A 72,089-nucleotide genomic window follows, 5' to 3' on the forward strand; every position below is an offset into this window, starting at 1 on the left:
GTGCTGGCATTTCAAAAGCACTTCATTTGTTATTAAGCACTTTGGGATGTCCTGAAGTTATGAAAGACGCTATATTGTTGCAAGTCTTTCTTTCCTTCTTTTCTTCAATTAAGGCAGTCTCAGCTCTTCCCTTGTATATTGATTAAAATATTCTGCATCTGTATGAATTGCCAGTTTTATGAACCTAATAACCTATTAATCTAATATGTTTTTCTTTTGCTCAATATTAGTAAAGGTCTGGACCCATTTGGAGTCCCAACCTGTTTCAGTCTGTCGTTTTTTCTTCTTAACTAATTGTAAATGTAACAATGTTCTGGGAGCTGCCTGTCACTCTTTCTGGCAGCCAAAGGTGAAATGCTTTGCATTGAATGTTTTCATTGAGTCTCTGGAAAATGTGGTTGCAACACTACCAATTTGCCACCATGCTGACTACACCTTATTCTAATTATTATTCGGCACTAGACATCTCAACTTATGGTGAGCCTCACCATTTTTGTCATTGCAGGAAAATCAGACCCACAAAGTTTTGCCACAACAAAAACAGAATTACCTGGAAAAACTCAGCAGGTCTGGCAGCATCAGCGGAGAAGAACAAAGTTGACGTTTCGAGTCCTCATGACCCTCGAAACGTCAACTTTGTTCTTCTCCGCTGATGCTGCCAGACCTGCTGAGTTTTTCCAGGTAATTCTGTTTTTGTTTTGGATTTCCAACATCCGCAGTTTTTTGTTTTTATCTAAGTTTTGCCACAATCCTTGCAAATAGTCATTTGTTGGGAGAGTTATTAAACTGTCGCAATAAAGGGCACTGCATACATTGCAATTGCCACATAGCTGCAGATCTTGTCCTGTTTATTGGACTTTCTCTCTCAAATGTTTTTAGCCCTGCAAGTTGCTGGAAGTGCAAGCTGATAATGGCATAGCAAGGGCAACAGGGCTACTGGGACCCTTGTGTAGAACAGGACAATAGCCAACAAGATTTAATGTTAGAGAAAAAAATAGATGAATAATGGAGTTGGAAATTTGTGTCGAATCAAAATACAGAAAGATAAATGAAGAGAGAAACGGAGAGACTGGATTAAGGAAGCCCAAGGAAAAGTAAGAAAAAATGTAAAACATTCAAATGTAAAAGTTAAAAAATCTCTTCAACAATTTACTACCTGTGGGAATGAAACTCCACAGTTTAAATCATTCCCTTTCTGGGCCAGAGATTGATTGTCATTGCAGGAAATTAATTCTCATCATTAAATAATGCTTATGCTGTTAAATTCCAACCCTAACTTTCTACAGTGTGTTTAACTGGCAACTAATGTGCAAATGCAGAAATTATGTGAAACTCATGGGGGAGTGGGGGGTGGGGGTTGGTGTGGTTAAGAGCGAACTGCTGTTTTTGCAAGACTATTGGCAAATTGTCCAACAACTTGTGGAGATTCACAGCTGACATGGTATCTGTTCCTTGCCATGAGTTACTGGATGATTTACACATTAATAATAGTAGCAGTAAAAATCTGGATTATTGCTATGCATCGATGTGGAAGCTACTGCAGTGAGATCAGGATCAGGTGCTGATCTCGAAGGCATTAAAACCACAAAGCATGAGGTTTCCTTGGGAAGGCTGTCATGCTGCTTATGGTTTAACATGTGGATCGTAAATTCAGTGCGGCGGAGTCAGCTTTTTAAAGTTGTTCAAGGCCATTGGACATCCTGGCATTTTGTAAACTTGACACAGGATCTTTTTAAAATATTTTGTGAAAGCAAACGCTTCTTCTCGTGCTGCCAAAAGATGAAAAGTTTATCAGTTCGGAGACTGAAATCTTCATAATTGTATAACTAACACTTCTGGAGTGATTTGCAGTTCGTTGTGCAACAGGGGGCTTGGTGGCTGTTATTACTCTGCAACCGCTGACCTCAGACTGGCGGTGCAATATAACCACAACCCTAGCCACTGTAAAAAGTGGTACTGGCACACATGAGAGGACATTCAGCATCCCTTTAGTCATGGACTTTATGCTTTAAAACTGCGCTTAGAGAAACAAATGTTTTATGTATTGTTATGATCGGTCCAGGGCAAGGTTCCCCCAATTTGTTAAGATTCTGGACGAGATACCCCAAATTGTTATGCTCCCAGATGAGGAGGGCTGAACTAGCTCCCCTCCTTTGTTCAGCCTCCTCGGTTGGTCGCAACAATGTTAATTAAAAAAGAACCCCTTCCCTCGTGGATACCTTTTCCCAATCCAAATGTTTTTATGTTTTAAAAGGAGCCAATTTAACCAGGCTTTCTTGAGTCAAAGCAAGAGTGAGTTTATTAGTTACGAAAATGCGAGGAAAAATAATAAAAATGCAACGCACATACACACAGTTTAGAAATGAGAAGTGAGTCCAGAAATAAAAGATAAAAAGATGCACGACTCAGTCTTTGGCTGGTCTGTGGGGAGTAGATGGTGAAACATTGCGGTCGTTAAGTTAGATGATTCCGGTAGAGCTGACTTTGGGCAGTTGAGGAGCTGGTTTGGAGATTCTTGGTTCTGCAGGTTAGTTGAAAGGAGTTGTCCTGTTTCCTTTTCAACTGTGGCTTTGCTAACTTGTGACTTGCCTCCAGCAATCAGAGGGAAACTTTTTTAACCTGCAAATGCAGGGATGCCTAGTTGAGGTTCTTCAATTGTGACCTTCACAACACACCCTTGCACACCAGGCCTGGAACATCAAAACTAGCACACAGAGACAAGGGTTGCAATGGCTTTTAACCCCTTTTCTTGTGTATTCCTGGAAGGGAAAAAACAAACATGTCTTTTGCCCAGAAACTGCTTTCTTTCAACTTAGATCACGTCCACAGTCTGGGATATAACTCACAGGATATGGTTTCTGCTGAGATGGTAATCAGCCTTCATTACTTCCATAACCATAGGAGATTACAGTTCAGTTTTTTGCATTGCATCTTTTCCTATGAAGTGTCTCTGTCTGAAGTAGACCTTGACACCTTTTTAGGTGCAACACTCCGTTCTTTGGACTAGTTGGTGATGTGTAATCCACATAGGAATTTTCCAGCATGTGGTTACTTTACAGTTTCAACCAGCTTTTGCTTGTAGGTCCTTTTCTAAAAAAAACATATTGTACTTCGGCTATGATCCACCATCATGGTGGTATAATCCCTGACATCATGAAGGTCCTCTTCAATGATTTTGTGAGCTGGGACTGGGTGCCCTTACTATACCGTCATCTTTCATGAAGTTATAAAAGAGAAACTTGGTGGTGTTCACTGGGCAGTATTTGCTGTTTAATACATCTATTTCACCCCTTCTGTTAAACCAGGCTTTATATTGGAATCTGTCTGCATAGATTGATAAAGAGCTGCCTCAGCTGTAACACTGGTTCTGAACAGCAACATATTAGGGTGGAACTCTGCATGCTTTGTTTTTCCTCTATCACAATCGCTTCAGCTGGCTTTGTTTTTACTATCAGAAGGAAATTTGTTAATGAAATGCTGGCTGCAGTGAACAGCCTGTAGCACTGATTACTGTAGGAGTGGATAATTTGGTTGATATTTCTTTTCCCTCCTTAGTGCAAAGGTGCCTTGTTATAATGCCCCTAAACTCACCCAAATTTAATCTGTGATTGGACTTTTCTGGACTGTTTGAATCTGTTCCACTCTGCCAGCACATTCACACACTGAGCCACTGCAAGGTTTTAGAAACCTTGGACACCACGATTGTTTATGAACACAGATTCGGAAATATCCCAGCCGCTGATATTGCAGAATTTATTATTTAGCAGCAAGGAATCAGCAGTGGACCTCAATTTGTTCATTTTCACATTGCTTTTATTCTATAAGGGAATTGCAACCAGGTGTTGAATCCAGCACTCTATTTGACTTTTGTTGCTGGAAATAAGATACGGCTTATGATGCAAAGTTATAACATTTCTACATGTTACAGCACCCTCATCTGGTCAACAGGTGGTTTAACCTTCTCATACTTAACAATGAACATCCCAAGAAGGGACAATAGCTGATGCAGGTGCTCACGGTTTGTCTCCCATCCTTTTACTAATAATTCCAATTAATGACTAACATATCATCAGTGCAAAACAGCTTATGATTGTGTTCATTCTTTGGCGGAATGTTTTTGCCTTTGTTAGTGCACAGTGTGAGCACTCAGGGCAGTTACGGCACTTGGTTAGATATAGATTAAAGTTCTTTCTCTACTAACCCAACAATGCGTATTAATCCCTAGTTCTGAAAAGCCTCACTCTTGTATGACATTTCTATTTCACACAGCAGCTGTCCTGTTGCCTCTTTCAGTGATGCCCTGTTTATAGCAACAAGTGTGAGTTAAATCTACCAAAAATTCATCTGCTGTTTGCTGCTATAAATGTCATGCATTATCACCTTCAGAATTGTATTTGGATCAATGAAGACCGCCGGAAAAATGGCTTCTATCCAGGGATGAGTTGAAGGCATGTGAGAGGGATCAGACCTGTATAAACAGACAGGTGGACTTTGTTCCTGAATTCTTGGCACCTCAACAATAACTAAACCCCGCTGCTCCCGCCATCCAATTGGGAGGTTGCTTTCCCACTTTGGGCTTTTTTTTCACCATCCATCAGGGTGACAGTTGCAGCATTTGATTCTAAGTCTAATTTTAAACTTAAAGCTGTTTTTCAATTGTTGTACATGCAGATATTTCACTTTCATTTACTTTCCGCTTCAATGTCAGTTGCGGTACCATTGTCACCTCTGAAAGAGGAATTTATGGGTTTGAGACTCGATCCAGAAATTTGAGCACATAATCTAGGCTGACACTCAAGTGCACTGCTGATGGAGTGTTGCACTGTTGGAGGTGTGTCTCTTGGTTGAGATGTTAAACCAAGTCCCATCTGCTCTCTCAGGGGGATGTAAATGATCCCATGGTGTTATTCACAAGAGAGCAGGGAAGTTCTTTCTGGTGTCCTGGCCAATATTCATCCTTCAACCAGCATCAGTAAAAGTAATTATCTGGTCATTGCTCTTTGTAGGAATTTGCTATGCGCAAATTGGCTGCTGTGTTTCCTACATTACAACACCAACCACATTTTAAAAATACTTAATAGGCTGTAAAATCCTTTGGGATGTCCTGAGCTTATGGGAGGTTCTATATAAAATGTGAGCTCTTTCTTTCAAATTAGCATAGCAAGAGCGAAGGAATGACCAGCTCAGCTAAACTGGGATATAAATGACATGGGAAGGCAGACAAGCTCAGGGGGACAAGATCATCAGCTTGGATAGTGGCAGTGGTATTACTCATCCTGGTGAAACCACTTGGTGTATAAAAAGGGGTGGTTGAATCATTGCGTGATTGGTTTGAGACTCAGACTTGAGATTCCAGTTCTGGGGTCCAAGAGCAGCTTTTGAAACTCTTGAACCAATTCAGCTGGTCTAGAATTAATAATACATTATTTGAAATACGGCCTTATTTATAATTGCTTTAGATTCATGGAAATTCAGTTTGACAACCTTTATTACAATTTCTAAAGGATAATATTTTACACAGGGCAAGGCCAATTACAAACTTCCCATCAAAGATCAGTATACCAAAACTTATTGGGCAGAATTTTACGTCCCGCTGGCGCGCGCCCGGCTCGATCGAGCATAAAATCGCGTGAGATGACATCGGGCGAGCGTCCCAACATCATCGCGTGATATTTTGCTCGGCAAACATGCACAAAGTTGGAAGCGCGCCTGCCGACAATTAGACGGGTAATTAAGCCCATTAACAGCGCAATTGTCTGCAATTTTTCATGAGGTTGTTATGGTTGGCAGCGGGTGAATTGGCCAGGCGGCCTTTACAATTTTCATCAAACCTTGTCCAAGGGCAGGATCAAATCTCCGTTAGGAAATGAAATAAAAATAAATATCTGTGGACAGCATTTTTATGAGGTATGCTTTCAGGTGCTTGATTGTGATGCATGGACATTTGTTTGCAGCTTTTTACAGCTTTATTTTATTATCTGCAGGTCTGCAGCTCCCTGAAGTAGCTGTCTGCCTTCAGGGAGCTCTCTAGCAGCGCTCATCTGCACCCATTAATTGGCCAGCCAGCATGAAATCGTGGTCGGAGGCCGATCGCAGTCGGGGGTCCGTTTCCCGGGCACTCCCAGGCCCGCCGATTGCGCGTGCCCGACGACCTAAGAATTCAGGTCATTTTGTACTTAAGTTCTGCCTTCACCAACATCCCAGAAACTGGTAGTTTGTGATTAGAGACTTAAAGATGCAGCATTGCTGAGATGTTCAGATGTAGGGAATGTTGGCATCAAGTGTCGCCTGAGCCTTATTATGAAACCATTGATAGAATGTGATGCAGTGAGTATTGCTGCAAAAAGAGACATGTCTAAACTTTTTGTCTTGCGCTCATCAGGGACGTATGGCCCACATACCTAGCATCACACTGACTGGTGTCCCAAAGACTGGCAGATTGTATCAAACAGCATGTCCCAGCTGCTGTTCGCAACGAGCAATGTACAGACCATACCCAACCAGCCTCTGCTTGCAAAACCCAAAACACAGTGCCCAACATTAGATGTGATTCCGCGATTGGACAACATTTGCTAAATAATCCACAACAGGCTAAGAATTACGCAGGCTAATTGTCAGGCGGGCTAACAGTGTAGCGCATTTGCATGTACTGGAAGTTATATATATTAATACACAGGGCCCTGTTCTTTGCAGACAGAAAGAACATGTACATACATTGTGCTTGTTTCAGCTAAACTAAATAAGTGACACCATTTGCTGACTCATTCCTCAGGGCAATGCCTTGACCAATCAAGGTCAAGCTGCCTGGTTTAAATTACAAACAATGCTTGGCAGTTAACTATCAGGCACCATCAGTGGTACGTTCTCCATGGCGATACTGCTTGCCAACCAATCAGCACGCTCTTCACATGCAGTATAAATTGTTGTTTTTCCCCTTATATTGGTATCCTTGCAAGTGTCCTGATGAGTGCAAGATTAAAAGCTTAGACATGGCTCTTTCTTCAGCAATGCTCAAGTTCTGTACTACCAAACGACTATTTGTAATGCAGTGAATTAACGTACAAGAGGGACAAGCTGCAATGGGCTATAAGTCCTATTTTTATCTTAGACCTTTCTACTGTAATTGTGCCCTTATGTGAATTTTGGCATTGTAAAACTAACACAATCTGCTTATCTGAAAAGTCATATTTTTAAAATGCATGACATTCTGCAGTCATAGAATAAACATAAGAAGAAAATGTCTTGTCTGTTCCATCTGTTGATACTAAAGATAGTTACTTCTCACTGGGATTGGGTGTAGCCCACTATACTCCATTTTAAAATAGATTCAGTTGTCCAATCCAAATTCTCCTAGTTGAAGGATAGAAGCATGGATGAGGCCAGCAATTCAACACAGATAAACTGAGGAAGAAAGTTTTATGAAATAAAATGTTTTCATTGAGTGTATGAAATGCCTCTTAGTTACTTCCCTACACAGATTTCACTAGGACATAGGTGGCCTAGAGGACAGGCAGGCAACTTGTTCCCATGCCTCTTAGCTGAGCACTAAGAAGGAGTAACTCAGCCACAACACAGCCTTTGATTTTTACCCCTTGACTGGCCTCTAGTCAGTACCTCCTCATGACAATGTGGTTAGGGTCAGAAAGTCAGTGGGAAGGGGATGAAAAATATACTCACTCATCTGAGGTACAATGAACTGGTCCTCAAAAGTATCGCGTTGCCAACATGAAATAAAATCTAATCAAATTATTTCTTCTCATTTGTTTCAAGACTGAGATGAAACAGGCAAACAACAAACATTTAACCCTCAATTTCAACTCAGAATAGGCATTGGTGGGTGGTCTGAAGCAGGCAATTTTAATTCTCAGGCCTCGTTTGAGTGTCCAACACTGACTCTCGCCTGAGGTCAGTGAGGATGATGGCACTGGGGCCTCATAGGAATGGTCCCCAGCAACTAAAGTGAGTTAGGGTTGGAAGGTGGTGGTGCAGGAGAACTCGGTAAGGTTCACAACAGAGACAAAGAGTCACCCAAGGTTTCCTTCTGTGGAGGGGAGGAGAACCCCATCCCTAGCCAACATGGAACCAATAAAAAGTTAAACAAACATTAACTTGCCGGGGCCTCCTATGGCCAGAATGCTGCCTCTCTTTCACTAGTGGGCTCACAACTCTGCAGAACTAAGTCAGGCCTGCAGTTAAAATTACATACATGTCCCAATTACATCATTTAAATTAGGCCTGTATTTCTTTGGAATGGACTCCCTTCCCACACCTAAATTCAGGCAAGTTAAGACAGCGGCAGGATGATGCAGACTCAGGAATGCTTCAAGGATCCAGTACAATTTACACTTTTACCCATCACTCACAGTCTTCCTGCTGGAAGGTGGGGAAGGAGGGTTCAAATCGGTTCTCCAGATACAAAAGACTCCACTTATGTTAACTCAAAGTTGTCAAAGCTTAAACAGTGTCCACAATGCATGTTTATATTTTTATTTCAAAGCTTTTCCAGGACATTGACATTATTGATGGATGTGTGCACAGGACATGATGCAGTGATGGTTGAAATCACAGGTTCTTCACAGGAGCACAAAAGGTGGCCACAACTGGCAAAGTGAAATTTTCAAAGCTCCTAGTGAAAAGCAGTTTTTGTTTCCATTAGTATATGGGGACAATTACATGAAGCATAAGTCTTAAGAGCATAGATTTTAAGTACAGGAAAAAAATCTGTAAGGCTTAACGAGTGTCTTTTTGATAGATTACCTCCAGCCATCTGCCTAATCACTATAACCCTTAATCCAATTGTTTCTTGAACCCACTTAAACAGTCCCTTTCAATGGCTTTCCCTGATAATTCGTTCCATAAGGCTACTGCAGTTTGGCTAAGGCAGTTCTGACCCATCTTTTTTCTCAACCCTAACTATGTAGTATAAATCTGTTTCCCAAGTAAAACAAACCCTTGGCCATGCTACACAATTCCCTTCATAATCTTGAAAATTTTAATTTGACAGCCATCATTGGAAGAGATTGCCGAAAAAAATCCATAGCTGAAGCCAAAAGGAAAATAAAATAGGAAAATAACTGTGCACTCAAAGAAACTTGAGCCCTTGAGGCAGAGTTTGTTCTAATTAAAATCAAAATGTATGCACGTTTTGGTGAAGCTTGACTTTTATATTAGAAACTAATTGATACAGTGGTGTTGATGCAATAGTATGTTAGTCTGTAGTTTAGGAATCTCTTGTTGGAATCCCAGTAGATAAATAATAACCTTCAACCTTTAATCTGATTGAATCTGCTTCTGAAATTTACTCCTACCCCGGGTGAAATATGCACTGAAGGTTACAAGTATAATGATGGAAAAAGCTTTAATACCACCTGGGGAAAGCTATTTTTTTGACCGTGTGGGCATGTTGGCATGCATTTAGTTTGAGAGAGCTTACTGGCAAGCAGCATTATCATGGGTTTTTCCCACATTATGATCTCACACAGCGAAGTCTCTTGTCTCCTGCACATTTGCCTTGAAAGAGCAGAGGGGAGTGTTTTAAATTAACATTGTAACAATAAGTCATTTGAGCTAAAACCGTTCATTTCAGTGAAATAATTTTTCAAGCTAAATGAAAAAGACTCCCCATGCAGCATTTTTCTGCGACAAGTTGTCAGCAAATTCCGAAGTCACTATCCATCATTTCTGTTCGTTTTTATAAATAGTTGATTTCAACTCAACAGTCAAAAAAAGCCAAATGCATCAGATATAACAAGAACAGAGAAAAAGCACCATTTAGCATGACAAAATATGATGCGTTGGATGGATGAAACTGTTTAAGCACATTTCTATGTAGAACAAAGCATTTTTAATGATTAACAGATGCAGTGAATATTCCCAAATTTTTGTCAATTTCATCATGTCCTGTCCTGCAATGTATTTGCATTATCTGCAGTTCAAATAGAGTACATGTTAGCAGTTTATATCACAGAAGTGATTTTTGACAGGCCAAATGCACTAACTCTGTTATCAGCCCTGTGGCCAATCTGCTTTAATGCACTAAACTGCTATAAAATGAATATGTTGCATATGTATGTTGCATTTACCATGGAAACAAAGAAAGTTCTTGCATTTATATAGCTTTTTCATGACTCCAAAATGTTTCATTTTTGAAATGTAGCCACTGTTGTAATATAAGAAATCTGGTTGAAAAATGTAAGTTAATTAACAATCTAGTATTTAAGAACATGTTAGTGAGCATCACCAATGACTCAAGGAGTAAATGCATCTCTAAGCATCACAATGAGCCACGTAAACCATGAGATTCAAGGATGATACCTGGGATGAAGATCTGACTTATGAAAAAAGGATGAAGTAAGCAGGGCTGAATTCTCTAACACTGAAAATATTCAGGACGGATTTGATAGAATTATTCAAAATGACATAAGTAATAAAGAAGGAAACATAGCTAGGTTATTTTCCTTCAGTAAATATATGCGATGGTATTTTAGGCGATAACTCCATTGCTTGACACAATGGTCTCAATGTAAATGCATAAGGGTAAAGAAAACACGATGGAGGCCTTTAAAATTGTGATGTAGTTTGATAGAATTGGTGTGGAGAAACTGCTTTTACTTGTTGGTAAGTCCAGAACAAAGGATGTTTAAAATCAAATTTAAAAAATTTAGGAAATATTACTTTATGCGGAGGGTGGTAAGAATGAAGAACACGCTGACACATGGAGTGGTTGAAGTAGTTGGCATTGAGCATTAAAGGAAAGTGTTGATGTCTACATGAGAGAGAATAGAACAGAGTGATTTTGGGACAAAGTGGGAAGAGCTAACTAGAGTTATAAGAGGCTTGTGTGGAGTTTAAGCATCTCAAATTAAATTCATGATATTTGTGCTTTCTGAATATTAGAAGCTGAATTTTTCGATGAGGCGAAGAAAAGTTGGACGCAAACTGACAGACTTCGAAAAAAGGCCACTCTGCAGCGATAATATGCCACGGGTGGCCTTAATAAGCTGAGAGTTGAACTTCTGTCCCTCAGTGAGAGGAGGTCCCGTCCTCGAGAGCTGCTGGCCAAATAGCACCAGAAGAAAGTAGTAGGTGCTGCTGGGATTGCAAGGACACCAGGCCATGTGAGTCTGGGGTTTCTTAGGTGGGGAGGGATCAGGCACCCTAGGGAGAGGGCAAGGGGTTGGTGGGGGGAAAAGGTTTTGGAGGCCAGGCAGGGAGACACAAAGGTGGGGTTATGATCGGAGGGGGTGCTCCTGATTCACACAGTGCACCCCCAAAGGAAGTAGCCTCCTTCCTTCCCACCCTTTCACGAACTTTGGTGAAAAAACAGCCTTCCCACTTTCACTTGCCTGCCACTGCCTAATGTATTATGGCAGTGGAGGTGGATTGAGGCCCTTAGTTGCCACTTAAATGGGCAGTCAAGTGCCTCAATAAGCCCAAGGGTAGGAGACCTAGTGGACACTTTACCCACCCACCCCTTCGCCCCCAGTATTATGGGGACCGGGTCGGGGGTGGGCGGGAAGGCAGTGGGCCACCCACACAACCTATATTATGTGCCCCCCCTCCCAATAACATGGCTGGGGCGGGTGCTGTAAAATTCCCTCCCTAGGAGTTTTACTACCTCCTAAATAACAAGGGCATTTAACTGTAGTGCATGCAAGTTTATAAATCTTGGGATTTGTAACATTGTTCATTTACTTTTAATTTATGTCCCAAGTGAAATTCTTTCTTGCTTATAAACTCTTTTTCAAGCTGGTCAACATAGTCATTGGCCCATGGTTGCAGGCATTGCTGGCCTCCTTGGTCTGGAAAAGAGGAGGAAATATCCAAGATGCATTTTCACATCATCACAGCCTGGATGAATCTATGTTCCATATTATTTTTAAGCTTGAGAGGTTTGTGATAGGCTCCTTCTTACCCTATGTTTCAGAAGGGTAAATATGTACCATTGGTTCAATTAAGTCCAACAGACCACAATAACAGATTGCATTTATATAGCGCCTTTAAACTAGTTCTCACTTCCTTGACACCGAACCACATAAGGAGACATTAAGCCAGGTGACTAAAAATCTTAGCCAAAGAAGTAGTTTTGCTCCAAACAAGACAAGAGCCACATATTTGTCCCTGCCGCAGGAGCCAATCAATCACAAAAATTCGACTGAAGGGGCGGGGGTTTCGTCTCCGCCTTTGCGTCTGACGTCACCGCAAAGGCGGCGCGCTGTGCGTCTCACGTCACGGCGTTGTTGGCGCTCTGAGCGAGTTGAGGTGGGAGGCCAAGATGGCGGCGGGTCGGTTGTTCGTGGCGCTTGTTGTCCTGTTTGTGTGCTGCGGAATCCCGTCTGACGGGCAGAAGAAGAAAGAGGTTTGAAAGGGCAGGGGCGGGGGAAGAAACTCATTAATTAATTTAAAATAAGCGGGTAGGGTGTCAGGCCTGCGGGTAGGAGGAGGAGGCCGAGTGCAGGCAGCAGCTGCTTGCTGCACACACACTGATCAGCAGAGGGGCCAGGGACTCCCAGTAATAAACAGTTGAAGTGCGAGCCTTCAAACCGCTTAACAACAAAAGCCTTTTCTCTCCTGGCACAGGCTTGGCACCGCTGCAGTATTTCTCCTTAACTTACTTGTTGGTATTTTTTTTTATTGAATCCTTTTCAAACGTACAGCATAAACTGGGGAATCCATTTTGTAAGATTTTGCCTCTTAACCAGGAAAGGGATTTGGTATCATTTCAAAAGAGCAGTAACAAGATCCCGTTTTAAGAATTAGACTTTTTTTGACTCTGCACTGAACAAATATTCAACATTTTTTTTTTTAAAAAAGGGTTGCAGTTTAAAATCAACCTTCGTTTTTTTTGCGGACATGTACAACATTGGTACATTATGTTCAAGCTGATAATACCACACCAAAATAATTGAGTGTAATGTCGGAACTGACATTTAGACGCTGTACCCAGATATTTCCACTTGAAGGAAAGTTTTTTTTCATTAGCGTCCTGCTACACTATTCATGAGTTTTGCTGGAAATGGTGGCTATTAACCTTTTAACAGAGGGCTATTAAAATCGGTAGATCCTCACTTGTTTTGGGTTTCGAGTAATTCCTTTAGCTGGTGTTATAGGCGGATAGAAAATCTCTCTGGCTGGGAGTGATAGAACATATTGCATAAGAAGTGACAGTTATTTCACATGAGATGTGTAGAAAGTGAATAACTAATGTGATGTTGCATAGGAACAGGAATATCCTGTTCTGAAATCAGATCATGGTTGATCTGTGACCTGACTCCAAATACCTGTTTTTGACCCATATCCCTTAATATCTTAGATTTGTTAGCTAATCAGTTGATTTGAAATGTATTTAGCTTCAGTTGTTGTTTGGAGAAGAGTTCCAAGCTTCTACCACCCTTTGTGTATAGAAGTGATTCTTAACTTCAGTCTTAAAAAGCCTGGCTCTATTTTTTTAGGCTATGCCTCCTAGTTCTATACTCCCCAACCAGCGAGAACAGCTCTCCCTATTTACCTTCTTTGAGCCCTTAATTTCTTCAATTTTGACCAAATTCCTCCCTTCCTTTCGTAAATCCAAAGATTACAATCCCAGTTTCTATAATTGCTCCTCATAATTTAATCCTTGGGGTCCAGTTATCATAATGAGTGCATACCTGGGAGTTTGGTGAGTGGGGGTGTTTAAAGTGTTAACCTTGTTCTTGAAAAGTCTAGACTGTAATTAGTAGTAACTGGAAAATACTGTGTAAGTAGACTACATTTTTTCTTCCAGCCTCAGACAGGGTAAACACATTTGCTGAGAGAGCTAGGTAGTTGTTAGCTAACTGGTTGAATCTGGTTTCTCTAGCTCCAGTTCAGTTTACTATAAATTCAGGGTTCTTTAGTGCAGCTAAGGCAAGTGCAGCTAGCACCCTCGCCTTTGAATCAGAGGGTTGTGGGTTCATGTCCCACTCCCGGAAAAACCAAGAACTGTGATTGTACTCGAAAGAGTTGCAATCTGTGACTGTTGATAACTCAAAAGAGTTTGGAACTGAGTGCATACCTGGGTGTTTGGTGAGTAGGGCAGTTTGGTGAAGAGGAGAAGGAGGTGTTCCATTCCTTTTGCCTTTTCTACCTTTTTCACTCTGTAGGAATTGGTTCTTGCTCTACTACAGGGAAAGGAGCTAGCTGTTTGGCGAGTATCTGGTAGGTGGTTAAGGCCTGTTCCAGTCCTGAGGTATAAAATAGTATATGAACTGGTGGTAAAGTTAATAAAACATATTGAAAAGGCAAATAAATAAGTGAATAATATAATTAAGTAATTAATTAAAACATATTAAGGACGGTGGGACAGGTGATGTGCTCAGGCTGCAGCATGTGGGAGCTCCTGGCTGCCAGTGTGATTCAGGGCAAACGTTTGCAGTAAGTGTTCGTGGCATGAGGAGCTTTGGCTCATAGTCATTGAGTTGCAGATACTGGATACGTCAGGAAGGGGGAAAGTTACCAGGAGACAGTCGCACCACTTAGGATAGGGTCTTCTGATTTGGTCAGCGGTCAGAGACAGGAGGGTGTGACCGTGAGTGAGGCAGGTAAGGGGACTTGGAGTGCAGGAGTGTCAGCCTTTGCAATTTTCCTATAGGTTTGAGGTGTTCTCAGCTTGTTTGGATGAGAGTGGGGGCTGCAGAGTGGATGAGCAAACTGACCATGGTATAGGAAGCCAGTCAGTGGGGGGAGCAAAAAGGAATGTAGTAGGAGTCACTATAGTGAGATGTATTGACACTGTTCTCTGCAGCAAAGAGTGAGAGTCCAGACAGCTGTTCTCCTAATGTGCATCACAATTCAAAAGTGGAGCAACAACTTGAGGCAGAAGTCTTACCGTAGCGCTGTGGGTGCAGACTAAGAGCAGTGTTTATTCTCATGTGCAAATATGAACATGAAAATATCTATTCATGAGATGCTCACTATCCATGCCAAATGCTAACAGTTAGCTTATGCTTGTGATATTTCTTTTGGATAATGCATTTGAAAATTATGCCTCCTATTAGCATTGTTTGTGAGATGCAAGGGATCAGATTTGGGAAGATGTGGTAAATCAAAGAGTAGAGAAAAGACAAGAGAGAAAGATATTAATGTGGGAAATGATAACCAGACCATGAGAGGAAGGGACAAAGAGTACAGGGAGTACAAATTTAAGAGTAAATCAGATAAGGCTGAAGGTTACAAAAATAATAAAAGGACAAAACTAAAGGCTCTGTATCTGAATGCATGCAGCATTCAAAATAAAACAGATGGACTGAGATTGCAAATATAAATAGATAAGTACAATCTGATAGCCATTACAGAGGCATGGCTGCAGGATGACATAGATTGGGAACCTGAATATTGAAGAGTACATGACATTTAGGAAGGACAGGAAGTTAGGAAAAGATGTCGGGTGGCTGTGTTAATTAATGATGGTGTCAGCACAATAGAGAGGGATGACCTAAGTTTAAGAAAGCAGGATGTCAAAACAGTTTAGGTAGAGATGAGAAATGATAATGGCAAGAAGTCACTTGTGCAAGTGGTGTACAGGCCCCCTAACAGTAACCATATGGTAGGATGGGTATAAAGGGAGAAATAATGGGAGCTTGTCAGAAAGGTATGGCAGTAATTATGGGGAACTTTAATCTGCATATCGACCGGGGAGTCCAGATGGGCAAAGGTAGCCTAGATGAGAAATTCAGAGAACATTTTTGGGATATTTTCTTAGAACAGCACATTCTGGCACCAAGCAGAAAGCAGGCTATACTAGAACTTGTTTTGTGCAACGTGAAAGGATTAATTAATGACCCCAGTGAAGGTCCCCCTAGGAAGCAGCGATCATAATATTGTATTTTGCATTCAGTTTGAGGGAGAGAAGAGTGGGTCTGAGACTATTTGAAAAATAAGGGCAATTATGAGGGCATGAAAGCACAGCTAGCCAAACTAAACTGGCAAATTAAATTAAGGGATAGGTTGATAGAGATGCAGTGGTGGAAATTTAAGGGGATATTTTGATATACAAAATAGATACATTTCAATGAGAAAAAAATTCCAAGGGAATGACCCATCATCTGTGGTTAACTAAAAAAATTAAAGATAGTATCAAACTTAAAGAAAAAGCATATGATTGCGCAAAGATGGGTGGCAGGTCAGAAGATTGGACAGAATATAAAAGAAACAGCAAAGAATGACCAATAGATTGATCAGGAAGGAAAAATTGGGATATGAGAAAAAGCTAGCTAGAAAGGTAAATCCAGATAGTAAGAGTTTCTATAGATATTTTAAAAATAGTTAACAAAGTGAGCATTGATCCGATGGAAAATGAGTCTGGGGAATTAATAATGGAAAATAAGGAGATGGCATAGAACATAGGAGCTTCGCTATTCAATATGGCTGATCCTCCATCTCAACGCCATCCTCCCACTCTCTCCCCATACCCCTTGGTGCCTTTAGGGAGTCTAGAAATCTATCTATTCCCTTCTTAAATATATTCAGTGACTTGGCCTCCATAGCTTTCTGTGGTAGAGAATTCCATTGATTCACCACCCTCTGAATGAAGAAGTTTCTCCTCATCTCAGCCCTAAATGGCCGACCCTGTACCCTGAGAGTGTGACTCCCTTGTTCTAGACCCCTGTTATGACCGAAGCAGTTGGTAAAGCGGATTTATTTTAAAAATCCCAGAGGGAAACTTTAAACAACTGTCATAACCAATAATTTTAAATGTTATGTTTGAGATGCGACTCTAAACTCAGGAATCAGACCACTAGTTCTCAAGGTTTTACATTAAACTAAATGAAGCATTTTATTAATTTACACAGTTAAAATACATGTGCACATGGCTACAAATTACTGCTATCATACCTTTAACAAATTTCCAAATTAAGGTAACAGCAACCCATAGACTTAACCAAACACCAGGCAAAGCATTTTCACCTTACAAATTCAAAATCAACATATTGCTTGGTAGCTGTTGGAAAGGCGTCAAGTTTTCACCCCATTTATTGAATGCTGTAGTCAAAAAAAAATGCAAATGCTTTCTATCTCTCTTACATATCAAAACTAGTACATATCAAAGCACCCAGACTAACTGGCTTCAATCCAATTAAGGCACACCCATAGACTAACCTCTATTTTAAAAGATAAATATTTTCCAAAATATTATATACAGTAATAGCTTCATGACATCCCCCTTATCTAAAAAATGAACAGTCATAGTTCTAAATGACAGCTTTGTTTTAATAACCCATCTCACACCATTTCCTATACTTATTACACTATTACATTACCAGATGTATGCATTAACATAAATATATATACAATATATATACAATATATATATATAGGTATCAACAGAAATAACTCCAGTACAGTGTCCAAGTTTTTTTTTAAATGCCCCAATTTCCTTTAAGCTTCAAACTCTTGATAATGCATCTGCAAACAGACTTTCTCTTCCAGCAATATGTGTAATATGTAGATTAAACGGTTGTAACAATAGACTCCATCTGAAAAGCCTTGCACTTTTGTCTCGAAATTTGTCTAAAAACTTCAGAGGATTATGGTCTGTATAAACAATTGTTTCTGATGAATTGTTTGCAACGTAAATTTCCAAATGCTACAATGCTAACACCAAACTCAAAGTCTCTCTTTCGATCGTTGAATATCTTCTCTGTTGTACATTCAGCTTCCTTGAAAAATACCCTATTAGTTTTTCAATTGCAGTGTCATCATCTTGTAACAGTACAGCCCCAATGCTTATATCGCTTGCATCAATGGCCAACTTAAGTTGCTAGGCATAATTGGGTACTACCAACACTGGTGTCGTAGTTATTACAGTTTTCAAACTATTGAATGACTTCTGACACTCCAGTGTCCATTGAAACTTCTTGTTTTTTAATAGTTCAGTCAGTGGAGCAACCACTTGGCTAAAGTTTGGTACAAATTTCCAGTAAAACCCACTCATGCCCAGAAATCTTAAAATTTCTCGTTGTGCTATACTGGGAAATCCACGATAGCTTTGACTTTTACATCTCTCAGAGCCACCTTACCATGTCCAGTAGTATGGCCTAGATACATAACTTGCGTTTTTGCAAATTCACTTTTAGCCAAGTTCATGACCAAATTAGCTTCTTGTAGTCGAGTAAATAATTCTTCCAAATGCTCCTCCCATGTCTGACTGAAAACAATTAGATCATCAGTATAAACCGTACAATTGCTTAGACCTGCAATTACTTTGTTTGTCAGTCTTTGAAATGTTGCAGGTGCATTCTTCATACCAAATGGCATGACTTTAAACTGATATAGTCCTCTTGGCGTTACGAAAGCTGGTATCTTCTTTGCCCTCTCCGACAATGGTACCTGCCAATATCCTTTTAGCAAGTCAACCTTTGTGATAAATTTCAATTATCCCACTTTCTCAATGCAATCCTCCAACCGTGGCATGGGATATAAATCTGCTTTTGTCACCGCATTCACCTTTCAGTAGTCCACATACAGTCTTTGTGTTCTATCCAATTTCAGTACCAGTACAACAGGTAAATTCCAGTTACTGCAACTAGACTCGATATCATTTGGAAGCATGAAATCAATTTATTTTTGTACTTGGGATAACTTTGCCAGATTTAATTTATAAAATTGTTGCATTATTGAAGATGATATATACATACATCATGTAAAGCTAAATGTGCCTTTCCCAACTTATTTCCACAAATAGGTTTGTGTGACTGCAGTAGCTTTTCCAAATCACTTAGACACTTGCTTGGAAGGTAACTCAATATTTCATTTAAATTTTCAAGCACCCCCTCATTATCCAATTTGATTAGAGGAAAATCAATTTCAGAGTCCTGCACTTCTACCTCTTTCTCATCATCCACCGTCACTAACACCTCTTTTTGTTCCTCTTCCCTGTCAAAGTACTTTTTAAGCATATTTACATGACACACCCTCTGCTTCTTCCTTCTACCTGGAGTATTTATTAAATAATTTACTTCACTCAATTTCTTTTCAATCCTGTAAGGCCCACTAAATCTTGCATTTAATGAATCCCCTAGTACTGGTAGCAAAACTAATACTTTCTCTCCAGAAACAAAACAGTGAATTTTAGCTGCCTTATCTACTTTCACTTTCATCACTTGCTGTGATATGAAATTTGACCTCTGATCTGATTGTATTTCCTTAGGTAAACCATACCTTGTAAAAAATGTAATTAACTCCTCTGCAGTTTTCTTAATTGTAATATTTCTAAAAGGTATCGCTTCAGGAAACCCAGTAGATACATCCATTATTGTTAATAAAAACTGATTTCCATTTTTAGTCTTAGGGAGGGGTCTTACCCAATCAATCATGACCCTGGTAAAAGGTTCTTTAAATGCTGGTATTAGAATTAACTATGCAGGCTTAATCACTGCTTGTGCTTTTCCTGTTACTTGACATATATGACAGGTTCTACAGAATTTGACCACATCCCTATGCAATCCTGGCTAATAAAAATACTTCTATCTTTTCCTGTGTTTTCCTAATTCCTAAATGTCCCTCCATTGAAATTTCATGAGCAATCCTCAGAATCTCATTTCTATAACCTAATGGGATAACAAGCTGATGCACCTCCCTCCAGCTTTCATTTGTTGAGACGTAATCCAACCGCCACTTTCTCATTAATATATTCCCTTGAAGAAAATCACATACTGGAATACATTTTGCTTCGGTTTCTGAATAAGCTTTCTGATATAACTTTTAATTGCAAATCATTTTTCTGTAACTCCACTAACCTCTTTGAGTTAAACACTTCAACCGAACTGTCCTGCATTCCTTCCTCCTGAACAATGTTATCAAATACAGTGCCAGCTAAGTAGATTTCGATACCACCTTCTTGCCTTTGAACTGCCTGCTTGTCTTGTTTATTTTGTTCTTCCCGATGGGCCTTTGACCTCGTTATAACACAATCAGGAAACAATCCAGGATGTTCCTTCTGTAGCACTTCTGTTGAAAACGCTTCTATAGGCTGCTCAACTACCACAGGCATCACTCACACTTGCGATCAAGCTATAGCATTACCCAGAATAAATTGAACCCCTGCAATGGGCAATTTATCCATCACTCCAACTATAACCTCACCCGTCTTCCATCTGCTCTTTAAATTTACCTTCCACAACAGAATAGATTTAGCATCTCCATAAACCCCACTTATTGTTACCTTCCCCTGTAACACTCCCCCTGAACAGCAAAAATCACTGTCCCACAACATTAAGGATTGACTAGCCCATACCTCAATATTTTAACATCTTTACCTACTCCACCCTGTACACATGGAAAGACTTTCCCTTCAAACACAAAGTCTTTAAACATTTCTGAAACCTGCTCCTCAGAATTCTCTTGAGTAAACTGTGCTCACAATCCCACTTCTTTACCTTTCACTGATTCTCTCTGTTTCACCTATACACAAACCACTCGTTTCTCCTGAACCTCAGAGCCCACAGTACTTTTACGTCCAAAGCTTTTCTGCACCCCAATAATTCCTACAGATTTTCCCTGCAACCTCCAACACACTGACTTCGTGTGCCCTACTTTATTACAATGAAAACACCTCAATTTTCGAATGTCACTTCTGCCTTCACCTCTCTTTTTGTGGTGAGAAAAAACTTGCTGAGAACTTCCAGCTACTCCTTTTTTTCCCTGACCACCTGCCTTCCTTTCACCTTCCTACTTTTTATCTTTTTCCAATTTGAAAGCGTGACGGAAAAAAGGTTTAGCTCTATGAACTAACTCATAATAATCTTTGCTGCTCGTCTTACAGAATCAACCCTCTGTTCCTCCACATAAGTTCTCATTACTGAAGGGATTGAATCTTTAAATTCTTTCAAAAGAATGACTTCCCTAAGAGCTGCATATGTTGTCTCTATTTTTAACGCCTGTATCCACCGGTCAAAATTACTTTGTTTTACTCTTTCAAACTCAGTGTAAGTTTGCCCAGGCTGTTTTCTCAAATTCCTAAATCTCTGCCTGTATGCATCAGGAACCAACTCATATGCACGCAAAATAGCTTTTTTCACCACATCATAATTCCCTGGCATTTCTTCTGAAAGCGAAGCATATACCTCAAGCCCCCTACCTAATAACTTAAGATTGTAATAATAACATCCAGTTTTTCTGTGGCCATTTCATCTGTTTAGCTAGCTTCTCAAATGAAATAAAGAACGCTTCAATATCTGTTTCCTCAAACTTTGGAAGAGCTTGTATAAATTTAAACATGTCCCCACTGGGTTCTACTCTGGAGTCAAATCCTTCCTCACCTACTGACATCTGTTTCCTAACTGCCAACATTTTCAGTTGGAATTCTCTTTCCCTCTTTCTTTTGCTTTCCTCCTTCTCCATCTTTGCAATGAGTTATCTCTTCTGCTCCCAGACAAGTCTTATAAAATACCTCACCAACTCCTGAATTCAAATTGCCTCTTGTTCTCATAAGCTTTAAGATCCACCAATTCCTAACCAATCAAGGAATTTGAAATATAATTTATTCTGGCACTGCCCTCAATTGTTATGACCAATGTAGTTGGTAAAGCGGAGTTATTTTTAAAATCCCAGAGGGAAACTTTAAACAACTGTCATAACCAATAGTTTAAGTGTTACGTTTGAGATGCGACTCTAACCTCAGGAATCAAACCACCAGTTCTCGAGGTTTTACATTAAACTAAATGAAACATTTTATTAATTTACACAGTAAAATATATGTACACATGGCTACAAATTACTACTATCATATCTTTTAACAAATTCCAATCTCCATTAAGGCAACAGCAACCCATAGACTTAACCAGACACCAGGCAAAGCATTTTCACCTTACGAATTCAAAATTAGGTTCTTTTCACTATGGAGCCAGTTGGAGGCTTGCAGCTGCCTTTTGATCTTACATTGCCTCTGCCTGCACACCCGAAAGCTACTGAAGTTATACCTACCACCACTGATTGAATTCAAATTCTCATTGTCTCACCAGTCTCTCTGAACTTTACCTTTTAACAATGAAACCCCATTCATTGTACCAATTTTATTAGTAATATAAACATATGGCTTGGTAGCTGTCAGAAAGGCGTCAAGTTTTCACCCTACTTCGAATGCTGTATTCAAAATAATGCAAATGCACGCTATCTCTATTACATATCAAAACCAGTACATATCAAAGCACCCAGACTAGCTGGCTTCAGTCCAATTAAGACATACCCACAGACTAACCTCTATTTTAAAAGAAAAATATTTTCCAAAATACTATACACACTAACAGCTTCATGACACCCCCCCAAGCCAAAGGAAACATCACCCCTGCATCCAGCCTGTCCAGCCCCATCAGAATTTTATACATTTCAATGATATCCCCTTTCATTCTTCTAAACTCCAGTGAATGCTGGCCTAGTCGACCCAATGCCTCCTCATACAACAATCCTGCCATCCCAGGAGTCAGTCCAGTGAACCTTTGCTGCACTCCCTCAATGGCAAGTGTGTCCTTTCTTAGGTGAGGAGACCAAAACTGCACACACTACTCCAGGTGTGGTCTCACCACGGCCCTGTACAGCTGCAGTGAGACATTCTTGCTCCTGTACTCATTCCTCTCGCAATGAAGGCCAATGTACCATTTTCAGCCTTAACTGCTTGCTGCACCCACATGCTTGCTTTCAGTGATTGGTGTACAAGGACACCCAGGTCCCTTTGTACATCAACATTTCCCAATCGATCACCATTTAAATAACACTGCCTTTCATGATTTCCTTTTGTTTAGATTTATGACCCTAGCTTCGTATCAGACTACTTCACTTCCCATCCTAATGAAGAACTCTATCATGTTATGGTCACTGTTCCCTAAAGGACCCCGCACAATAAGATTATTCATTAACCCCTTCTCAATGCACAATACCAGATCTAGGATAGCCTGTTCCTGCCAGATGAATTGAACCTGTAATTTGCATCAGTCTTCACCTTAGAGGATGCAAGTAATATCCCAGAAATAGCTGATCGTCAGGAAATGTAAGGGAGGGTGGAACTCCGGGGGGTGGGGGGGGGATACAATCCCCAGGGAAATGAGAATTGTTGGAGCTGTGGGTTGACAAGCCCCGGGTCCTGATGGACTTCATCCTAGGGTCTTAAAAGAAGTGGCAAGTGAGATAGTTGATGCGTTGGTTTTAATTATCCAAAATTCCCTAGATTTGGCGATGGTTCCATTAGATAGAAAAATAGCGAATGTAACTCTTTTATTCAAAAAGGGAGGGAGACAGAAAGCAGGTAACTATAGGCCAGTTAGTTTAACATCTGTCATAGGGCAAATGTTAGAAGCTATTATTAAAGATGCTATAGCAGGGCACTTGGAAAAATTCAGGGTAACCAGGCAGAGTCAGCATGGTTTTGAGAAAGGGAAATTATGTTTAGCCAATTTATTGGAGTTCTTTGAAGAAGTAACACATACTGTAGCTAACCAGTGGATGCACTGTACTTATATTTCCAGATAAGGTGCCACATCAAAGGTTATAGCAAAAAATAAAAGCTTATGGTGTAGGGGGTAACATATTGGCATGGATAGAAGTTTGGCTAGCTAACAGGAAACAGAGGGTGGGTATAAATGGGTCTTTTTCTGGTTGGCAATATGTAACGAGTGATGTGTTAAGGGATCAATGCTAGGGCCTCAACTTTTTACAATTTAGATAAATGACTTGGTTGAAGGGACCAACGGTACGATTGCTAAATTTGCTGATGACACAAAGATAAGTAGGATAGCGAGATATGAAGAAGGCACAAGGAGGCTACAAAGTGACATAGGTTAAGTGAGTGGGCAAAGGCCTGGCAAGTGGAGAATAATATCGGAAAGTGTGAAATTTTCCATATTGGCAGGAAAAATAAAAAAGAAGCATATTGTCTAACTGGTGAGAGATTACGGAGCTCAGATGCAGCAGGATCTAGGCGCCCATGTGCATGAATCACAAAAGGCTAGTATGTAGGTACAGCAAGTAATCAGGAAGACTAATAGAATGTTATCATTTATTGTGAGGGGAAGTGAATGCAAAAATATGGAGATTATGCTTCAGTTATACAGGACATTGGTGAGACTACATCTGGAGTACTGTGTACAGCATTGGTCTCCTTATTTAAGGAAGGCTGTAAATGTATTGGAAACAGATCAAAGAAGGTTTACTAGACTAATACCAGGATTGGACGGGTTGTCTTATGAGGAAGAGTTGGACAGTCTAAGAATAAGAAGCGACTTGATTGAAACGTATAAGATCCTGAGGGTCTTGAGAGGGTGGATGTGGAGAGAGTGGATGTGGAGAGAATGTTTCCTCTTGTGGGAGAATCTGGTACTAGGGGCCACTGTTTAAAAATAACTGTTTGCCCATTTAGGACAGAGATGAGAAATTTTTTCTAAGAGTTGAGCCTTTGGAACACTCTTCTCAAAAAGTAATGGAATTAAGGCAGAAGTAGATAGATTCTTGGTAAGCAATGGGATGAAAGCTTATTTGGGGTAGGTGGGAATGTGGAGTTGAGGTTACAATCAGATCAGCCGTGATCTTATTGGATGGCAGAGGAGACTTGAAGGGCTGAGTGGCCTACTCCTAGTTCGTATCCTGGATAATCTCTGGTGCACTCCCTCCAAGACCGCTGTATTCTTCCTAAGGTGTAGTGCCCAGAGCTGCTTGCAGTAATCCAGGTGTGATCTAACTAGGGCTTTGTTTAGCTGAAGCAAGACTTATACCCCTGGACCTGCTCATGAGATTTTAATGACCTGTGTGCCTGGACCCCCATGTCTCTTTGAACCTCTGTCATTTCTAGCTTTTCTCCACTTAGTAAGTACCCTTTTCTATTCTAAGGTCCAAAGTAGATGATGTCACATTTGCCTACATTGAAATTCATTTTCCACCGTTTGCTATTATCACTTTTTATAGTTCGCTCTTCCATCTACACTGTTTACAGTGCTGCCTGCCTGTGTCATTGGCAAATTTGGATATGTGGCTTTTTATTCTCTCATCGAAGTCATTAAAAAAATGATGGATAGTTGAAGCACAAGCACAGATCCTTGCGGGACTCCACAAGTCATATCGTTCAATTAGTGCACCTGTCCATTATTCCTACTTCGCCTCCTGTCAGTCAGTTTCAAATCAGGTTAATTTACCTTCAGTTCTATAAGTTTCATCTTTAGCTAACGGTCTCTTCTGAGGGACTTTATCAAATGCTTTTTGGTATAATATAATATAAATAACATCTGTAGACATTCCCTGGTCCACTAATTTAGTTCCTCCTCCTCCTTCAGGTACCATGCCCTAAGAGGGCATTGGCACCCATGGACTGCCATTGGATTGGTCCATGATTATGTTTGGCAAAGTATTGCAGTGGTTTGCCATTGCCATCTGCAGTATTGCTGACCAGGAATATCTCCCGCTCTTAACGCCTGCCATCAAGAGTATTGGAAGGATTTACAGGCTGATACTCAACCTGTTTGGCCATGTTTTGAACACACCTTCCATGGCAATCAGGTCTTGAAGTAGGACTTGAACCCAGAGCTTCTGGCCCAGAGGTAGGGATGCTCCACTCCCAGTACTTCAGTTACCGCTTCAAAAGATTCAGTCCATTTCTTTGGGCATGCTCTGCCCTTTACCAATCCATGCTGCTGTCTGATCGGATGAAAATTTTCCGTATGTTCAGACACTCTATCCTGAACTATGGACAGTAGTAATTTCCAGAGTACTGATGTGAAGCCTATAATTCCCTTGTTTCTTCCTTCAGCTTTCTTAAATAATAGTGATATGCGCAATTTGTCAATCTAAAGGAATGGTTTTTGAATTCGGAGAACTTCGGAAGATTATAATTAGAGCATCTGCAGTGTGCTCACTTACTTCCTTTAAAACCCTGGATGGAAACTTTGATTCTAGGGATTAGTCATTCTTCAGTGCCATTACTTCATTACTGTTAGTTTGCTTGCAATAATCTTTAAGTCCCTGTCACTGATTCAGTATTACTTTCCTTGGGATGCACAGCATGCTGACCCCTCTCCATAGTAAATACTGACGCAAAGTATTTGCCCAACTTGTCTGCCATTTCCTTAATTTCCTTGACAATATCACAGTTGTCAATTTAAGGGGCTCACATTTCCCTGACCGCTTTTTTTCCTGATATAATTGTAAATATTGTCAGTTCATCCATTGCAAGCGGAGACAGTGATGTGGTGATAATGTTACTGGACTAGTAATCCAGAAGCCCAGATTAATGCTCTGGGGACATGGGTTAAAATCCTACCACGGCAGCAGGTGAAATTTAAATTCAGTTAATAAAACCTGGAATTGAAAGCTAGTCTCAGTAATAGTGACCATGAAACTATCATTGATTGTTGTAAAAACCCATTTGGTTCACTAAAGTCCTTGAGGGACTGAAATCTGCCATCCTTACCCAGTCTGGCCTATATGTGACTTGAGACCCACAGCAATGTGGATGACTCTTAATTGTCGTCTGAAATGGCCTAGCAAGCCACTCAATTCTAGGGCAATTTGGGATGGGCAGCAAATGCCCACATCCCACGAAAGAATAAAAAAAGTTTATTTTCTGAATCTTTTCTTTTTACATTTTTGAATGCTTTTTGTTTTAATTTTTTGTCTGGTACTAGTTCAGTTGTCCATGGCTGCTTTTTTTGGCAAGAAGAACTCTTAGCCTTTGGGCATAAACTGGCTATGATTCACATTCTTTCTCTATGCCTCTCACTAAAATGGAAGAATAGTTTTAATTATGGGAGGAAGGAGAAGGAGAGATAAGAAAAAGTAATGAGAGCAAGGATTCCTTGCAAGTTACCCTCTAACTAGGAAAATATAAAACGTTTCTCATTAGATTCCTACTTCGTAATAACTGTCATTTACCCTGGTAATAGTATGTCCATATACACTTCAAATTCTTTTCATTTTAAGTATATGAAGAGTCACATGAAAGCCTTTTGTAAAATCTGTTGTTTAAACCATTTATGTCTATAATTGTGATCCACTCAGCAGAATTTTGTTTATCAGTGCCCAAGTCAAAACCTTAGTTGTCAAGATTATTTTCAATGTGTATGAATTTTCAACCTCTATACTGCTTAATATTTTCAGCTGTGAGTCCTCTGATGTTTGAGTGAAAATGGTAGCTTGTTTAAAATAAATGGGAGATGCCTCCTAAAATAATGGATAAATAAGGAAATGTGTTAACTGTTTGTAAATTAGTAACTACCGCATAATTCCAGACTTGCATTTTAAGGTAACTGGGTAGTTCAAAATTGTATACTTTTTTGGCTCTTTTATAAATCTAAGTAGGAACTAAGAACCAAGATGCAGAAACAAATTCCATTTAACTTTCATAGTTATTTTAAAATTTCCTGATTCAGTGTTAGACTAATTTCCCCATCAATTAGGGAAGGGAATATTAGAGTGCCAGTTTATAAATGTCGAAAGGCAATCATTGATTATACTGAAATTTCTTTTCTTCCTGAAGTATGTTGCAGAGGTGTCCTGAATCACCCACAAAATAAATAACCCAATTGGTGATGTGCCACCTGATACTTCTCAAGAATTCTATGTAGTTATGGTCTTCAGTCTTTCATGAAAGAGATGCCACCACATACATTTTAAAATGTGGCATTTTGCCTATGTTTGCTTTTAAGTTGACTGAAGGTTGGCATGTAACTGCAACTAAAAAGAAGTTTTTTTCAAGGCTCTTTGTTACAAGGTTTATATATTGACTTTCCTTTTTTTTACCTCATTAGACTCTTCTGTCTGAAAAAGTTGGTCAGATGATGGAATGGGCAAACAGGCGAGCTGTAATTCGGATGAATGGAGACAAGTTTCGTCGATTTGTGAGAGCTCCTCCGAGAAACTACTCCATCATTGTGATGTTCACTGCCTTGCAGCCACAGCGCCAGTGCACTGTTTGCAAGTATATTACTAATTACCTATTATTGTGCTAAAACCTCACTAAAGTGTGATACATCAAATGTGATTTATGTTTTGTCCTGAATTGCAAAAGTTCCTAAAAGTCTTATTTCAACTCTCAAAAGGCAAGTGGATGAAGAATACCAAATCCTGGCTAATTCCTGGCGTTACTCGAGCTCCTTTGTAAATAAACTTTTCTTTGCTATGGTGGACTTTGATGAAGGATCTGATGTATTTCACCAGGTAAGAAAACTAACTTCTATGATTCAGATATTTGTAAGGTTTTGAATAATTATTAATAGAATTAGCATTCACAAGGTTCAATAATACCAACTATTGTTTAGCCTAATTAAGATTCTAGGCTTTGATATTGTCCATAACTGGCTTTTGTGTCTTTGTTGATCATAATCCTCAAAATCGTCTTTCTTTATTACTTTCTGTTACTTAGTTTAACTGAGAAGAAGTTGATCACTTGTAATAGCCATCAGGAAAACACTGATATATTAGATAACTTTTTATGCGACTATTTCAGCTGATGCCAATCTGTTTTTGCATGCTACACACTATTACCTTCTATGTGTCTTACTAATTTTACTGTTTATTTCCTGGTAGAGAGAGGGGACTCTTTTTCTTTCTTTGCCAATGCACTGGGCTGGAAACCATCAAGATGAGAGGTTTTGGATTTCGCTGTCTTGTTGATCATGTGTGTTTTTTGGGAGATTTTAGCAGCCATCTGCAAATTTTGTTTTGCTTCGGAACAATGTGGACACCTCATTGGGTTAAACCTTGGCATAGTGAATAGTCAACATATGGCCTGCTCTCACTTAGCTGACTTTTAGCTGGAGAGACAACATGAGTGTTAACAGGCTGATGGGAACAGTGACTAATGATGACATTCCTGATCATAATCTAGTGACTTGCCAAATGCATGTTTGAGGTCACCATCATGGGCAAATAAGTGGAAGGATATTCCTGGATCATCAGCACCAGCATAGACAAGTTCGGCTGAATGGCCTGTGTCTGTGCTGTAAGTTCTCTGTAAATAGCATTCTGACATTCACTGAGAACGGCCAAGGACAAAATATTTGAGGGCTTCTGGCACCTGTAGAACCTCATGTTAATATAAATCACTGCTGTTGGTACAGAAAGAGAGAGAATTGGGGAAGGAGGAATATAGGCATAAAATGTAATCATAAACCTTCAATGTTTGTGTCTTTGTCCAGCTCAATATGAATTCTGCTCCAACATTCATGCATTTTCCTGCTAAAGGGAAACCAAAACGGGCAGATACTTATGAGCTTCAAGTTCGGGGCTTTGCAGCTGAGCAGATTGCACGATGGATTGCTGATAGGACGGAGATAAATGTAAGTTGGTGATTGTGTGTGTCCGTATTTATCACATCTTGTTAATTCTTTATTAATTGTGTTTAATTGTATGCAGGCAGTGGGTGTTAACTGGGTATACACTTGTGTCTCTATAAGAGTCTGCCTAAGAGCAGGTCCTCTGCCCGTTTCTCCACTCCTTGCGATCTTGCACTTTCCTCTTCAGTTGATCATAACAGCCTCCTGTTTGCAGTTTCAATGAAAAATGAGCAACATGACTGTAGAAAAGAATACATGAGGTGGTTTCCTGTTACCTACCTCGTGGCACCACATCCACAAACATTCACTGCCTCCACCACTGACGCACAAGATGCACTGCAGGAATTCACCAAGGCTCTTTAGACACCACCCCCCACGACCACTACCATCTACAAGGACAAGGGCAGCAGATAGATGGGAACACCACAACCCAGAAATTCCCCTCCAACTCACTCACCATCCTGACTTGAAAATATATTGCCGCTCCTTCACTGCCGCTAGGTCAAAATCCTGGAACTCCCTTCCTAGCAGCACTGTGGGTGCACCTACACCACATGGACTGCAGTGCTGCAAGAAGGCAGCTCACCATCACCTTCTCAAAGGCAACTAGGGACGGGCAATAAGTGCTGGCCCAGCCAGCGAAGCCCACATCCCGTGAATGAGTTAAAAAAAATGATAACCCTCTGTTCTTGGAACCTGAAGAATCCAACCAGTGGAAGAATGAAGTGGATATGTGGGCATAGATTACATCCCTGCCTAAGAAGAAACAAGTGGTGTTGCCACTTCTTACAAGAAGTAAAATCAGAAAAAATATGATGGATATGGATGCAGATGCCTGTCAATTTAACGCTGGTGAAGGTTTGGACTTAGATTAGAGTTCTTAGATTATATTTTTTGTAGATTTCATCCATCAAATGCTTATGAGGCATGGTCAGACATTGGTAGACTTCTGAAACAGAAGGTCATTCCATAGAAGATATCATGGACTTCAACAAATTGTATCATTGATGAAATTCAGTTTGGGGATCCCTGGATCATTACTAGGGTTTAAATTTCTGGATTGTATTTAGATGCCTCATATGACAGGGTACTGATTGTTCATTCATTTTATTTTTATATAATGTAAGCATCACTGGTCAGGACAGCATTTATTCCCTTTGAGAAGATGGTCGTGAGATTGCTGCAGTCAATGTGATGTAGTTGCACCCACAGTGCTATTAGAGAGGAATTGAGTCCCAGGATTCTGACCAAGTAATAGTGAAGGAATGAGACATTTCTAACTCAGGATTGTGTGTGGCTTGGAGGGAAACGTGCAGGTGATGGTGTTCCCGTGCATCTGCTGCTCTTATTCTTCTAGGTGGTAGAGTTGACTGGTTTGGAAAGTGCTGTCAAAGAAACCTTGGTAAGTTGCTGCAAACCATCTTGGAAATGGTACTGCTGCCTCTGTGTGCTGTGTCCTCCATGGGACTGAATACTTAAATTGGTGGGTGGGGATGCTGGTCAAATAGGTTGTTATCCTGGATGATGTCAAGCCTCTTGTGTTGGAATTGCACTTATCCAGGTGAGTGGAGAGTATTCCGCCATGCTGTGACTTGTGCTTTGTAGATGGTGAACGCAGCACAAGAATTAGCAGGGTTAGGCCATTCGGCTTTCAGTGAGATCATGGCTGATCTGATTGTGGCCTCAACTCCCTTTTCCTGTATTCCCTCCATAATCCTTGACTCCCTTGTTGATCAAAAATCAATCTAACTCGTCCTTGATTATATTCAGTGGCCCAGCCTCCACTGCTCTCTGGGGAAGAGAATTCCACAAACTAACTACCCTCTAAGAGAAAAAAATTCCCCTTATCTCAGTCTTAAATGGGAGACCTCTAATTTTTAAACTGGTCCCTAGTTCTAGACACCCCCCACAAAGGGAAATGACCTCCCAGGATCCACCCTGTCAAGAACCCTCAGAATCTTGTATATCTTAATAAGACCACCTCTCATTCTTCTAAACTTCAATGAGTATTAGCCAAATCTGTTCGCCCTTTCCTCATAAGATATTCCTTTCATTCCAGGAATCAGTTGAGTGAACCTTCTCTGAATTGCTTTGAATTCAATTATGTCCCTTCTTGAGTAAGGAGACCAAAACTGTACATATACTTCAGGTGCGGTATCACCAACACTCTGTATAGTTGCAGCAACATTTCCATACTTTTATACTCAATTCCCCTTGCAATTTACACCAGCATTCCATTTGTCTTTCTAATCACTTGATGTACCTGAATACCAATTTTTTGTGATTCATTAACCAGGACAACCAGATCCCTCTGTGCTGTAGAATTCTCTCCATTCAGACTGCTTTACTCCCTGCCAAAGTGGACAAATTCACATTTTGCCACATTGTATCCTATCTGCCTGGTTTTTGCCCACTCACTTTTAACCAATTTAAATCCCTCTGTAGATTCTTTATGTCCTCTTGACAATTCAATTTCCTATCTTTGTCATCATCAAATTTAGCTACCATACATGTTTCTTTCATCCAAATAATTGATATTAATTGTAAATAGTTGAGGCCCCAGCGCTGATCCCTGTGGCACTGAACTGAGTTACAGCTTGTCAGCCAAAAATGACCCATTTACCCTTTGCTTCCTGTTAGCTAACCAATAATTTATCCAAGCTAATATGTTAAACCCTGCATTGAGCTCTTATTTTGTGCTATAACCTTTGATGTTGGCACCTTATCAAATGTCTTTTGGAAATCCAAGTACACTGCCTATGCAGGTTCCCCATTATCTACCTTGCTTGTTACCTCCTCAAAAGAAGTTTAATAAATTAGTCAAATATGATTTCCCTTTGGTAAAACAGTGTTGATTTTGCCTGATTGCGTTATGATTTTCTAAATGTTCTGCTGTTACCACCTCAATGAATTCTAGTATTTTCCCTCTGACAGACATTAGGCTAACTGACCTATAGTTCCTGCTTTCTTTCTCCCTCCTTTCTTGAATAATTTTCCAACTGCTTGGATCTTTCCAGAATATCAGGAATTTTGGCAGATCATAACCAATGCAGCTACTATCTTTGCAGCCACTTCTTTTAAGACCATAGTTTGAAAGCCTGGGGACTTATCGACCTTAGTTCTAATAGTTTTCCCAGTACCTTTCCCCTAGTGATTGTGATTGTTTCAAGTTCCTCCCTCCCTTTTACTTCTTGACTTTGAAGTATTCTTGGGATTTTTTTTGTCTTATACAGTGAAGGCACACAAAATAACTGTTCAACGTTTCTGCCATTTCCTTGTTTTCCATTATTAATTCCCCATTCCCAACCTCTAAGGGACCAACGCTCACTTCAGTTATTATTTCTTTCCCTTTTTAAATACTTGTAGAAACTCTTACTGTCTATTTTTATATTTCTAGTTAGCTTTCTCTCATACTCTTAATTTACTCCTTTTTTTAGTTATTCTTCGCTGATTTCTAAAATCTGTCCAATCCTTTGGCCTACCACTAATCACCGCAGTATTGTATGGTTTTTTTTCTTTCATTTTGGTATTATCCTTCACTTGGCTTAACCACAGATGGTGTATCCTTCTCATAGTGTCTTTCCTTCTCAGTGGAATATGTCTTTGAGGGTTACTGAATATGTCCTTAAATGTCTGCCACTATTTCTCTACTGTCCTACCTTTTAACCAATTTTACCAGCTCACTTTAGCCAACTCTGTCTTCATACCCTTGAAATTGCCTTTATTTAAGTTTAAAGCACTAGTCTTAGACCCCTAATTCTCACCCTCAAATTGTGTGTGAAATTCCATCATGTTATGATCAATGTCGCTTAGAGGCTCCTTTAGTATGAGATCATTATTTAATCCTGTCTTATCGTACATTACCAGGTCTAAGATAGCCTGCTCCCTGGTTGGCAGTAGAATGTACTGCTCTATGAAACGGTCCTGACTACACTCTATGAACTCATCTTCACGTTAACCTTTGTCCGTCTGATTCATCCAGCCTGTATGACGATTAAAATCTCCCAAGATTCTTGCAGTACCCTTCTCACAAGCTCCCATTATTTCTTCATGTATACTCTGTTCTACAGTGCAGCTATTGTTAGGAGGCCTGTAAACTACTCCAACAAGTGATGACTTGCGTTTGCTATTTCCTATCTCTAAGCAAACTGATTCCATATTTTGACCTTTAGAACTAAAGTCATCTCTTGCAGCTATACCAATATCATCCTTTAATTAATAGAACTACCCAACCACCTTTTTCCAAATTTCCTGTTGTTCTAAAATGTCAAAAAGCCTTGAATATTTAGGACCCAGCCTTGGTCGCCTTGTAACCACGTGTCTGTAATGGCTATGCTTATTCGTGCTGTCAGTTGACCTGTTTTGTAATGATTGCAGCACGCATTCAGATGCAGAGCCTGTAATTCTGACTTTGTACCATTCTCACAAACACTCTGGCCTTATCTGTTGGTGCACTCTTAAGGTCTGCCCCTTCCTGCCTCATTCTGGTTATTATTACCCATCCCATTACACTGCTCTTTCGCCTTTCCCTTAATCTGAATTTTACCACATCTCCCCATCATGTGATCCCTTGCCCTCATGACTTAATTTAAAGTCCTCTCTACCACCTTAGTTATACGAGTCGCCAGAACACGGGTCTCAGCACGGTTCAAGTGAAGACTGTCCAAAAGCTAAATCTCACACTTTCCCCAATACTGATGCCAGTGCCCCATGAATCAAAACCCATTTCTCCCACACCAATCTGAGCCGTGCAATTAAGTCTAATCTTATTTATGCTATGCCAATTTGCTCATGGCTCAGGTGATTTTTAAAAATTTATTCTTTCACGGAATGTGGGCTTTGCTGACTGGACAAGCATTTATTGCCCATCTCCAATTGCCCCTGAGAACGTGCCTTGTAGATGATAGACAGGCTTTGGGAGTTAGGAGGTGAGTTCCTTGCCGTAGAATTCCCAGCCTCTGACCTGCTCTTGTAGCCACAGTAGTTATATGGCTGGTCCAGTTCAGATTCTGGTCAGTGGTAACTCCCAGGATGTTGATAGCGTGGATTCAGCAATGGTAATGCTGTTGACTGTCATGGGGAGATGGTTATATTCTCTCTTTATTGCCTGGCAGTTGTGTGATGTGAATGTCACTTGCCACTTATCAGCCCAAGTCTTAATGTTGTCTGCTTCAGTACCTGAGTTGTCACAAATTGTGCAGAACATTGTGAAACCTGGACAATTTTCCACATGGCCTCGGTAGATTGGCTAGAGGTGTGGCTAGTTTTGGAGCACAAGTCTTCACTATTGTGAGAATGTTGTCAGAACCCATAACCTTTGCAGCATCCAGAGATTATTACCGTTTGAGGTTCTGCTTGTCAATTTAGTGTCTAGCTGCTCATACTCCCTATGCAGAATCTCTTTCCAAGTCCTTTCTGTGTCTTTGGTACCTACGTGGATCACAGCAACTGAATCCTCCTCCTCCTGTAAGACCTACCCTGAGTACATCTCCTAACCCCTCGCACCAGGCAGGCAACACAGCCTTCTGGACTTTTGCTCTCGGCTACAGAGAACTGTGTTCATCTCCTTGATTATATTTTCCCTCACTATCACTACATTCCTATTTATCCCCCTGCTTGAATGTTGTCTGCTTCAGTACCTGAGTTGTCACAAATTATGCTGAACATTGTGAAACCTGGACAATTTTCCTGTACCACAATGCCATGGTCAGTTCGCTGATACACCCTGCAGCCCCTGCTCTCATCCATACAAGCTGCAAGAACCTCAGACCTGTTGGACAGTTGCAAAAGCTGAGGATCTTCCTTCTTGATCCCCATACCTGCCTCAGTCACAGTCACACCTTTCTGTCCCTGACCATGGACCAAATCAGGTGTCCCTAGCCTAATTGGTGTGGCTGCCTTCTGGAACAAAGTGTCCAGGTAACTTTTCCCCTCCCTGATGCATTGCAGTCCGTAACTCAGCCTCCAGCTCAATGACTCTGAGCCAAAGCTCCTTAAGTCACAGACACTTGCTATAGACATATTTGCTTTGGATCACACAGGCATTCTCCAGGGTCCACATACAACAGCTGCAACACATCACTTACTCAGCCATCTATGTTGTGTTTTAATTAATTTTTCCCTAATAATTAATGCATGTAGTTCTGCTTGTGCTTATGTTCTTATTTCAATTTATGTTCTATTTACCCTGAATGAAATTCCCTAGTTTAGGTAAGATAAATAGGAATAACAGCCTACCCATTGCTAATTGCCCTTGAGAAGGTGGTGGTGAGCTGACGCCTTGAACTGCTGCAGTCCGTGTGCAGTAGGCACGCCCACCAGTACTGGTGCCTAAGTCAATGTCAGGTGGTCACCCGGTTTCATTCCTTATAAACTTTCTGCTGGTTTGATACAGCCGAGTGGCTTGTTAAAGGTCATTTAAGAGTCAAACATATTGCTATAGGTCTGGAGTCAGATGTAGGCCAGACCAAGTAAGGACGACAGATTTCCTCCCCTAAAGAACCAGATGGGCTTTTACGACAATCAACAATGGTTTCATGGTCATCATTAGACTTTTAATTCCATAATTTTATTAATTGAATTCAAATTCCACCATCTGCCATGGTGGGATTCGATCCCAGGTCACCAGAGCATTACCGTGAGTCTCTGGATTACTAGTCCAGTGACAATACCACTATGCCACCTACCCACACCTCGAGTTTTGTTTCTGAACGTGGGCTCTAACTGGCTCCTGGCCCTGTTCTGCTCCAGAGTCTTGCTTAATCTCTTGCTGTTTATAGTCTTGCTCTGCTGCAAACCCACTGCCCTCTCTTGCTGTTTATAGCCCTGCTTTGCACAAAGTCTCGCTCTCATCTCTTGCTGTTTATATACCTGCTCTGCATGAAGTCTTGCTCTCTTCTCTTGCTGTTTATAGACCTGCTCTGCACGAAGTCTCGCTCTCTTCTCTCACTGAACAAATGTGTTTATGATCTGAATGATGCTTCCAAAGTATGGTGATTTTTGGTGAAACCTGCTTTGCTGAAAATAAATTGTCTTCAGTGCAGGACCTGCTTTTCGTTGATTTATTGGTATGTAAAGGGAAACTTTCGGGCATCTTTATGGTGCATGTTGATTTGTTATGGAGTGGCACTACAGAATTTGAGAAATGTGCTATAAAATTAGAATAGAATTTAAAATTTGAAGTTGAGCTTTTAAATATATTGGTTTAAATATTAAGCAGAGTGGATCTGGAATGGCTTTAACGGAACGATCCTATTTAAAGAGTGTTACTTCCATCCTAATGAATTGTGCTAGGTCATCACAAAAATATGTTTTATCTAAAGAAGAAACGGAGCAATTGTGAAGTTTGATTGGTCAGTTGAAATGTTTGAACGCTCAGATTAGACTATATGGTAGTTTTGGAGTTGTTAGTGCCAGAGTTAAGTACTCTAAAAGTTGAGAATTTTTTTAAGGGTCACATCAGAAAACTAAATCTGGAGAAATGTGTACTTAAAGGCCCACCTTTAGATGACCCAAAGAACATAAAACTAGTTATTTTTAGCAACCTTCCCAGTGGATATTCTAGTGCAACTCATTTTATAATATTTCTTCTGTGTAAGAATGGGAAAACTTGTCCCTTGGCTTGGGAAAAACTGTCTGTTGGAAGTACTTTGCTGAAACGCCGACTTTTGTGGAGACATCGGATATGGATTTCTATTTGTTAAATGTTTTAAGTAAGATTTTGTACACCGGATGTACGGAAGACAGTGTACCCATTAAATGTTGCATTGATAATTGTTCATTGTGGGATAATGCACACTCTTCAAAAAGCACACGAGTAAAGGTTATGGATTGACCTGTATTGGAATAGTCAAATCTAAAAACAAAGGCATGAATGAGGGTTTCAGCAGATGACCTGAGGCAAGTCGAAGGTGAATGATGTTTATGGAGGTGGAAATAGGCGGTCTTAATGATGTCCTGAATATGTCATCAGGAGTTCATCATGGGGTCAAATAAGACATCAAAATTGTGAACAGGCTGCTTTTAGTCTCAGACAGTTGTCAAGGAGCAGGATGGAGTCAGTGTCTAGGGAACTTGTGCAATTTAAAAATGCAACTATGTGATTTGACATAAATGTGTGATACAAAATAATATTATCTGTATTTAATTACAAAATATCAGTAGTTGTAAAAGCAAAGCTTAAGTGAGTGACATTTTTTTGAAACAGATCCGAGTGATAAGGCCTCCAAACTATGCTGGTCCCTTGATGCTGGGATTTTTACTTGCCATAATTGGTGGTCTTGTGTATCTTAGGCGGAATAACCTTGACTTCCTATATAACAAAAATGGCTGGGCATTTGTTGCATTGGTAAGTGAAAATGAAATTGCTTATTCCTAAGTTTCTCCTGACTTGTTGTGCATTCCCGTTGCTGGGATGATCACACGCCCATGTTGAAAATGACATAGTTAAACATAATTCGTTGATGTAAATCTGTTGTGTTAGAAGTAGTGAAAGCATGAATGTTGTGGGACCTTTGTTTGAATTTGTTCCCACTAATGGGATCCATGAGCTGTAACTTCTGAGCTCCAGGACAGTGTAACCAGGGGTACCCCAAAAATGCATTGGACTCCCCACCCTGGAAGTTCCCAGCTAAGGTTTGCACAGCAATTGCCTGGGAAGTGCAAACATCCCCTGGGCAATTGACCTGCACTGGGAACCATCTGAAAATGCCATTTAAATTGCAAACTTCAGATGGTTCTGACTGGGTTGCATCAATAGCTACCCAGAAAAAGTTAGAAGAATTAAAAGTACACCTAACTTCTGGGTAACTATTGTACAGACTCACATTGACGCCCCCATGGGATTCCCCCAACACCTCTGAACCCCCAGGGGTTTCCCCACCTGACTGACTCTGCCATTCGACGGAAGTTCAGGCCCAATATCTCCTTCATCTGGAGACCCTTAAAGATCTCAAAAGAAAAATAAGTCTATAGTTTAACACAAAATTTGGCACCAATTAAAAATGTAATTAATGTTTGCTGTGGAAAATGTCACAGGTGTGGTTGATGATGGGGATGATGATGGCAGATTTGAAATTAAGATGATAATACCTGAAGAGAGAGAACCATTTGCAGTAACAGCTGGAATGGGGACAGTGAAGGGAAATTGTGTGGTCAGCAGTTTAATAGGAATAGGTTCAAGTGCACAATGTGAGTTTCTTGGACAAAAGCTTAGAAAAGGCATCATAGAATCACAGGATTGTTACAGTGTAGGAGGCCATTTAGACCATCGTGTCTGCACTGGCTCTCTGAGCATTTTAACTTAGTGCCAATCTCCTGCCTTTTCCCCGTAACCTGCATGTTGTTTCTATTTAAATAATCGCCCAATGCCCTCTTGAATGCCTCAATTGAACTTGCTTCCACCAAACTTCCAGGCAGTGCATTCCAAGCCCTAACTACTCGCTGTGTGAAAAAAATTTTTCTCGCCTCGCATGAGGGGATATAGAGAAACAACAAAAAAAATGAGGGATCTGGGCTAGGACGGATAGGAACCTCAATGTTTAGCATGATGGACAAGGAGAAGGAAGGAATGTGATAGGGGCAGCTGAATGATGTCTCCAATTTTAAATGGTAAAGGAGGTCACAACTCTCTTGTTGGAACTGAAAGTGAATGAACAGGGGAAAGAACTTTATAAAGAGCCTACTTTCTGGGCAAAAAATGTTTTGAGCTGAAGCGTGTAGGAACAAGTCTAACTAATGGCAGCTGCCATGGTTTCAAAATCTGGTCTGTTAATTTTCTGTTACATTTTCATCCACAGTGTTTTGTACTTGCTATGACCTCTGGCCAGATGTGGAACCACATCCGAGGTCCCCCATATGCACATAAGAACCCTCATAATGGTCAAGTGGTGAGTAATTCAGCCTACTTTGATTTTCTAAGTACTTGTACTCTTGCTGTAGGGGGTTTTGCTGTTGCGCTGAATACATTTCCAATGTTTACATATATTTTAACTGATTTAATTCCTCTTGCTGCAGTTGGGATTATAGCTTACTACCTACTACCGAACAATGTATTTTTTAAATACCATAATCTGGTATTAAAATCTGCACTGGAGTTCCTGTTCTACACACATTTTCCGTATGGGGAGTAGGGTGCCATAAATGTCTTTCTCTTTGTCCTCTGGAAAAACATAGAGGGATGAAAACATGGGAAAAATTCAATTTTTAATTGTTTAAAAAACACTTTTTTAACATTTGACATTGATGTGATTCACCACCAGGTGGTGCTTTGGAGATTACCCCACCTTCTTCCCCTTTTCAGAGTTTAACAGCAAACATTAGAAACAAAGCTGTGCAGTTAAAGAACTATCCCTTGAAGTATGAAATCTTCTTTGCAATATTGAACTCTACTCTGGCTGTGGTTTTATTGCAATAGATGGTGGGAACTGTAAAATCAGATTGGGGAGAAATAAAGGTTCGATTTGAAGTAATGAAGTGGAGGAATCCAGTTTCGCTCCACCCTGCCATGTACCTCAAATGATTGGAGGGCGGAGTGGCCAAACAATAGACACTGCCACTTTTGAGAAAGAATTTTATTGTGCAGTGTTAAAAAATCTACATTAACATGTAGACTCAAATAACAATTTTGAGAGCCCTATTTAGTATTAAAAACCAAGCAGTCAGTTTCTTTTAAGTACTTTTCATGAAGTAATGTTCCTAAAGATTTTGGCCTTGTTTTTGTTTCTAGTATGCCATTTTAGAAATCAGATGAATGCTTCTTTCTATCAGTTATAGTTGTCATTTTGGCAAATGGAAAAAAAAATACAGATTTAAACACCATTACAGTAAATGACTTATGATTTAGTCTGTATTTCAGTTGGGGGGTGGGAATTGATCAAACTGCTATTCTTTTTGGTATTAATCTGCAGTCAGATTCTGTATTGTTGATTTACAGCAAGGAGGTTAGGTGAGTGTAGGGTTGCTACCCAGATGTTCTTCATAAAAGAAGGCTACAGTGTTCCCTCTTGACATTACTAATTGACAGTAAAGCACTATATAAATGCAAATCTTTTTTTAATTGAACAACCAGCTTGCTCTCCAAATGAGATGTATTATCAACATAATTCAAATATAAACCTTTTTTATATAAATGTAGTTTAATAATCCTGTGTTGTCTCTTGCCCTTGATGTACGATGATATTGTTTTATATGTAGTGCTCAAACAACGTTGAGTTGCTGTGAGTTATGCTTGCGATTTGGCTATGATAAAAATGCCCTGGGTTGGCGATCCTAGTTGATGCTATTTGTTCAGCCTAGAAATACATGAATACTATGGCTGGATACAACAAAACATTGGGAGAATCATTTCATTCTCGAGGACCATTCTGTTCCACAGTGAGATACATTTTATAAAAAGATATTTAGTAACTTTACCATAAATCTCCCTACCATTCAAAACAGAGGGGGCAATCTGGTGAACCTACTGTTCATAAAACCTCAGAATGCATAATGAAGTTAGATTAGTTGGTAAATTAGAAGTGAGCTTGACTGTTACCTAATCATTAAAAGCTCTCAAGGAAAGAGGGGTTTTATTTTATGCGGCACTGGCACTGGCACTGCAACAGGAAGGAGCTGTATTGCTGGGCTGGGTTTCATCTGAACCAGCCTTCACAGAAGAGGATAGATAATGTACCAGAGTTACTAGGAAAACTAAAAATTAATCAAAAGGAGGAATTGGCTAGATTCCATGCTATATATAAAAAAGTGAAGAGGACTAATGAGATTAAAGATCGACAATCTCCAAAATCTGATGGGCTGCACCCAAGGGTAGTAAAACAAGTAGATGAAAAAATTGTTGATGCACCAGTGATGTTCTAAAACGCTTCCAGGAATTGTGCCCCTTGAATGGAAAATTGCTAATGTCACTTAACTATTTAAGAAGGTATAGGAGAGAAACTAGGAAGTTATACATCTATTAGTCTAAAGTCAGTTCTGGGGAGGCTATTAGAATCTGTTATTAGAGACAGTGATTGAGCATTTGGTCAATTATGAACTGATCAGTGAGAGCCAGCAAGGATTTGTAGTGGGCAAGCCATGTCTAATGAAAGTAGTTGAAATTTTTGAGAAATAAGTGTTGTGGTAAATAAGGAAGTGTCCAAGGATGTCAAGGCATTTGACCAGGTTACACATAAGAGACTGTTTTTAAAAATATATGAAATTGGAGGCAACCTACTGGATTGGATAGGGAATTGAAAGCAAGAAAAAAAGGCTTGCATTTATTTAGTACTTTTTGTGACCACTGGATGTCTCAAGTGCTTTACAGCCAATTAAGTACTTTTGAATCGTCATCTCTGTTTTAATAAGAAATGCAGCAGCCAGAATAAGCACAGCAAACTCCCATAAAGAGCAATGTGACAATGACCAGATAATCTTTCTTTTTGTTTGTTGTGTTGACTGAGGGATAAATATTGGCCAGGACACCAGGGACAGCTCCACTGCTCTCCTTTGAAGTAGTGCCATTGGATCTTTTACATCCACCCAAGCAGTCAGATCGGACCTCGGTTTATTGTCTCATTCGAAGGAGATCAAAGTGTTTTCCAAATGTCGATGAGTAGAGATTATTTTTATTGACCCACAGTGCTATTATGGAGGGAGTTCCAGAATTTTGACTCAGTGCCAGTGAAGGAACAGTGATATATTTCCAAGTCAGGATGGTGAGTGGCTTGGAAGGGAGCTTCCAGGTGATCATGTTCCTATGCATCTCCTGCCCTTGTCCTAGGTGGTAGAGGTTGTGGGTTTGGAAGGTGCTGTCTAAGGAGGCTTGGTGGGTCCCAAGTAAAGAAGTCACTAAAGCTATTTGACAAGTATATTAAAAAAAATTAAAAGGTTGCCCTTTGTATTGAGGGCTGGAATACAAAGTGATGGAAGTTATGTTATAACTGTACTAAGCTCTGGTTGGACCCCTTCTGGCTATTCCACTTAGTCTTGGAGACTGCACCTTCAGAATTGATATTGGTCTTAGAGTACATGCAACATAGATTCACCATAATAATACCAGAACTAAAATGGTTAAATTGAGGACATGCTGCATAGAGTAGGCTTCTTTAAGGGTGATTTGAATATGGCCTTTAAGATGATTAAAGGAGTTGGTATGGTAGATTAAGATGATTAAAGGAGTTGGTATGGTAGATAGACAGAAGCTATTTCCTCAGGTGGAGGAATCCATAACAACCTTCAAATTAGAACTAGGCAGGTCAGAGGTGATGTCAGAGAGCACTTACTCATGCACAGGCTCTGAAAATTGGGAACTCTCTCCCCTCTGCATGCAGCCCTCGGCCACCCCCAAAATAAAAGCTGTTGAGTTTAGGTCAATTAAAATTTCAAAACCAATTTTTTATGAAAGCAAAATACTGTGAATGTTGTAAATCTGAAATAAAAACCAAAAGCGATGCTGGAAATACTCAGCAGGTCTGACCAGATCTGTGGAGAGAGAAACAGTTAATGTTTCAGGTCATCAGATCGATTCTGATGAAAGGTCATGGACCTGAAACATTAACTCTGTTTCACTCTTCCTTGGTAGAATTTTAAGGGTATAAAAGGTTGCAGAACCAAAGGCAGGTTGATGGAGTTAAGATACAGATAAGCCACAATATAATTAAATGGCAGAATAGGCTCGAAGGACTGAATGGGCAGCTCCTGCTCCAATGTTCTTTTGTAATGCAGAAAGCTAGCTGAAACTAACAGATAACTTCTATCAACATTTTTTGATACAGAAAAAATGTCCCTGACTATAAATGTCTTAAATGTGAGAAAAAAAGGCTTTATAGTTTGATCTGTAGATATATCCAATGTGTGTTCTCTTGTAATAGTGGAGAAAAAGACAGGTATATGAGAGTTGTAGAGGAAATATAAATGTTGAAGGTACAACTTGGCATTTCTGACAATCTGACTGGAAAATTTTGAAGTTTAGATGAAGCGTAATGGTTAGTGTTAAGTACTGTTGTATTTCAGAATTAATATTTGTTTTAAAGAAATAATATTTGTTTTAAAGAGAAACAAATAACATTCGTATTTTCAGCAGATTAATTGGGCCATTCGTTCTCCAAAAGCTACCATGTGGATGGCATATTACTAGAACTGGTCACCCTGCAGTTTAAGGGTGTGCAAGCAGAGGGAATGGGTGACTGCCAGACAGCCAAGTAGAAATAGGCAGGTAGTGCAAGAATCCCCTGAGTGTATCTTGCTCTCTGTCTGTATTCACTGGTGAGAGTAATGGTTCTTCTGAATATTGCAGCCAGGCCCAAATCACAGAACCATGGATGGCTCAGCTGCACAGGGGGAGCAGGAGGAAGATTGCGATAGTGATAGGGGATTCTGTGTTTAGGAGAATAGACAGATGTTTCTGCAGCCGCTGATGTGATTCCAGGATGGCTTGTTGCCTTCCTGGTGCCGGGGTCAAGGATGTCACTGAGCAGCTGCAGAGCACCCTTGAGGGGGAAAAGTGAACAGCCAGAGGCCCTGGTCAATATCGATACCAACGACATATGTAGAAACAGGGATAAGATTGCAGGCAGATTTTGGAAGTGAAACCTCAAAGGTAGTTATCCCCGGAATGCACTCTGCCAGAAATAGTAAGATATTAGGTGGGCTCAGACTAAGAGGAAATGTAATACGGTCTAATTTAGGTTCACAGTGCATGTATGTGAGCACACAAAGTATGGTCGATAAGGTGGGAAAACTGCAAGAACATATAGTCACGTGGGAATATAATGTGGAAGTAATGGAGACCTGGCTCAAAAAAGGGCAGACCTGAGTAAGAAAGGAGGAGGATTGGTAGTATTGATTAAGGAGAACATTACTGTGTTGGGGGACGGTGGGGGTTGGGGGGGAGAGAGAGATGCCCTGGGAGGACAAGGACAAAATCTATTGGACTATAGTTAGAAACACTAGAGATACTATTATACTGCTGGGTGTATTCTATAGACTACCAACTAGTGGGAAAGAAACAGAGGAGCATTTTGCAGGGAAGTTAAGAGGGCTTCAAGTATTTTGGTGTAATAGTTTTGGAGAACCATCATCCTAATTTTAACGAGGATAGTACTAGTCTAAAAGGCAGAGAGGGGGAAGAGTTTCTGAAGTATGTTCAGGAGAATTTCTAGATCAATATGTTTCCAGCCCAATGAGGAAGGGGGCATTGCTGGATCTGGTTCTGGGAAATAACATGAATCAGTTGGGGAACATTTGGGGTGCAATGATCGTGTCATCAGGTTTATTTTAGCTTTGGAAAAGGACAAGCAGCAATCTAGAGTAAAAATAACTAATTGAATGAGGACCTATTTCAATGGGGTGTGAACAGGTCTGTCCTGGGTAACTTGCAATCAAAAATTGAAAAGACAGCCCATTGTTTTGTAAAGGAGCAAATGGTTAGGGTACAGTCGAGATTCATTCACATGCAGGCAAACAGCCAGAACTCTCTGGATGAGGATAAGAAATAGTAAAATGAAACTGACAAAGCATGCATATGACAGATATCAGGTGGTTGACACAAGTGAGAGCCAGGCTAGTTATAGCGAGTTCAAAGGGGAAGTGAAAAAGGAAATGAGAAGCAAAGAGAGAGTTTAAGAGATTGGTACCAAACATAAAAGAGAATCCAAAAGTCTGCTGTAGGCATATAAATAGTTAAAGGGTAGTAAGAAGAGGATTGGAGCTAATTAGGGACCAAAAGGGGATTTATGCTTGGAGGCATTGGGCATGGCTGAGTTACTAAATGAGGAAGATGATGTTGCCAAAGTCATAATGAAAGAGGAGGTAGTTGAGAAACTGGATTGGCTAAAAATTGATAAATTGGAGGTATTGAAAAGGCTGGTTGTACTTCAGTTGATAAGTCACCAGGACTGAATGGGATGCATCTGAGAATGCAGAGGGAAGGAAGTGTGGAAATTACAGAGGCATTAGCCATAATCTTCCAATCCTCAGATATAGGCGTGACACCAGAGGATTGCAGAAATTACAAATATTGCACACTTGTTCAAAAATAATGTAAGGATACACCCAGCAACTACAAGTCAGTTTGTTTAACCTTGGTGGTGCAGAAGCTTTTAGAAATAAGAATCTGACACAAATTTAATGTTCACTTTACAAATGTGGATTAATTATAGAAAGCCAGCATAGATTTGTTAAAGGTAAATAGTGTTTGGCTAACTTATAACAGAGAGGGTTGATGTGGTGTACATGGACTTCCAGAAGGCATTCAAGAAAGTGTTTGCGTATTAGGCTTGTCAGCAACAGTGAAGCAAATAGAATAAAAGGGGCAGTGCGGATGCGAGGTTGGCTGAGTGATTTTAAAAAAAACAATAGTTGTGAACATTTTTTTTTATCCCTGGGTAGGACCACTGCTTTTCATGATCTGTATTAATGATCAAAACTTGGGTGTACAGAGCACCATTTCAAAATTTTCAGGTGACACAAAACTTAGAAGTATTGTGAACATCGAGGGGGATAGTAATAGACTTCCGGAGGACATAGACACTGACCAGACACGTGCAGATGAAATTTAATGTAAAGAAGTGCAAAGTGAAAGACTTTGGTAGGAAGAATGAGGAGAGGCAATATAAAATAAAGGGCATAATCCTAAAGGAGGTGCAGGAGATCCAAGGGTTGAGAAGGTGGTTAAAAATGTATTTGGGATGCTTGATTTTTTAAATAGAGACATAAGAGTACAAAAACAAGGAAGTATTGATGAATCTTTGGTTCAGCCTCCACTGGAGCATTGTATCTAATTCTGGACACCCCACTTCAGGAAGGGTGTGAAGGCATTAGAGTTCAGAAAATATTTACAGAGAATGATTCCAGGTAAGAGGGTCTTCAGCTACTTGGATAGATTGGAGAAGCCGGGGTTGAGAAGAGAGCGAGAGGAGTTTTGATGGAGGTGTTCAAAATCATGATGGGTCGAGACAGAGTAAATAGAGAGAAACTATTCCATTTGGCAGAAAATTTGAGAACTAGAAAATTTGATTTAAGGTGATTGGTGATTGGAATGCACTGCTTGAGAGTGGCGGAGGCAGATTCAGTCATGGTTTTCAAAAGTGAATTGGATAAGCACCTGAAGAGAAGAAATTTGCAGAACTACAGGGAAAGTATGGGGGAGTGGGGCTTGCTGAGTTCTTGCAGAGAGCTGGCATGTACGTGATAGGCCAAATGGCTTCCTTCTGTTCTGTTGCATCTCTGATTTTAAGATTTCCTATTGATGAGAAATTGAGGCCTAAATGTAATCCACACTTTAGACTGACCATTTTGTTGACCACTAAAGCTATAAGATAGTAAAATTGAAATCTTAAATGAATGAGCCTTTAACCCTGTTGCTTTTTCTGTTTGCAGAGTTACATTCATGGAAGCAGTCAAGCACAGTTTGTAGCTGAAACGCATATTGTTATTTTGCTGAGTATCCTTTGGCCTTGACCTAAGCACAATGTTTTAAATATTGAAGAACTCTGTGCACTGCTGGGAATAGAAAATGATCATTATTGTAATAACCATTTATTATTTAGTTTGATTGAAATTGTTTACCGCATTTGTGGATAAGATATATTTTACGTAAATTCCTACTTCTAGTTTGCATGGTTACCATAAAAATGCAGGATCAAAAGCAACTCATGCATTCTACCAGTCACTTGCAAGGTTGCCAATAGAGATTTGTGTTTGGTTTGTTGATTGGCTGACTTTGACTTAGCTGTTGGTGGTTGAGCATCATCCATTCTTGCGTTTATTGCCGGATGGAGAGCTGAGATGAAGCACCACATATTTTGGGAGAGAGGATGGGATCAATTGATCATCTGCTATAGGTTTATCATAAGGTAAATACACACTATTTGTGTAGAAATTTGCAACTTTGATTGAATCTTACTTCCCTGGAAGAAATGGTATGACATCTAAAAGGGAATGAAGAAAATTGTTATTTGGATGGGACATGTACAAAATATAAAAATCAAAGAGAACAAAGTACAATTAAAATGGTAAATGCCCCCAGCACCCCTCCTCCCCCACTCTTTATTCTGTTTTTTTTCCCCTTTCAAGTATTTACCCAATTCCCGTTAACTATTGAATCTACTTCCATGACCCTTTCAGGCAGGGAACAACTTGCTGTGTTTTTTTTTAAATGTTTCCTCATGTCACCTCTGATTCTTTTGCCAAGCACCTTAAAGCTATGTCCTTCAGTTATTACCCATTCTATTAGAATGGTACCCATTCCGGGTACCATTCTAGTAAATCTCTTGTGCACCCTCTCTTAGACCTTGACACACTCTGCCTAAAGTGTAGTGCCCAGAATTGAACACACAACTTCATCTGAGGTCTAAATAGTGTTTAGAAAGGTTCAGCAGAAACTCCTTGTTTTTGTACTCTTTATCTCTATAAATACTGCCAAGCATCCCATGTACTTTAACAGCTTAACATAGATTTACGAAAGCCATTACAGAGCAAATATGCATTTTGTCAGTGACCAATTACAAACTTGAGGTTCACTGGTGAAATTTGTCAGACAATTGTACTGTTTTAGGGTACTTTTGAAGATCCATTTTAAAGACAACATGAACCCTTGCATTGTTTTACTTGAGAAAATTAGTGGCATCAGTTTCAATTTGTCACAAGTTGTGACTTTCTCATCTTGACAACTCAAAGGTATTGCAGTGGAGGTGTTACTGTGATAGACTTGATATGTTTGGTGTTATAGCACATGAAGAAATTTTGAGTGACCATATATTTCCTTGGCAATTAACTTCTGTTTTTCAGTAAATGCTCCCACGTTAACCATACGATTTAAAGGTGTTCTGTGAGAGTAATGAATCTGAATTTGCTACAAGTTGTATCTTAACCACCAATTGCAGATGCTGCTATAACATTAGGTATGGTGCTTCTTCATGAAGCAGCAACATCTAATATGGAAATAGGCAAACGAAGAAGTAAGTACTTTAAATACATCTGTGTTGGCTAGTTACTGCAACTGGGTTAATTGAGGGGAATCGTTATTAATTTTTTATGTGCATTCTTTTATTTTGGCAATAAATTTTTTTTAAAAAAGATTTTGTCAGAACGTCAAAAAAATCTACTCTAATCAAAAACTGGCTTCTTCTCCAAGCTCCATACATTTGTAACCATCCAAATGTTCCAGCCATTTCCCCCTCCATTCTTGAAGCTATTGACTCTTATTGAGCTACGAGTGAAGTTAGTAACTTTTGCAAAAGAAAAATGTAATTATTCTAATTGCTACAAGACCTAATGAATTATTAATCCTCATTATAACACATTTTAACATTAATACAACTCTTATTGCAGCAACAAGAATGCTTTTTTTGTCAGATGAGTATGCATGGTATGTCATGGAGTTGGTATGAATCTGTATAGAATTGTGGTGAATTCTGTGGTTATTCTGAGAATTTTCTACACCTAATTTTTTTTTCATTGATCAAACTGTAATCCCATATCTTGTCAATAATCCATGGTAACAAAACACAGGAAATTTGTGAAACAAGTAAGAACATGTTAAACTCATCTTTGCTCACTGTCATTGAGAGGAGCAACGTTTCCACAGATTAGTTTTCATTCACAGATAATATTGCAAAAGAGGAGGTCTTGTGGTGCAGTGGTAGCGTCGCTGCCTCTGGGCTCAAGTCCCACACTTGATGGCCAAGGAAGGTTCATAATGTGGTTAAGTATAAACTTGTAAATCCCTCCAACATACAGCGGGCAGGCGGTAAGAGCGGGAGCGATTCCTTGCCAGCCATGTGATGGAAAGAAGTTGGAACTTCTTCTGTCACTATCCATAGCTCCAGGCTACAAAATGCATATAAGTATATGTGGCCACAGTAACTCAGACTCCTTATTGGGGGCCGGTTGGCTCAGTTGGTTGGATGGCCGGTGTGGATCAGATTGGTGACAACAGCATGGGGTTCGTTCCCCGTTCTGGCTGGGGTGGATTTGAGACCTGCCTCTTTGCCCTACCCATGGTGGAGTTCATAGCGCTGTAGGTCAGATCTGCCTTCGGGCAAAGAACTTGAGAAAAAGACATGTTGTTTTGAATTTGTAATGATGACAATGTGTTTTGTAATAGGTTTATAATATTCTGATGAAATGTGGTGCAGCATTGCACATTGTTTATGGCTAAGGAGTAGGTGCCAACACACACCAATTCCCCTTTTAAAGGTTAGATGGTTCCAGTAAATTAGCCATAGCATCCCTTTTTTATTTTCCTCTTTTTTTCCTTTTCTGTTATCTTGATTGCTTTGTGGGTAACTAGCTTGGAGAGGTTACATGGTTAATTTTGATCACTGATATGCCTAGATTATTAACCACTTGTGCTGGTGTTAGTTCAGATCCCTTTTTAATGCCTGATTCAGTCATTCTTCATTATCAGTTTTCTTGATAAACTGCTAGCATTTACAATCCTTTATAAATATTTTTGGTATCAACTCCATAGTTTCAGCTTCCAAGACCCCACACTTCAGTCCCACGCATGCACATGCTAACATTAATACCTTTTTGAGAAAATGCATATGGAATGTTTCTGTTGAAATTCTTTTTAACTAGTGGCCTGATTAAGGGCACTGACCAAGAACAAATGCTGAACCTGAAATTAAGAGGAATTAATGTTAAAATTATGGTGTTTAGGAGAGTTAGGAAAGGAAGAAAAGGTGGTGTGGGGGGATGGGTGGCTGGCAATATTGATTAAAGATAGCATTACAGTACTGGAGAAGAGGGGATGTTCCAGAAGGGTCAAGGATGGAATCTCTCTGGCTAGAGGTAAGGAATGAAAAAGGTGCAATAACAGCGATTTGGTGTAGTATATAGACCACCAACTAGTGGAAGGAATGTGGAGAAACAAATTTGCAAAGAAATTATGGAGAGGTGCAATAACTATAGAGTAATTATAGTGGAGGACTTCAAATATAGACGGGAATAGGAATCGTACAAAGAGACAAGAGGGGCGAGAGTTCCTGGAATGTGTTCAAGCTAATTTTGTGCAGCAGTATGTTCCCAGTCCAATGAGAGGATATGCACTTTTGGACCTGGTTCTGGGGAATGAGTTGGCCCAAGTGGATCAGATATCAGCAGGAGAGCCTCTAGGGGACAGTGACCATTGTATCATAAGGTTTGGGTTAATCATGGAAATGGACAGGGAACAATCCAGAACAGGGGTAATTAATTGGGGAAAGCCTACTTCGATAGAGTGAGATTGCATCTGAGTCGAGTGAGTTGGAATCAAATGTTGGCAGAAGAGACAGTGACTGAACAATGGGCCACCTTCAAAGAAAAGGTATTGCAGGCAGTGTCGAGGTATATTCCCTTGAAAGGAAAGGTTGACAAAAAAGTCCAGAGCGCCCTGGATGACAAACGAAATAGAGATAGAGATAAAGATGTAAGAGAAGAAGTGCACGTATGACAGATGTCAGGTAGAAAATACAAGGCAGAATCGGGCTGAATATAGAAGGACCAGAGGGGAAGTGAAGAAACTAATAAAAGCAAGGAGAGAGCATGAAAAAAGGCTGGCAGTGAACATAAAAGGAAATCGCAAGGTCTTCTATAAGCATGTAAATAAAAGGGTGGTAAGAGTAGGGCCAATTAGGGACAAAAAAGGGGGCTGCATGTGGAGGCTGGAAAAATAGCGGACGTGTTGAACGAGTATTTTGCATCTGTCTTTACGAAGGAAGAAGATGCTACCCAGGCAGAGGTGAGAGGAGGTAACTGGTACAACAGTTGAGAGGAAGGTGGTGTTGGAAAGGCTATCTTTACTTAAAATAGATAAGGTGCCAGGACCGGATGAGATGCATCCAAGGTTACTGAGGGAAGTGAGAGTGGAAATTGCAGAGGCACTAGTGATAATCTTCCAGTCTGTCTTAGACACAGTGGGGAGGTATCAGAGGACTGGAGAACTACGAATGTTAGGGTGCAAGGATAAAACTGACAACTACAGACCAGTCATTTTGACCTCCGTGGTAGTGAAACTTCTGGAAACTATACTACAGGATAAAATCAATAGTCACTTAGACAGGTGTGGGATAATTAAGGGAAGTTAGCATGGGTTAATTAAAGGAAAATCATGTTTAACTAACTTGCTGGAGTTTTTTGAAGAGGTAACAGAAGGTTGATAAGGGAAATGCTGTTGATGTGTTATATATGGCTGGATACAGTGCCACACAACAGACTTGTGAGCAAACTCCTAGGTCATGGAATAAAAGAGAAAGGCGCTTGGATAAGAAATTGGCAGAGTGACAGGAAACGGAGAGTAGTGATAAATGGTTTTCAGATTGGAGGAAGGTTTGTAGTGGGGTTCAGGGGTCAGCGTTGGGACCCTTGCTCCTCCTGATATATATTAATGACCCAGACTGGTGTGCAGGGCATGATTTCAAAATTTGCAGATGATACGAAGATTGGAAATGTTGTCAACTGTGATGAGGATAGTCTTGAAGTTCAAAAGAACATAAGCATGTTGGTAGATTGGGCAGACAAGTAGCAGATGAAGGTCGAGAAGTGTGAGGTGATTCATTTTGGCAGGAAGAATGTGGTGAGACAGTATAAAATAGTGAGCGAGCCTCTAAAAGAGGTGCATGAACAGAAGGACCTCGGTGTATACGCACATAAGTCATTGAAAATGTACAAGAGTAAAGAGATCAAGTTGAACTTGTGTAAGACACTAGGCCTCATCTGGAGTACTGCGTCCAGTCCTGGGCGCCATACTTGAGGAAGGATGTGAAGGCATTGGAGAGAGCACAGAGGAGATTCACGAGATTGATTTCCGGGATGAAGAACTGTAGTTATGTGGATAGATTGGAGAGGTTGGGACGCTTTTCCTTGGAGAAAAGAAGACTGAGAGGAGACTTGATAGAGGTATTCAAGATCCTGAGGGGTATGGATAGGGTAAATAGTGAGAAACTATTCCCACTCAAGAGAATAGCAAGAAAACATCAAGAACTAGAGGCCACAGATTCAAAATAATTGGCAAATGTGATGTGAAGAAATATTTTTTCACTGAGGGTGGTAGGAGTCTGGAACAAACTTTCTGAAAGGGTGGTATGAGGCAGGTTCAATTGAGGTATTCAAAAAGGAATTGGATTGCTAGCTGAAAAGAAATAATGTGCAAGATTATGGGGATAAGGCAAGGGAGTGGGACAAGGTGGAATTCTCTTTCAGAGAGCCAGTGCAGACTTGATGGGCCGACTGGTCTCCTGCACTGTAAAGATAATGTGATACTCTGATGGATATAGAAAGGAAGTAAGGACTTGGCCTTTTAAAATGTGATTTAAAAGCAAACATGCATGTGATTGGGATAGATTGTAATAACCATGTGAGGCTGTAGTGGGTTAGTAATTGACCTTTGTTTTTACTTTTTACTCTGCAGTTTTATGTGTGGCAGGACTAGGACTGGTTGGGTTTTTCTTCAGCCTGATGTTGTCCATTTTCAGAGCTAAATACCATGGGTATCCATACAGGTGAGTTGTGGATATATGTTGATCGCATATGCAGTTATGTTACAATGAGTGAATACTTTATCACAATTAAAATCTGTATTTGTTGTATACATTTCCATATCAAACAGGAATTGCAACTAATTTCCATTTGGCAGGGTTTCTTCTTTGAAGCGCCCCTCTCATCTATTTCAGCAGCTTCTCTGCGCACTTGATGTACAGCTGTGATTAGCAATGGAATTATGCATTGTACATTCACACATTGTGGAATATGTTAAGCTGGTTTTTAAGGCCTATCGAAAGTAATTTTGTTCCTTATTCCCCTCTGTCCACCATTTTAGTTTCAAGTTTTTTGTTAATTTATTATCAACATTCAGCAGAGTAAGAAGGAAAATATTACCTCCTTGCTCCCTCCCCCCTACGGCTACTGCATCCCTCTCATCATCGGTCTGTTTACAAACTGGTAAAAATTAGAATCCTTTGATTTTTATATCACCTAAACTTATCATCTTCATTGTGTACCTGATATCTTTGGAGTCAAGGTATCTTGAAGATGTCATGCCTGTGTTGATGGATTGGATCTGAGCCAATCAATCCTCTTAAGTCTCATTTTAACCCAATTGCTGAGCATGGGCAATGCTTCATGGCATTGTTGCTGATTGAGCAGGCAGTTTAGTTCATTAACATGATTTGGAGGACTGGGTCAGCCATTGGAAATGGGAATCCTTCCAATTCTGCTCTCTGTAATACTGGAAATCAGTGCCCTAAAGGTCTGGTGGTCCTATCTGGATGAGAAGTGGGAAGCTTACCACTGCTCTTTGTCAGCAGGTTTATACAGTTTTAGTTCATTAAACTCAAGCAGCACTTCTTTACGTACTTGATAACTTTGTCAACCTGGACCGCAGCTCTTCGGGGTGGTGGGGGGTGGTTTAGATGAGGGGAAGTGAGCCTATAGAGATTCTGCAGTTGAATACAATTTCTGCCTGTTTAGAGTTCTTTGGAAAACATGGTTTCGATGCCTGTCTCACACGTAGTTGGTTCCGTGAAGGAGTCCTATAAACTTTTTTTTTAATGTAAGCGTGTCTGGGAGTATTTACTTATTAAAGCTCAAACGGTAAGACAACTAGGGAAAATATTTTTTGTTTCAAGTGTTCCTTCATTTTGTACAAGAAAGCATTTTTCTTGGGGTAATTGGTTCTTTATAAATCATCAATTTCTTACCAACATGGAGACTCTGGGGTTGAGACTTCTTTGCTGCTGAGCCAATTTGATACTGCTTTGTAGGAATTGGCAGGGGCTGAGACTTAAGATTGAAGCTGTGGGATTCTAGAAATCCATATTATCATTTGGGAAGTCAGTAAAATTCTGGCAAGCCTAACACCTGTGCAAAATGAAGCATTTTGAACAATTGCAGTCTTGCATGTAAGTGGAGCTAAAGTGCTATAATCGAAATATTTTGCTTGTTTCAAACTTAGTAAACTCCAGAATGTTCACTAACTGGATCCATTTTAAACTGCCATTTTATCTTTTTTGCCTTTTTAGCTTTCTTATTAGTTGATCCAGGAGATCTAGGCAGAAGCTAGAAGAACAGCACCATGGCTTGAGAGATATACATGAAAATATACACGAAGGAGAGTTTAGTTTCAGACTACCTCCCAATGTTGTTCCAATCAAGGTCTCTCAAAGGAAGACTTGAACCAAAGAGAGCCTACAGTGCCTTAGTAGATTTTTGAGTTTACTGTTGGGCAACAAAAATATTTTAAAAATTAAACCATTTCCTTATGAAAAGATTTCAAGGTACCCTGGGAAAAAGTAGAAAATAATTAGAAATTGATTTGCTGTTTTCAAAAAAGTGTGCAATTTCTGTTGATAAAGTGCCTTAAATGGAATTGTTCATCAAGACTCAAAGGGCTGATTTGCATACTTTTGAATTTGTACTAGTTGGTGAAATGTAAAATTGAAGTATAATTTTCAATAAGTTGACCTAAAATGCTACGTTTCATTTTGTATGTTGGATCATTTTCTTTAACAATACTGTGAACTTGGCTGTTGCATTTACAATAAAGAGATAACTTGATGTCTGTGGTGTTAATATCTGGGAGCGAACTTAAGTCTGTAAGTAACTTTCTTGAAACACCTTGATGCTTGAGAGATCATCTGGGAGTCTTTTAAAATGTGATTGACCTATTGATTCTGACAGTTCATGAAGAATTTTGATGTAAAATATTAATGCAACTGAGCTAAATGAAGTGAATGGGGAGTGTATGGTGCTGTTACCTCAAGACTTGGGTTCACAACCGGAAAGATGTTAGTTGATTGAAAATGCTGAATAAGAATCTTGCTTAATGACTTAAATTTTAAATTAAATGTAAATTAGATACAAAACTGAATTAACTATTTTATGTATTTGCAAAATTAGATTTAATTTTCTTTCTAAACAATTCTGATGAATGTAATTTTGTGCTCCATAAAAGGGACAAATATTACTGGAATAAAATAACACATTTTGCATCCAGTATGGATATCAGACATCTGTTTCAGCCTGGTACAGCTGCAAAGTTAAAGCTTCTCCAGTCATAGATCAAGAAGGCCCCATGTAGAGTCCTTAGTCAGAACCCCTGGATCAGGAAAATTCCCCAGAGTTACCCCAATCCGGACCATGATTCAGTGAACAGAGCTACAAGTGTACATATGAATGAAATCTGACTAAGTTGTGATGGGCTCATAGTGGAATAGCCTCCCAATAAATGTGTAGAATTGTACCCGTGCAAGAAGTCAGTACCTTTAGGAGAGAAGTAAAGAAGAATAAACAGATGAGAAAAATTATGTAACTAAACTTTTGAAGAGGGAGTAGAAGCAAATTTAATCTGATTAAGTTCTGCATTCAATATGTAGGTCAAATTCCCTCAAAGTGCTATCTTTGGTTCTTTGAAGACAATTTACATTGTGTCTGAAAAGCCAGTGTGTTCATGAAAAATTTGGCAAACATTTTTGTTCGTACTCATGACTCAATTTGTGCCAGAATTTGTCATGTTAGTGCATTGTCATAAATATGTAACCTCCTACTTTGCTCCAAGTGAACTTTTCATGAACACAATGGTTTTTTTAGATGGAATGTAAATTGTTTTCAAAGACCTCATAACAGTGGATTGAGGGAATTGACTTCAAGTTTATTTAGGGAGGGGAAAGCACATTATAGCTATATGTTAAATGTAGAACTTAATTAGAATTAATTTGCTTTTCTCACTCTTCAAAGTTTGATTACCTAATTTTTCTCATTTGTTTATCCCTCTTCTGAAGGCATCAACTTCTTGCTAGGGTACAGTTCCACTCAGATTTTTCCAATGTGAGGGCCATTATAGCTTAATCAGACTTCATTCATGTGTTCCTCTGTAGCAGTGCTCACTGAATTGTGACCACGTGTGGTATAGTGGAGAATTTTCCTAATCAAGGGTCTGACTAAGGATTGCACTGGACCTTCCTGACCCATGGCTAGAGAAGCTTTAACTTTGCAGCTGTACCAGGGTATACCTGAAATGGAGATGTCTGATTTGAGTATGGGATGCAAAATATATTACTATATTCCAGTGGTAAAATGAGCACAGAGTTCTGTCTCGTTTGCTGACCTCAATTGGATTGACAATGAATACATTATCAATGCTGTTGGTTTCCTGGGTTTGGGAAGAGAAAATCAGCATGGGCTGTTGATTGATACCCAGAGGCATTTGCTGAAAAGTGCGTATAGATGTCAGGTGAGGAGACAATTGAGCTGAGTTGTACCACATCTTGTGTTAAAATAGCCTATCCTCTCAAAGAATGGCTGTGGTCAGAGGGCACTGTACTTAAGCGTGAGTCAATACCTTCAGAAATGGAAAGGTATTTTGACATGGTTTTGTTTTTGTACAACACCATAGCCATAAAAGGAGTTAAAATTAACATTTAGGAGAAGGGCGTCTTTAGGAATGGGGAGTGATGATAGTAAAGGGCTTTTCCCTGTGTACCTCCTCTTGGTTTGATACCTGGTTTTAAAAATACCCTTATAGTATATTAAAAGTCTTTTGGGAAGTGTTACAGAATGTAAGTGTGATGTTTATAGGAAGTGCATGTGAATATGATCTGCCCTTCCCCCAGTCTAGCATAGCTTCTACTGTTAACATCTCCTGTGGGTCTCCCTCCCTGGGCATGGCTTCCTCTACCCCACCCACTACACAAACTATATAATTCCACTACCAGTGCCAAAACCCAATATATCAAGCTCCACATTCCACCAGTGTTACTAACTCATGGACTCCCCATCAAAAATACTCCCATACCCTCTGAACCACACTCCATTACAACCAAAGACCAATTCCCTTGCTCCCAATGGCTCCAAAACCTCAATATTCCAGCTCTGTTGTTGCTAAGGGCCACGTGTCTCCAATTTTTATGTTGCCTACCATTTTCCTGTGTACTGTTTTTAAATTACCTAAAAATAAAATTAACATAATTATGATCACTTGTTTACGGTTTGAGCCAAAACGGACAAAGCAATAGAATTCAATCTCCAAAGCAGTGATGATGATCATGGAATATTATGTCAAAATTGCCACAATTATGTATTGTACATCACTTGGCATAACATTATAAGATGGCATGTTCTATGATAACCATAAACAGCACAAGGGAGTCAATAGTGTACCTTATAACCAAATTTTAAATGTTGGACTATTGGAGTCATGTGGATTTTTTGAATTGGATTGTCTGGTACTACAAATTACCACATGCTAATTCTGATAATTGAAAACTAGATAGCACAAGCCTGCTTTCCAGTTTCACTAAATAACTGTCATGTATGGTCAGTTTTCTGTCACCAATTTCCTGTGTATTTAGATCTGTTTTGTATATAATGCACTTTATTTTTTAATTATCCTATGCTGTCTGATTTTGTACAGGGCAGAAGATGAGGGGCAAGTCACTGGATGCATCTATTTAATTGTCATGGTGACACTGTCTAATAGGGAAATAAATATGAAGCTTTCTTGCAATGCAGTAAAACAATGCTGGTAATTAACCCAGGACTCCCACTTCTATAGAATATTCACAATCCATAATGGTTGCATGCCTATATGGAAAGCAAGTAACATGATTAAATTCAGCTTTAATGATGCTGCTGATTGAGTACTCTGCTTGCACTTACTGTCCAAGTTCACAAGAATGCCTAATGGATCGCAATTTATCCCAGGCAGAAGGGGGGTGGGGAAACTTATTCTGCACTTCAGAATACAATTTCAGCACTGAATCAGATATATTTTTCTTGGGTTTACTGCTATATTTCTTCCCTCGTTTTGCTAAGCAGCATAATCTTTCAGCTTATCCATGTAACATCAGTCTGAGCACAGGAATTATTTTAACTGGATGTCTCTTACTCCTTTTAAAAAAAAAAGCCTATACTGAAGCAATATTTGTACCATTGTGGTTTTACTAATACATTGTCAAAAGCCCATATTTAATTGGACTTAAAATGTATAACATTTTTTAGTTTGTACTGGCTTTATAATTATGCTACAGAAATACCTATAACTGATTAAGTGTCACTTCCAAACTCTCTTCCTGAAACAATTTAATGGTTTGCTTCATTTAGTACTATATCATAATACCTCACCACACTAAAAACCACTTTCCATTTATCTAGCATGTAACTATAAATTAGTAATTTGACAGTTTGCTTTTATGTACATGTTAACATATTAGCTTGCGAAGATTAGTGAGAATGAGGAAGGGCAAGGGACCCTAATCTGTTCTCTGGGTGCTTCATTTATCACCTCATTGCAACTGATGAGTACCACTAGCAACCGAGCTTTGCTTTGTACTGTTTGTCTAAACGTTTTTCCCTCTAGGCTGTAAAATCCCTTATTGCATGTGTCCCTGTGAGACGCATTATATTCTCTAAAAAGAAAAGGATATACAGATTCTACTGAATTATTCCATGTTCGCTGTGTTGCAGATATATCTGTTTGAAGTTCTCAAATTCATCACAATGTTCAGTCCTGTTTGCAGAGATACAAGTCTCCATGCATTGACTTATGGAAGGTGATGCCCCTGAGAACCATAAAACAAATTACAAAGCCCGAAACAAAGTTCTACTCCATTCCAATCTTTACTGTATGCAGAACTGCTAATCCAATAAATAAAACACCTCAGTTAAATATTGTATTTGTTTTTTTTTGCATAGGCATCTGATACAAGCAGAACCCATTGCCAAGCTTAAGAGTCTCCAAACCAAGCTATTGAACAATCTACAGATAGATTGTTTAATATGGAGTGAACATACTCCTTCCAAAAGTGACATGAGAGCTGAGGCGCAGGTTGGCAAAGGCAAGCTGTGGAAATCAATGTGCATATATGTGTAGGAATATCTCACCCCCCCCAAGCAAAAGAAACTGGAATTGCAACCCTCACAGCCCCCTCAACTTGGTCCTTTTTGAGCTTATATTTCTTTGCTGGTTTATTCTGGTTGAGGTTTGTGGGTTTGGAGATTCATAAAGGGCTGCTCTTAGCATAGGTGCACCATTGGATATAATGAGATTTGCTAATAACAGCTTGAGCTATATGCAGTTTAATGAGAATATTGATTTAAACTTTATATATGACCCAGAAACTTAGGTTGCATGCATCTAGGTCTGGAAGAAAGATAAAAGGGCTACACTCCATTCGACGCAAGGTTAACCAATTAAAACCATACAGCTTACAAGCACAAAACTAGAAACCTTCCTGTGCCTTCTCCAGCGGAACCATGTTGGCTATTAGAAATAAAAACAAAAAACTACTGCGGATGCTGGACCCTCCACCCCTGCTCGTCCCTCCATCCCCACCCCATTTTCCAATCCCAGCCCCATCCCCGTATTCACTATACCCCCTGACCTTCCCCTCTCCGATGCTGAACGTGCAGTGCTCAGCAAAGGACTTAGTTTTATACCGTTAGGCCCTCATCTCAATGAATTTCGGGCTCGGCACGATGCTGAACTCCTCTTCTGCCGTCTTCGTCTCCGTGCTCACTTCTTTGGGCAGGAGTCCTCTCCCCGTTCAACGGATCCTTTTACCCACCTCCAATATTCTCCCTCCACTTGGACCCCTCCCTCTGGATTCTTACCTTCTCTTGATCTTTTCATTGAGAACTGTCGGCGTGACATTAGCCGTGTCAATTTCTCTGCTCCTCTCTCCCGTTGTAATCTGTCTCTCTCTGAACTTACTGCACTCCGTTCTCTCAGGTCCAACCCCAACATTGTCATCAAACCCGCTGACAAGGGTGGTGTTGTTGTCTGGCGCACTGACCTCTACCTCGCAGAGGCTGAGCGTCAACTCGCAGACACTTCCTCCTACCTCTCCCTGGACCATGACCCCACCATTGAACTTCAAGCCATTGTTTCCAGGACTGTCACTGACCTCATCTCCTCTGGAGATCTTCCTCCCACAGCTTCCAACCTGATAGTCGCCCAACATCAGACGGCCCGCTTCTACCTCCTACCCAAAATCCACAAACAGAACTGTCCCGGCAGACCGATCGTGTCAGCCTGTTCCTGCCCCACGGAACTCATTTCTCGTTATCTTGACTCACTTCTCTCTCCCCTTGTCCAGTCCCTTCCCACCTACATCCGTGATTCCTCTGACACCTTATGTCACATCAACAATTTCCAGTTCCCTGGCCCCAACCGCTTCCTCTTCACCATGGACGTCCAATCCCTCTACACCTCCATCCCCCACCAGGATGGTCTGAGGGCCCTTAGCTTCTTCCTTGAACAGAGGCCCGAACAATCCCCATCCACCACTACTCTCCTCCGTCTGGCTGAACTTGTTCTCACACTGAACAATTTCTCCTTCAACTCCTCTCACTTCCTCCAAATAAAAGGTGTGGCTATGGGTACCCGCATGGGCCCCAGCTATGCCTGTCTCTTTATGGGGTATGTGGAACATTCCTTGTTCCAGTCCTACTCCGGCCCCCTCCCACAACTCTTTCTCCGGTACATCGATGATTACTTCGGTGCGGCTTCATGCTCTCGTCTGGACCTGGAAAAATTTAATAATTTTGCTTCCAATCTCCACCCCTCCATCATTTTCACATGGTCCATCTCTGACACCTCCCTTCCCTTCCTTGACCTCTCTGTCTCAATTTTTGATGATAGACTGTCCACCAATATCCATTACAAGCCTACCGACTGCCACAGCTACCTCGACTACAGCTCCTCACACCCCTTCCTGTAAGGACTCCATCCCATTCTCTCAGTTCCTTCTCCTCCGTCGCATCTGTTCTGATGACGCTACCTTCAAAAACAGTTCCTCTGACATGTCCTCCTTCTTCCTTAACCGAGGTTTTCCACCCACGGTCGTTGACAGGGCCCTCAACCGTGTCCGGCCCATCTCCCGCACATCCGCCCTCACGCCTTCTCCTCCCTCCCAGAAACATGATAGGGTCCCCCTTGTCCTCACTTATCACCCCACTAGCCTCCGCATTCAAAGGATCATCCTCCGCCAACTCCAGCATGATGCCACCACCAAACACATCTTCCCTTCACCCCCCCGACGGCATTCCGTAGGGATCGTTCCCTCCGGGACACCCTGGTCCACTCCTCCATCACCCCCACCTATGGCACCTCCCCATGCCCACGCAGAAGATGCAACACCTGCCCCTTTACTTCCTCTCTCCTCACCGTCCAACGGCCCAAACGCTCCTTTCAAGTGAAGCAGCATTTCACTTGCATTTCCCCTAACTTAGTCTACTGCATTTGTTGCTCCCAATGCGGTCTCTTCTACATTGGAGAGACTAAATGCAAACTGGGCGACCGCTTTGCAGAACACCTTCGGTCTGTCCGCAAGCATGACTCGGACCTCCCTGTCGCTTGCCATTTTAACACTCCACCCTGCTCTCTTGCCCACATGTTTGTCCGTGGCTTGCTGCATTGTTCCAGTGAAGCCCAACGCAAACTGGAGGAACAGCACCTCATCTTCCGACTAGGCACTTTACAGCCTTCCGGGCTGAATATTGAATTCAACAATTTTAGATCTTAAACTCCCTCCCCCCATCCCCACCCCATTTCTTCCCCCTCCCTTTTGTTTTTTTCAATAATTTATATAGATTTTCCTTTTCCCACCTATTTCCATTATTTTTAGATCTACAACTGTAATACCTTGTCAGCCTTTCCACCCCACCCCCACTAGAGCTGTACCTCGAGTGTCCTGCTATCCATTCTTAATTAGCACATTTTCTTAGATAATATCACCACCTTCAACACCCCTTTGTTCCTTTTGTCTGTGACATCTTTTGATTATCTGCTCCTATCACTGCTTGCTTGTCCTTACAACCACCCGCCCCCAACTTCTCTCCCCCCCCACCCCCCCAACCTTAAACCAGCTTATATTTCACCCCTCTCCTAACTTTACTCAGTTCTGCTGAAGGGTCATGAGGACTCGAAACGTCGACTCTTTCCTTCTCCACCGATGCTGCCAGACCTGCTGAGTTTTTCCAGGTAATTCTGTTTTTGTTTTGGCTATTAGAATGCTGGTTTGCAGGGTTGTCTCCAAATCGCATGAATTAGGCAAGCTGGTTGATTAATCAAAAACGGTGAATATTGCAGGCCTACTTGGTTCAAGATTCAACTCTGTCGTTAAATATTAGCTCAGTTCCCATTTTCTATAACCTAGTGTGTCAATGAAAGAAACGCTGCTTACCGCTCTCCCATTCACAAAGGAATATATATTTTGAGTAAAAGCAACCAAATTTAGAAGTAGTTCTGATCAAAAATAAATTTAGATTTGTCATATTCATTGTACAGAATTTGTTAGTACATAAAGATCATCAAAACAGCTTGGCATGCTTAATATATAATATATAAATTCGATTAATAGCATTAATTGTATTGCCAACATGGCTACTTATCTATTTTTTAAGTGGCGACAGCCTCAAGGGATTGTGCTCTAACCATTGTTGGCTGAGTCCGCCGGAAGACAAATAGGAGTCTTGGGCATAAAACTTATTGGGTGTCTTATAGAAAATTACCTAAACTGCACAGTAAATTCTCTTGTTTCTTTTTTTACTGTGAACCCTTGGTTGAAGGTGAGAGCCCACTGTGACTATCTGGTGCTGGAACTCTCATCCATGCCTTTGTGATCTCCAGGCTCAACTATTTCAATGCTTTTCTCAGAAATTTCCTATCCTCCATACTTTAAACTTCAGTTCGTCCAAAATTCTGCTGCCTGTATCCGATACCCCACCAATTCCTGTCCAGCCATCACTCCTGTCCTTGCTAATCTATATTGGCTCCTGGTCCCCAAATCTCAAATTCTTGTTATTGCTTTGGGTAATCCTTATTGTTTAAATAACAGATTTATGCAGAGACAGTAATAAGTCTGACAAGCTAATTTATTTCAAAACATTCATCTTAAGCCTACATACAGAGCAGCACACTGTGCAAAATCTAGAAACTTGTGTAAGGAACTTCCCAGGAAACTTGAGTGATTGTTGCTGCAGGCTGTTCACAGCACCTCCTTGAAGGTAGCATAGCTTTGCTTTATATCCCTCTTTTATATTGTTTTACACCAACAAGAATATATTGTTTAGATCTTGCTGAGTTTAACTTTGAGCGGAATTTCCTGTGCCCACTGACGTCAGGTGTGCTCGGTGGCATAAGTGGACAATATGGCGCTGGTGGGAAGCCAGTTCATAGAAACTATGTTCACGATCGTCCGCTCAGCCCCCCAATGATGCATTTCCTATCGGGTGGCAGGAACCTCGTAATACGTCAGCACATCATTAGGCCAGCCCCCCGGAATCGTTTTTCGCTCCTCCCCCCAAGCTGGATCATTGTCCACATTGGCAGGAAAGCACAAAGCACGTCGATGTGTTTCACAACACGCAAAATGTGTGCATTTAGCGGCCTACACTTTGAGGGGAACTGGGATGTGAGTACACAGTAACATGCAACGCTCACCAGGGTCACCTGTTGGACTTCAAGCTGCAAGGGGGTGGGGTTAAGGGCAGCCCTGCCATTGATTATAGTGCTCAAGCATTCGAGGTGGGGGGTAGGGTGAGTGACGGAAGTGGTCACAAATTAGGGAAACCTGTATAAAGTCACCATTCCTCTGCAACTGAGACAGTTCAGACGCAGCCACATTGATATGATTGGGATCGGGCTCCTAGCTTATCTGCCCACTCGAGCAATGCAGAGGCATCAAAGTGCCACCAAGTGCTCCAGAGCTTTCGCCCCAATTCCCCCTCCACCCCCCGGCACAGACTGCAATTTCATGAGCATTTTAATGGACTGCAGAACAGTTCGACAACTGTACACGTACAATCTTCTCGCTAAAGCTGGCCATGGAGCAGTCACTGCTGGAGGCGCTTACAGCTCCTTGCAATGTCAGCATCTTGGTTTGGACCAGTCTCCCCCATAGTTCAAGCTAACAGGGCAGCCATGCAGTGCACTAATCTCTGGCCATCCAAATGCATGCCAGCACTCTCCAGGAAGCGTTAAGGAGCCGTCACACTTAACCAGGACATGTTCTTAGTACACCCATACTAACCATGTGTCTTTCATCCTGCATGGAGCCTGGTGAACTAGCTGTATGCTGATAGAGCACGAAGACGATGGAGGAGGGAACGACTGAGGCTCCTGGCTGCACAGAGACAGAAGCAACAACCGCAGAAAGAAGGGGTGGCTGGAGCTCCCACTCACGCCGCTGAAGAGCCACAGTGAGCCTTCGCAGGCCGGTGCCTAGCGACTCCCAGCCGCCTGTCATTCCTGCAGATGACTGAGAATCAGTGTCACTGAAGACTGTGCATGTCTAGGGAACTGGTCACTCACTTCTGCCAGCTACTGCAGGATTTGGCGCCACGGGGACATGGAGGGCATCCACTGCCAGTGGCTGTGAAAGTAACCACGGTGCTCAATTTCTATGCCAGTGGCTCCTTTCAGGGCTCCACATGTGACCTCTGTGGGTTCTTACAAGCCTCCGCCCACAAATGCATCCATGAGGTCACAGATGCCATCTTTGCGAGGGCACACAACCTTGTGCATTTCGACTGGGACCAGGACAACTAGGATGCAAGGGCGATTGGATTTGCCCAGATCTCAGGTTTCCCACAGGTGCAAGGTGCGATCAACCACGCTCAGATCTCCGCTGCAACACACGGTGGACTACATCAATCACAAGAGGTTCCATTCACTGAATGTGCAGCTGGTGTGCAGCCACCAGAAACACATCCTGCAGGTGTGCGCACTGTTTCCAGGGAATATGAACGATGCCTACATCCTCAGTCAATCACAGATCCCTGGAGTCTTCCAGGGTCCACAGAAGCTGCAGGGATGACTCCTTGGGGACAAAGGTTACCTGCAGAGACCGTAGCTGATGACTCTCGTGTGGTGGCCTCAGTCTGTAGCAGAGCAACGGTATATTGAGGCTCATGCTGCAGTTTGCAATTTGGTGGAACAGAACACTGGGATGCTGAAGATGAGGTTCCAGTGCCTGGATGGGTCTGGTGGAGCTCTGCAATACAGTCTGCAGAGGGTGTCACGCATCGTCATCATCTGTTGTGCCCTTTACAACCTGGCGCTGCAATGGGGAGACGAGCTGGTTGAGGAGATGGAGGAGCTACAAGTCTTCTCTGATGAGGAGGATGCCAACGGGGATGAGGGTGAGTAGGTCCTTGGAGGCGACGATGACGGGGATGAAGTCCTCCCACTGGCTAGACAAGGCAGGCATGCTCAGGAGGCCCTCATAGCTGCTAGATTTTTGGAGGATGATGACATGCAGTGAGGTGACCCAATAGATCCTCAAATCGCGTCTGTGAACGTTTGACTCCAGTCTGGCTTATGGCGACACGAATATCCTCTGTGAGAATGATCCTGTCATGGAGATGCAGTGGAGGCCCCAATAGTCGCTCGATTGCAGGAGGATGATGACAACATGCAGTGAGGACGCTCCATAGATTTTCACATAGCCTCTGAGAATGTCTGACTCCTGTCTGGCTGAGAACAGATCACTTGCGCTCTGTGATCAGGGTCATATCATAGAGTTGCAGTCATGAAACTTTAGAAGCATCTGATCCTTCACTCACCTTCAGCACCTGAGCCCTTCAGGAGCACAGCATCAGTGGTCACAGATGCTGAAGAGATGGGGGCCAGCCCCACCTTAAAGGTGCTGAGAGCACACAGAGAGAATGAGAGAACTCTGTGACGCCTGCCCACTACATTCTGGCAGCAATGACCAGCACCACTGAGGTGCAGGCATCAGTAATGTGTCCAGGGAATGTGAGGCTGGACCATCACTTTGGTCTGAAGGCTCCATAGAACACAGGGAAGAGAACCTTGACTGAGACACCTGCCTTTATCTTGTGCAGAAAGGATTCACATCTGAGTGAGAAGAACACTGCTCACCAGAACAAGGAACCATAGGCAGGGAGACATTCTTGGGAGTTTATTGACAATAGTGAACAGTATGTACAGATGATCAACACCATTGCCCAGGTTGTGCAACTAATACTCCTTAACCTTCCTAACCCTGCTGCTATGTCTTGGTGCTCTCCCGACATCCACAGCAGAGGTGGAGGCAGCCTGCTGACTGCAACGTCCTATTTGTGATGACTTTGGTGGGCATCCTCTGGAGGGCCAAGACTTGGAGGGCCCCAGTTTGCTTTCGGGGTCCTGCTGTGTGGCAGTGGCATCCTCCTCGGCCTGTGAAGCTGGAGATGCTAAGGTCACAGGAAGAGGGGAGTCGGATGGGCCGAACACTTTCAGAGTCATCTGGATGGATGGGCCTGGGGTGCTCCTGCTGATCCTCCTCCCTATGGGTGCCCAGGGGCCCCAGTCTGACTCCTTGAGGAGCAGGGGTAGCTGGAGTGAGATCGATCTGCCCAGCACCCCTCTCGCGTACACACTGTTGGAGGCCAACTATGGCATCAGCGATGGAGCTGCGTCTGTGCACCAGTGCAGCAGCAAAGTCCTGGACCAAGGCCTCCATGGCAGCCGCCATCCTGCCAGTGTTGAGCTTGGTGCGTTGGCATGCCAGTGCTATCACCTCAGACTGAAGGTGCACAGACTCCTCCATTGTGTCTTGCATTCTGAGGAGTGCAGCGGACATCGCTTCCTGATGTTCCTCAGCTTGCCTTTGCATCTCCAGCAACTGTGACATGACCGAGTCCAGAGGCTCATCATCTGACTCGGACACAGCAAAGTTCTGGCCTCCAGCAGTCCTCCAAATGCCAGAAACCTGGGGAGTCCCTGCCACCGCCTGCGGTGGATCAGGCAGTGCAATGTGCTCACCAGATTGTGATCCAGTGGCAATTCTAAAGCTAGGTCCAAGGTGTGTGTCTCTGCACTGGTGGAGGGTCTGGGTGAGCGCTGTGACAGGACTTTAGGGATGGTGCCTCCTGATTCCTCTTCAGAGGTTTCTTCGGGGCTTGCTTGGAGGCCCTGGGTTGTGGACTCCATCGGCTGTTTGGCAGACGTGCCTGCGAAAGCAAGGAGAGATAATTAATGCATGGCAGCGGCCTGTGAAACAGGACACCTCACTCACAACACGGTTTTCTGATGGATATTGCACTGCTGTACCCTCACTTAGTAGAGCACCACCAACCTCCCCATCAGCACAGGACCGATCTAGATCCTCGCCAGCCAGCTGAATGGCTCTGTTTTCATGAGGGCCTTGATTTCGGGCATTTCGCTACTGGTCTGCAACCTCTCTCTCTTGTTGTGTGCCAGCTTGTCCTGCATGAGTAGAGATGGAGACAGTGTAAGCAGGACGCCTGCCAGGCCAGATGATAAGTATGCCTGGTCTGTGTGGGTGGTGAGTGGTCCCATGGATGGGATGAGGAAAATGACGGTGAGTGTGAGAGAGTGAATGGTGATGTCCCTTGGACCGGCAGTGAGTGAGGGCCCTGTGGATGTCTGATGGGTTTGTGAGTGTGTTGAGTTGAGAGTGATGGGAAGAGTAACTTACTCTGGCGGAATGGAGGAGATCATTCGTCCTCTTGCGGCACTGGGTGGCTGTCCTCTTTTGAAGGGCGTTGACGCTGACCATCGCTGCCACCGCCTCCCAAGCTGGGTTAGTGCTGTTTCAGCACATCCTGCGGCCAGAGCGGGGGTAGAGGACATCCGCGGGTCTCCACGGCATCCAAAAGACGCTCGAGGGATGCGTCGCTGAACCTGGGGGCTACAGCCTTCTTTAGTTGCAGGGCCATGTCTTCCATGCAGCATTGGTGGTCTGGAAGCACCGAGATGTGGCTGGACACAATCGTAATGCAGCAGTGGAGTGATGGCGGGTGGGTGAATAGAACTCGCCTGCCATGGAAACAGCATATTCCCCGAGAGTGCATAAATAATGTGGCGGGTTTGGGACAATATGGCCTGTAAACTCGCCATTGTGGTAGGCGTGTAAAACCTTGTTTTACCTGCCCACTACCGTATTTAGTGCAAATCTGGGATGATTCCGCCCTTTGTTGAGAACCTTATGACCATTAATTAATCAAACAGATTGATGAACACACCACCACAGACAGCATCATCCTGGTCGATATTCTGTTCCAAGTTTCATCCTTTTCCAAAGTCACTGTGGTCAAAAGGTGTACAGTTTAAACCAATTCTGAACATATCATGTGGCTTTACTATAATTGCTATATTAGTTGTTCAGCCATTGCTCCATATTAAATAATGTAAAAATATATCCATATTTTTACACCTTGTGTTTAAATCATGATCTCATCCCTCCCTATTGTAACCTTCTCCAGCCCTAAAAGTCCACCCCCCACCTCTCCCCAAAATCCCTGTTACTCCAACTCTAGCCTCTTCAGCATTCTCCCTATCGCATGGCAGGTGTGCATTGTTGTCAAGACCCCCCCATTCTCTAGAATTCCTTCCCTCAAGTGCCTCCACCCACTCCACCTTCCTTTGATCCTCTTTAAAGCCCAACTGTTTTTGGGAACCACTCCTAATCGCTCTTTTGGCTCGACATCTATTCTTTTGTCTAACTACACTTCTGTGAACCTTAGAGAGGGAGCATGTGGTATCTGCCAGCACCATCGAGGCCTTCCGTGAGCAGTGGGCACCACGGGGATTGGGGTGTTTTATCAACCCCTTTAATCACATTTTGATTTAATGTCGATAAGTTTCCTTTGCATTTTGTCTTTTGTTTTTGCAGTCACCCTTTAAGGGGCTGCCTTTTACTTTGTCCCTTGATTTATTAATTTAGTTTATTTGTTTTGTAACAAAAGAGTTATACTTCTGTGAAGCATCTTGCAACACCTTTCTACATTAAAGATGCTGCATAAATTTAAGCTTTTATTGAGAATAGGAGAGAATATTATTTAAATGAAGCAGCAGCAATTAAGCGACACAAAACTGGCATGTGACAACCATTCAAATTGATGAAGATTGTCGGAGGAAGGGAAAATTGAGTGACTACATACAGGTAGTTTTGAGATACTAGGAAAGAATCCATGTTTATGTCATTGTCCTAGCATCAGTGTCATATTTTGGGATTTGGTTCCCAAAATTTAGAACAATATTTTTAAAAAATGTTTAAATATTAGTCTTTTTTAAGTAAAATGTATTCACACATTTTAAAAAGGCGTTAAAATGATAGGTGGTTTATATGTTAATAAAAGTTGTTTTCCCCAAAGACTGTAAATAATAACAAGAAATTAATTAGAAGTTATTTGTTAAAATCAAGCAATATACTGATGTGGATATGCATACCATATTTATTACATTTATTATTACATAAAGAAAAAACTGGTTGAACTATAAGTATCTGATTATAACTGTTGATCTGTATGTTAACTTGCTGTGAAATAAAACAGCTCAACAATTCCCATCCCATCAAATGTTGATAACTCCATCATTAGGGACACTGGAGAATTAAATGTGTGAATAACACAAGTATCCAGTTCAGGTCACAAAGGGACATTGTTACACTCCTAGATTACATTATTGCACAGCTATATATTGGGTCGTATGTGTAAACTCCTGAATGGAAAATATAAAGACCACATGTGGAAGTGACCAGCATCAGAAAGAACACCTAAGGCAAGATTCAAATTCATACTAAGCAGTGGGCACTAAAATAATGGAAGCTTTCTGAGGGGAGGAGTGGAGGACTATTTGTACAATAATAAACTCAGAAAATGCCTGCACACTTTCAGAAAGGGGAGGTCCTCCTGATGAATTTAGTTTATGTAAACATGGCATATAATTCCAGCTATTTTAAAGCATTGCCATCATCAGCATGCAAAGCTCTTGGGGCACCAGATAATTTAGTTAGTGGACATGATTTGACTTGATCCTGATGAACCTCCCTGACTTCTTTGAGCACGTTATAAAGTTAATTATGCCATTGTCTAGTGTTGGTAAATCTTTCAGAAAGCTTTTGACGAGGTTCTATGTGAAAAGCTGCTAATAAAACTAAAGGAATACAAGGTTCAGCATGGATGGAGTTAGAAGTTAAAAAATAGGAAGCAGGTAGTAAGCATGAAATATTTAATATCAGGTTGAAGGGAACTGCAATCCGGAGTCTCACAAGGTTCAATGTTTGGAACCCTATTTTTCTTATCTCAGATTCACAGAATTGTTACAGTGCAGAAGGAGGCCATTTGGCCCATTGTGTCTACACTGGCTCTCCGAATGAGATTTTGCCTAGTGACATTCTCCAGCCTTCTTTCCGTAACCCTGCAGATTGCTTCTTTTCAAATAATCATCTAATTCCCTCTTGAATGCCTCAATTGAACCTGCTTTCACCACACTCTCAGGCAATGCATTCCAGACCCTAACCATTCGCTGTGTGAAAAAGTTTTTTCTCATATTGCTTTTGCTTCTTTTGCCAATTACTTTAAATCTGTGCCCTCTTGTTGGGCTCAATCCCTTCACAAGGGGGAACAGTTTTTCCCTATCTACTCTGTCCAGACCCCTCATGGTTTTGAATACCTCTATCAAATCTCCTCTCGGCCTTCTTTTCTCTAAGGAAAAGAGTCCCAATTTCTCCAATTTTACTTCATAACTGAAGTTACTCATCCCTGGAACTATTCTCGTAAACCTTTTCTGCACTCTCTCCAATGCCTTCACATTCTTCCTAAAATGAGGTGCCCAGAACTGTATGCAATACTCCAGCTGAGGTCTAGCTAGTGTCTTATGCAAGTTCAACATAACCTCCTTGCTCTTGTACTCTATACCCCCATTAATGAAGCCTAGGATACTGTATGCTTTATTAACTGCACTTTCAACCTGTCCTGCCACCTTCAATGACCTACGCACATATACACCCAGGTTCCTTTGCTCCTGCACCCTCTTTAGAGTAGTACCCTTTATTTTATACTGTCTCTCCATGTTCTTCCTACCAAAATGTATCATCTCACATTTATCCGCATTGAACTTCATCTGCCACCTATCCACCCATTCCACCAAATTGTCTATGCCCTTTTGAAGTTCTACACTGTCCTCCTCACAGTTTACAATGCTTCCAAGTTTTGTATGGTCTGCAAATTTTGAAATTGTTCCCTGTACGCCAAGGTCAAGATCCATTAATATATATCAGGAAATACCCAATACCAAAACCAGCCCCTGGGGAACTCCACTACAAACCATCCTCCTCTCCAAAAAACATCCATTAACAATTACTCTCTGTTTCCTGTTACTCAGCCAATTTTGTATCAATGTTGCTACAGTCCCTTTTATTCCATGAATACATAAGCCACAAAAATAAAACAATTTACTTTTATTGAGAAGGTTTTGAGCTGCTTGATCATGAGTAACAAGACAGCAAAGTTTCTTCATTTGTTTTGGAAATCTGTAGAGGAATATGTGTATTGAAAACACAAGGCTTATTTTATAAGAGGGATCTGGGGTGCTTCCCCAAGAGAATTAGTAAATAGCAGTTTTGAACCTGACCTTACTAAACATATTCAGGGTTGTAGGTAGCAAATTTAGAATTCTACACAGTTCCTCCATCCCCAATTGGTGATTCTTTTTTGGAGATCTGGGCATGCTTTGCTGGGAAATGTTTTATTGTTCCATTAACATAGTGTATAATGGTAAATTTTAAACATTCTCTTCCCTCAAATACTTCCAGTTTACAGAGACACTCTCCCACTCCAGTCCCAGCTGTTCATGCCACCACTCTTCTTTCTCTGTTCTGTCTATCCGCTGTCCACTTCTTTTGCTGCATTCTCAGTGCCATTCTGGGGTTCCCGATTCCCATCTTTTCAGCTGTTGTTGGATATCACGCCTCAGAAATAAACAATTTCAATTAAACTTTTAGTTTTCCGCACTCTGCCCAGTGCCAGGCTCAGGTACTCCTAATGTGCATCACAATTCAAAAGTGGAGCAACAACTTGAGGCAGAAGTCTTACCGTAGCGCTGTGGGTGCAGACTAA

General features: G+C 41.1%; 1 protein-coding gene across 3 annotated transcripts; it reads left to right on the forward strand.

The window, feature by feature from the left end:
- The first annotated feature begins 12,231 nt into the window (after window positions 1–12,231).
- Window positions 12,232–54,779, forward strand: LOC144683938 (dolichyl-diphosphooligosaccharide--protein glycosyltransferase subunit MAGT1-like). 3 transcript variants are annotated; one of them, XR_013577368.1, is made up of 10 exons: window positions 12,232–12,358; window positions 27,741–27,910; window positions 28,032–28,149; window positions 29,130–29,270; window positions 37,474–37,614; window positions 39,065–39,154; window positions 46,623–47,098; window positions 48,033–48,202; window positions 52,636–52,726; window positions 54,245–54,779. XR_013577368.1 is itself a non-coding variant. In XM_078547536.1 (10 exons), the coding sequence occupies exons 1-10, from the start codon at window positions 12,275–12,277 to the stop codon at window positions 54,258–54,260; spliced, it is 990 nt and encodes a 329-aa protein (XP_078403662.1). In that variant the 5' UTR covers window positions 12,232–12,274; the 3' UTR covers window positions 54,261–54,779. The 3 variants fall into 3 exon arrangements, 2 of the variants coding, with proteins under 2 accessions (XP_078403662.1, XP_078403663.1); XM_078547536.1 differs by having other exon boundaries at window positions 46,623–46,686; window positions 48,128–48,202; XM_078547537.1 differs by lacking the exons at window positions 52,636–52,726; window positions 54,245–54,779 and adding an exon at window positions 48,576–48,649 and having other exon boundaries at window positions 46,623–46,686; window positions 48,128–48,202.
- The last annotated feature ends 17,310 nt before the right edge of the window (window positions 54,780–72,089 follow it).

The sequence above is a fragment of the Cetorhinus maximus genome, chromosome 8 (assembly GCF_964194155.1).
Source record: "Cetorhinus maximus chromosome 8, sCetMax3.hap1.1, whole genome shotgun sequence".
Taxonomy (NCBI): Eukaryota; Metazoa; Chordata; class Chondrichthyes; order Lamniformes; family Cetorhinidae; genus Cetorhinus; species Cetorhinus maximus.

Bases quoted from the DNA above. Each gene is read 5' to 3' on its own strand.
- LOC144683938 (XM_078547536.1), top strand. From the start codon at position 12,275: ATGGCGGCGGGTCGGTTGTTCGTGGCGCTTGTTGTCCTGTTTGTGTGC. The intron at 28,150-29,129 runs GTAAGAAAACTA...GTCTTTGTCCAG, and splicing joins GATCTGATGTATTTCACCAG to CTCAATATGAATTCTGCTCC. The intron at 29,271-37,473 runs GTAAGTTGGTGA...TTTTTGAAACAG, and splicing joins CTGATAGGACGGAGATAAAT to ATCCGAGTGATAAGGCCTCC.